The sequence below is a fragment of the Silene latifolia genome, chromosome X (assembly GCF_048544455.1).
Source record: "Silene latifolia isolate original U9 population chromosome X, ASM4854445v1, whole genome shotgun sequence".
Classification (NCBI taxonomy): Eukaryota; Viridiplantae; Streptophyta; class Magnoliopsida; order Caryophyllales; family Caryophyllaceae; genus Silene; species Silene latifolia.
The window spans coordinates 313,435,397-313,507,485 of NC_133537.1; the positions used below are offsets into that span (position 1 = coordinate 313,435,397).

Sequence of the window (72,089 nt, forward strand, 5' to 3'; positions counted from 1 at the left end):
AAATAATTAATTAGTATAAACATGCACACTTATGGTATTAATTATTATCATCATAAAATTATATATTAAAATTAAAATCTATGCAATCTTATTAAACTTTATAGTTTATTATATGTAAAGAGATATTAATTATTTAACATACAAAAATATAATATAAGTAGGTTATAATTCAAATTAGATTCCATAATATCCCTTGGTTTCTGGATTTAATATATATAGTATTGATTAATATGATAGTAATCACTCATTTGAATACTAAAATAACAATATTATCAGCGAGATTAGTGAAAGTGGTAGAAACAACAACGAGAGTAGTGAAATAATCAATATTAATGCGGCAATAGTGAAAAAGAATAAGAATTACGGGGGAGTAGTGAAATTATCAATATTAATGCGCAGATAAAGAATAATAATTACGGCGGGAGTAGTGAAAGTAACAATGATTACGGGCAAGTAGTGAAATGTTATTACTATTGTTTCATTAATAAGAGTAAAATATTAATAGCGGGAGTAGTGAATTTGTCTCAAAATTTACTTCATCCTAATTTTAAGATATGTCATAGAAAAATATATTAATGATAAATTTATGGGTTATGCAACTTTAAATAATTTTATTTAATGAAAAAAAATTAATGCTAAGTAGAGGTATCCCGGGCGAAGCCGGGCACCAATACTAGTCTTTAAGAAAGAGATATACTCCGTAATGAATAATAGAACTCAAGTTCGAATCCTCCGCACCCGATATTATAGTGCGCTGGTGACTTATTTGACACCAACAAAAAAGAGTAATTTCTTTATAAAACCGTCTCACTCAACAATTTGGACTGGGTATATTATTACTTTATTAGCGTGGAACGGTGGAAGTGTTAGGAGGGAAAGGTCGGTAGAGTGAGGTGTCTCACAGCTCTCTTCCCTCTCTTTTCCTCTTATCATTTCACCCCAAATCTCCCCCAAACCCTAATCTCTTCCTTTCTAGTTAGGGTTTTCTACCAATCATTTAATCAATTTCTGTTGATTTTTCACCTGAAACTTGAGGTTTAAGTTTCTGGGATTCAAGGATTATCATCATTTCATAATTGTCGTATACTAAGAAATAAAAAAATGGAAGGTGGTGATTCATGGAGCTCAAACTTCTCCTCATCGTCTTTCAGGCGATATCAACTACGATCTGGTTTGCTTCCGACTTTCTAATTTTCTTGTTAATTTCTTATACTCCCTCTGTTCCCGTCATTTGTTTACCTTTACCTTTGATTAAAACACTACTCCGTACTTATAAAGAATTAAAAAAGAAAACAAATGATTGAGACGGAGGAAGTACCTTTTAGTACGTTTTTTTTTATTGAAATGTAAGAGTAAATTGAATTAATGGGTGAATTAGTGATACCCACCTGCTAAAAATCTAATCTTGATAGTTATTTTCTGGGATTTTATGAAGTATTGAAGTGATGTTATGGATTTTGTATGTGTAGATAAAAAAATTGTAGAAATGATGAACTTTTGCGTATTTGAAATCTGTTACTCTTTCCGTCTCAATCATTTGTTTACCTTTTTTTATATTCACTGTGAGAAAATTGTAATCGAAGGTAAACAAATTATCGGGACAGAGGGAGTAGTTTTGAAGCCCATTTCATGAAAGACGTGATCTTTGCTGTTATTTTGTTATGTATATAGTTCCTTGGTTCTATCTTGCCTAAAAAATAGTTTCTTGGTTCCATTTGATTGTATATGTTCTTCAAAATACCCGAAACATATTTTGAAGAACGTGTACAATGAAAGGGAATAGAGGAAGTAGTGTTTATGATGGTGCCGATAGTATTTTATGGGCATGCTTTTGAAAACTAAAAGTTGATGTTAAACTTGAAACAGATGTGTATTTGGGAGATGATTTAGAGGTCGAGGATGACTACAAGCAAGAGTTTTCATGTCCATTTTGTGTTGAGGAGTTTGATATCGTTGGACTGTTTTGCCATATGGATGAAGAGCATCAAGTAGAATTGAAAAATGGGGTAATTATTTCGTTACCCATAGCACACTAGCTCCTAAGTCGTCGTTATTTAGTTCTATTTTTGTACAGCCAGTAGTAATTTATTATACTTGCTCGAGTGTGTTTTGGGGCCTTGGGCCTTTTGGCTTTGTCGTGTTTGGTTGAGTTTACTGTTACTTGAAGCTTCTTGTACTTTAAACTCTCCATTTCCTACTATATTGTTTTTCTCCCCCTGTGGTATAGACACGATGAGTGGGAAAACTGATGAGCGAGCGGCTAAATCAGCCACTCATGTGCTTTAGAAGTAGTCCAATGGGAATTATTGGTCGGTGTTGAAAGTCTCGTGTCATTCTGATACAGTCATTCGGGATGGTAACAAGTTGATTAACTTGAAGGTTATATAACAAGATTTGATGACTTCTAGGATAGGTAACAAAATCATTTGGAAATTATAAGGTTGCATCCTCTTGGTACACATTGACTATTTTGATCACATTTGATCCAATATCAATCAATATTATGGTTTTTCATACCATTTTTGTGATTCCTTGTGGTAACAACATAATGGGTATAGACAAATCTAGGCAGCTTAACCAAAAACTCATGTTCTAGTCATCGTGTAATTATTAGAGGTGATCATTCAAGGGCTTGGACTAGACACGAATTGAGCCTACACTTCAGAAAGTGTACATCAGACCTAAAATATCTTGTCCAAGCCTATTAGAGTGGGTTGAGACTCGAAAATGGTGTCCATACCCCGTACTTTTAGCATAGTCACTTGTTGGTGGGCTTGCGGCCTTTTATGGTGAAACATAATAAAATAAAATGTGTAATAAAACAAAGTTGAAAAATGAAGTGCATTAAATTTTGAAAATCATCTTTAACATACAACTAACAAGATGAGGATCCGATAAGAGTTTTTGGATTTATGCAGGATCTAAGGTATCATGCTTAGTATTGTGATTCATGATGAGTTGGGGATCCTTTGTCTGGTTAAAATGTCGTGTTGTCAGAGCTTTGAAACTCTTTGAATTGTTGGGGCGGCTAAAAGGGGCTGATGACTGATTTTAAATGTTCATTTGTCTTTCATCATCTTGAATATTTTTGTGGAGATTTTTATGATTTTGTCACCTTTATACAAGCTTAGATTTTTGCTGACTTGAATAATTGTTGTGCTTCAATGTTGTGTTTGCAGGTTTGTCCTATATGTGTGAAGAGAGTAGGGATAGACATGGTTGGCCATATCACAACTCAACACGGGAATATATTAAAAATATCCTTTCACTTTCAAATACGTACTAATTATGCTGATTGTGCATTAATTTGTTTTGTTTCCTTGTTTATTTTAAGAATATTAAATCACTTTGTAGCACGTGCTATCCTGTAAAATGTAAATGGGTTCTTGAGTCAGCAATAACCAATTACTAGCAGTCTAGACAGTCGATGTGGAGGCGTGGAGCTGCTCTTTAAGTCCTCTTTATGTATTCCCTATAGCTTGGTACCGGATTGGTTAACCCACGTCTCTTTTACAGTCTGCTTCTCTTATGGTACACTTGTGACTTGTGGAGGTTTATCCAATTTTGATGACCTTCAGATCTTGAGATTCTAGTATCTAAACATCTTTTGTATTCCCTAGCTCTCAGCCCAGGTCCTGCATTGGCAGATTATACTTTTAGTTGCTTTAGTATAGTTTTGAGTCTTTCGACAGTGGAGATTTGTTTTTTTTTTTTTTTTTTTTATCTTGCTCATCTTTGTTTTTGTGTACTCCGTATATGTTTACGACCTCTGAAACTTTTATGGCAGCTTCTTGTTCATATCTTGTTATCACTTCAACAATATTGTTACTAGCGAGTAAAACTTCAGGGTAAATTACTTATTGCATTATAATATTTTCCATATCAATCCAGTAGTTACCCTTTCTGAAATTGCTGATAAACTTCTTTGTCATATTTCCTTGACTGTACTATTACGTTCAACGGAAGAGGAGATTGCACAGAGGTGCACCAAATTCAATGTTTGATATACTGAGAAAGCAATTGCAAGAAGGAAATCAGCAATCTCTCTTTAGGGGATCTTCCTTTATGCGTTCCTCGTCAAATCCAGACCCCGATCCTTTATTGTCATCTTTTATATATAATTCGAACACTGCAAATGATGTCAGGAAGGAAGAACCACATTCGTCCAAGGCAACATGCTCACTTCCAGCAGCGGCAGTGGAAAAGAGCTCAGAAAGGTGAAGTTACTTTTCCACTTTTTCCACAAAAGGGGGTAGGGGTGGTCACTGGGGTAAGCTAGGATTAGAGCAAATTCATGAACTATCTCAATACAAGCTGATTGGGTCTCACAGTAATACTTTATAGCAAAATTGCCCAAACTATAGGATCCTAAGCCTCCGCTCCCTTAAATGTCCCTCGACCTTTGTCAGTATCTTATGTGTCTTATAGAAGTACTAGTTTTGGAGATGACTACATTGTCAGTAATGCTGATATATATGATGATGGTTTTATTAGAGAGAATACATGTTTTCCCCGCTATCTGTTCAGCTCTTTGCTGAATACAGAGAAGTATTTCACACCAAAACAGTGTGAATTTTTGTATGTTAGTTGTTCACAACTTCACATTAGAGGTAAATTTGAGTCTCCGGGGCTTGAGCTGATCTGATGTTTGCATTTGTCTGGAACAGTCCCCCGCAGCCTGCACTTTCCGAAAAGGACCATGAAGAGGAGGCTAGGAAATGTGAATTTGTTCAAGAGTTGCTCCTCTCCATGATGCTGGATGACATTTTATGAACCCGAAAGCAGCACTAAAATGCCGCAAGTGTTGGCTTCCAAAGAAAGGGGAAATCAAGACAAGTAATTGTGCCAATGGCTTGAGAGAACGAATGGAAATATTGCGCTGCTCAGAAAGTTTGAGAGTGTACCTCTGCTATCCCTGTAATGTTATACTGCTCGTTGTATATAGCCGTGTCCAAGTACACACTTAGATGCAATAATATGATGCAATAACATATGGTTTCTGAATCGATGTCTCCTTTTTCATTTTCTGTGTCAGCTCGTTTGTGTATGCTCTCAACCTATGTAAAGGGGCTTTTATGATGCTAATTATATCAGAAATGTGTTTACGATACTCATTACAGGGGCGTTGTGAATCTGTGTCTCTACAAGACTACGAGGACCCGATTGCTACAAACTGCAGAGCAATTTGAGCAGCAAGTCTAAGTCTTACAGAAGACCCGGTTGGTACCGAGTGGAATAACATCTTAATTGACAGCCAAACCATACTAAGTCAAATCAGCAATCAACCATACAACTATTACAAGTACAAGTAAACATTTTCTGTTAATAATCTGAAAAACATAGGGAAGGAAATTAAATTTTTGAGACAAGTACACTTTGACTGTTTTCAAAGTGTAAATATTACGAGTAGCTAATTAAAAAAAAAAAAAAAAAACTACGGATTAAGCGTGTAATCCGTATTTTCTCTCATCAGAATTGTAAAAACAGGAAAAAGGCATGACAGAAATCTTAAAGAAATAAAAACAATCTATACTCGGTATGTTCGTGTCTCGGTGTGTGATCAATTTAATTGGTGTGATGGTCAATTTTATCGGTCAGACCAAGACACGAGCATATTTGATGTTAAAAACATTTGTACATATTTCTATCAAATACGTTGTATCTCTATAGATGAGCATTTAAATTACCAGTAATTATTGTGTGAGACAATCTTACACTATAAGACGGTCTATTTGTAAAAAAAATCACCCTTTTATTTGTAAAAAAAATCACCCTTTTATTGCACCGCTGACCAAGTCAACATATTGAGCAAGGTCAAAGATATCCACAGCAAGTCAACGACTTAGGCACTTAACCGATCACCCATCTACTGTCACTGGTCTCGGATGGCAACCTGCCAAAGGGACACATACCCGCGTACTCACATCCAAGACCCTCGGCGGTGAGTCAACAGGCCCGCCCGGCCGCCATAGGTCCCTACCGAGGGGTAGATCAGTCTTTCCACCTGCTAGCCACTTGGCCACTTGGCCACTACATGACAAAAGGAGAAAGTTTATAAATACTCCTCAACCTTCATTGAGGAAAGGATCCACAACTTAACCTAAGAAACACTATTCATCTGGTATAATCTTCCTTATCTCTCTACAACATACATTTAGCCAAGGAACAACTTATCCCCTAAGTTACTGACTTGAGCGTCGGAGTGAGTACGCTTGGCACAAAGCCAAAGCCCCGTTCGTTCATTGTTGCAGGAGAGGCCGAGGGGAACGATAAAGACAAGAATGATTCAACCAAGGACATCATTCTACAAGCAACGGGTGGTAACGAATATCTGCTCTGGGATTACACCCGGAACAATTGGCGCCGTCTGTGGGGACACAATGACCGATACGCTAGAAGAATTGCTATCGAGCCATAACCCCGATTACCTCGGCCTTAACCGAGAGCGACGGGGACACAATGACCGATACGCTAGAAGAATTGCTATCGAGCCATAACCCCGATTACCTCGGCCTTAGCCGAGAGCGACGGGGACACAATGACCGGTACGCTAAAAGAAATGATAAAGACGTTACGCAGTTGAGATATGCATTCTAACTGACTCGGCCATGCCGACGGTAAAAACGAAGGCACTCGATTAATAACGCAAGAAAATAAGTAAAAGGTTCGTAATCAAAGTCCCGGCCAAGCCGAGGACCGAAAAGATAAAACTTTATTGAAAATGATTGCAAGGAGAGAGCACGGACGGCCGTCCCCATAAGGATAGCCTAAACTCTACCTACCAAAGCTTTACAAAAAGCTAGGAAACAAAAAAACAAAAGGTTACAGACTTGGGATTTGAAGCGCCAAAAGATGGCAGGGAGAGAAGGCTCAATAATTGGCCCCCGAACAGCTAAAGCTATCCGAGACGCCGGGTGAGTCCGGTGACGACCGCCCGTCTCCCTATGCCTGTTCTTTGCGCCTCCATCAGCAGCAAAGATCCCGTGGCCGGCTCGAGAAGAGGGCTCGACATTTTCAAGTGCCTTTAGCCCGTCACCCTCCTTCACCTTTGCATCATAGGCCGCCTTGGCCTCGCAACCGAGCCGCCTCCGCCTTCTCTCGCAGCCGCCGCTCTCCGCAAAGATCGCCCATCTCGTCCAAAAAGCGGTCAAATTTATCCCACGGAAAGAGCCCTCGGGGACGAGCCTTCTTATTGCCTCCCTGGTCGCCTCCTCGGCCCGGTCCCGGAATTGGGCGCACATTTTAGGGAGAAGATCATCTTGAAGCATTGCAATATCCTTCTCCTTTTGAGCAAGGGTAGCTCGCGCGTCCCCGAGCGCCTCCGCCTGGTTGTGGAACAGATCCTTCCACTTTTCCCCCTTGGCAACCACGGCGTCGTAACCATCCTTGTACCTGTCCCGCTCCTCCATCATCTTGGCGGTGGCGGCATCGCCTTCCTCAACCTTGGCCCCTCTCGGCCGCTAGCAACTTCTCGTTTCTTCCACGCGCTTCTTGGCGCGAAGAGATCCACTTAGCCTTCTCGGCTTCCCCCTTGCGGCGAGAGAGGTCAAGTTTAAGCTTTGCGATCGGTGGCGCACTTGGGCCATGGTTTTCTCCCGCTCCGTGATGTAGGAGCCGGCTTGTTGGTCCACTTCGCCACCTCTTATACAATTTCACACCCTCCGCCACAAGCTCGGAGGCGGGAATTTCTGGCCGAGGAGTCAACGATGACATTTGTCACCCGCCTTCTCAATAGCCTTCTCAGTCGCTTCCCTATTTTGCCGTTCGGTGAGAGCGGTGCCGCCGAAGGAGGATCTACAAAAATTTACACACGAGCATCCATGTCACCATGCATTGACACATCGAAAGTCGGTCATCCGGGATGTCCAACGAACCACTAAATCCGAACCACAAGTTAGATCCGTACCGTCCGGGACCCTCTTCGTTCGAGGGCCGGGCCGAGTCGATCTTCTCCCCAACGATGGAAGCAAACGGGGCTCTTTTCTCTTCTTCGGAGGAGAAAGGACCTTAGCAACGGTCACCGCCCCATCAGCGATTTCGATGACCTCCACAGCTCCGAACCACGGGGTCGAAGAGGTAGCCGGCCCGCACGTCGCCGCCAACCCGGACGCGCTTTCTTTGTTCTCTTTGGCACGCCCCGAGAACCCTTGCTCAGGCGCCGCCGGATCGGTGACTTGACTCCTTATCCATGAGCTCGTTGGGAGACGGTCTCACGATCACGCAAGTCGGCCGTAGGATGTTGTCTAACGACCTTCCCGTCCTTGTCAAGCCCTAACCTCCGCAAGGTCCTCTCGCATGATCCCGGCCAAACCGGTCCGTAAAAAAAAAAAAATCAAACAAAGGTTACATAAAAGTAAAACAAAGCTCTGAAACAAGAGCATAACAGGCAAAGATGGGCCCCACACCGACCCCACTCACCCCGGGCCGAGGGCCGGTATGAGGCCGACGTGTGGCAGAGCGACTCATCTCGAAGAATGATCCGAGCCTCGGGGGCGACCATCCCTTCTCAAAGATCAAACAATTTGCATCGCCCGCTTCTCATCCTCGTGAAGAGGGACCATCGAAGCGTCCATTTTAACTTTACCCCGGGCGGTACACTCCTCATACTCTTCCCGGTTCTCACACCGCAAGTAAACAGGGCTCTGGAAAGACCGAGGCAAGGGGTAGTCCTCCGGCACTTGAACATACACCCATCGCCGTTGCCAGTCTTTGCAAGAAGTAAGTTTGGACATGGAGACGGCTCGGCTCCGCCCGCACGCTATACCAACCCACTTTACAAACCGATTGACGGCCGCAGATGATGAAGGCGGCGGAATAAGTTGACCGTCGGGATCTCCCCCCTAAAAAGACAGAGCCACACAAAGCCAACTATCGTCCTCATGGGCCGGATGTAGTTGGGCCACAGCGACGTTCATAGCCTTGATGATGGCCACGACGTATTTATTCAGAGGAAACCGCAGCCCATACTCCGGTGCACGATGTACACGCCGGTGTGACCCGGTGGAGGGCAACAGACCGCCCGACCCTTCTTAGGAATAACGATCTTCACCGAAGGAGAAATGGCCTCCGAAAAATGTTTCACGAACAATCGGCGAACTTATGGGACCAAGCACGGTCAAGACCCGGTCGTGCGTGGCTCGCCATGATCCGGGATAGACAGACCTCCTACCATCGGAGTCCCCTCATCCTCATAAGCATCGTCATCCTCATCCTCCCGTTCCTCCAAAATTGGTGGATCGACTACGGGAGAAGGAGACCTAGGGCCCCCAAACCTTATCGGGATGGCGTCTAGTATCCCCTCCCCATCAAGACGCGACGGGAACCCCCGCCGAGAAGTGCTAGTCCCGGCGTCAGAAGACATAATAGCAATAATTATTTAACAAAATAAAAAGTGAAGAAATTTGTTTGTTTACCTTGAAGAAAAACACTCGCCGGAGTAACAACTCTGAGAAATAGAAGACAAAGAAGCCTTTGAAAGTTTAGAGAGAAGAAAATTTTGGAGAATGAAATTGGTGGCCAATTTCACGGAATAACTGCCCTATTTATAGGGAAAAGCCCATGAAGAAGGACCAATCAGAGAATGACCCATGAAGCGTCAACCAATCGGCGTGCGGACACGTGTCGGACATGCAACCACGGGATGTCAATCGTTGCAACAGTTGAACGTCAATCAATGCAACAGTGACCAAGCGTCTTCAACACGCCCATTCGTATCTCTCCGCCTATTCACCTTCCTCAACAAATTCCCAAGCATCTGTTCTCCGCCGGCCACATGATCAACCAAGCTAAGTAGCGCCGGCCGGGGGCAATCAAAAACAACCGGCTCTTTCAACCCCTGGTCTCGGCCGGCGTCACTTTCTTTTCCACATCGGATGCCCTTTACGCATCCATGTGGAGGGGGATATGGTACGGCCTAGGAAAAGACCAGCCGAGGTAAAAGAAGCCGCCACGTAAGAAGCCGATGCAGAGAAAATTTTTACAAATTACTTGCGCAGAATATACGCTCAAACGTACATCGGAGCCCATACCACGGCATAGACTACGCTGGGGGCAAATTGATGGGGCATATTCTCGCACCGACCGACCAAGTCAACATATTGAGCAAGGTCAAAGATATCCACAAACAAGTCAACGACTTAGGCAAAGCCTTAGCCGATGACCCATCTACTGTCACTGGTCTCGGCATGGCAACCCGCCAAATGGGACACATACCGCGTACTCATATCCAAGACCCCTCGGCGGTGAGTCAACAGGGCCCGCCGGCCTGCCATAGGTTCCTCGGCCGAGGGGTAGATCAGTCTTTCCACCTGCTAGCCACTTGGCCACTTGGCCACTACGTGACAAAAGGTGAAAGTCTATAAATACTCCTCAACCTTCATTGAGGAAAGGATCCACAACTTAACCTAAGAAACACTATTCATCTGGTATAATCTTCCTTATCTCTCTACAACATACATTTAGCCAAGGAACAACTTATCCCTTAAGTTACTGACTTGAGCGTCGGAGTGAGTACGCTTGGCACAAAGCCAAGCCCTCAGTTCGTTCATTGTTGCAGGAGAGGCCGAGGGGAACGATAAAGACAAGAATGATTCAACCAAGGACATCATTCTACAAGCAACGGGTGGTAACGAATATCTGCTCTGGGATTACACCCGGAACAAAATGAATGAATTTTTATACGGTATAAAAAAGACCGCCTCAAGGCATGAGATTGTCTTATTCTAGAATTTGTTTTAATTGACATGGATTAGGAATCTAGGATGGATAAAAAGACTGGACAATCCAATTTACAAGAATAGAAAAAGTGTTCAGTTCTCAAGACTAAAGTTGAATGCAAATTACACATTTACACGCATAAGCAATATGACTGTTAATTTTCTCAAGAGTGAAAATAAATACACAGAGAGATAAACGTAAACAAATGATTAGGGCGAAGGGAGTTAACGAGTTGATTCAAAAATATTTCAGGTACTGAAAACATGCATACTGTGTATAAGGCATTGTTGCTCAATGATGCACCGGTCGCTTTTCCATAGATCACTTGAATGAGTTTGAGGATTTTCATGTTAATTCTTGGGTTTGGTCTGTAATGAGTCGAAATGTTGTAGAGATTAGTCTCGGTAGCTGTGTGTTCAAACAGAAACGATTTGTCCAAGCTGTCTTTTCGAGCGAGACGCTTCAAGTATTGAAGCTAAATGGAAGGTTGGTTCTCCCTTGTGTGGTTCCATCCGTGCAAAATTTACCAAACCTTGAGCTCCTGCACCTGATTGATGTCGCTTTCGAGCAAAATGATTTGTTTACATACAGTGATTCATAACTTTTGTTGCATGAAGACTAACTTAATTTTTTACAACTTTGCAGCATTCCTTGGAATATAGCAGAGCTAAATTGCCCGTGTTTGTTAACCTGACCTGGCTGGAGGTGGCATATGGTTCAGGGCCCTTTGTTCTGCAAATGCTAAAAACCGCCCCCATTTTGACGTCTTTGATATTGCATAAACTCGATGTAAGTTTGTCTCTTTGTATTGAATCCATTTTTGAAATAATGGTCAAAAATAAAATATTTGTCGTTTTGGGTCGGTTTTGAAAATATTTGTCAAAATGGTGTCCACGTAGGCTCGGGATTTCTGGACCTAAAACACGCCACTACAAATGGCGTGTTTATAATGAGTAAGGAAAGAAACTTCATTAAAAAATGGACTAAAACAAACACGCCATTGGGAATGGCGGGTTTCGGAGGGGAAACACGCCATCCCCTATGGCGTGTCTTGTGTAATTTTTTTTTTTTTTTTTTTTTTTTTTTTTTTTTTAAGTTTAGTCAGTTGAGTACAAAAATTGTTGTAAAGACACGCCACTACTAATGGCGTGTTTCCTTCACAAAACACGCCATTAGTAGTGGCGTGTTTCAGGTCTAGAAATCCCGAGCTTACGTGGACACCATTTTGACAAATATTTTCAACACCGACCCAAAACGACAAATATTTTATTTTTGACCATTATTTCAAAAATGAACTCCTTTGTATTTCACCCTTCAAAGGTTTTACATTATTTACATATACAAATTAAAGTGTCAAAATGTATTAGCCCATGATAATAAAAATGAACTCGGAAATTATGTCAACGTACTGTTGGAGTATGTGTCCTCAACAATAGTGTCATCACATGTTTAAATCTGACATGTTTAAATCTCAAATTAAGAATACGTAAGAAATGATTCATTATATAGTCAACTGATCAACATTAATCGGTAATGATTAGCTAATTAGAGTTTAACATTACTGATCAACATTTATGGTATTTTATTGTTCATTTTAATGATTTTTAGTTATTTTATTACATTTTAATGGCTAAAATGGTATTTAAAATACTAAAAATAGTTAAATATAGTCTATGACCTTGAAATTTTTATATGACCTCACATGCATATTTTACTTATTGTATGTAAAATTTCGTATAAAATTGATTTATTTTGCACGATTTATGATTTTTATGAGATAAACATGAATTAAATGGAGGTAAAATGGTTAAAAATAGTTAAGCTTCGAAATAGGCCATGAAATTTTAATATATTGTCACATTCATATTTTACTCACTGTGTGTAAAATTTAAGATTAACTTGATTCATTTTGCATGATTTATGAGTTTTTAGAGTAAAAATAACATAAATAGTGACTATTTTAGCATAAATAGCTAAAATAAATTACATGGTATGAGAAAATTATTTTAGGTTGCATTTATATCCCACTTATCAGATCTAAAGTTGTAAAATTGATTAGATTAATTTTAGTGTACTTTAGATGTTTTATTTGATAAAACCGATAAATCGCAACTACATTTTTCTCGAAATAAATTCGAAAATTTTAACCATGATTTTTGACATTATGAGTGTCATGGATATATTCCAGAATGTTCAAAAATTTAAAATTCAAATTTTGAAATTATTGTAATTAAATTTGGATTTATTTCATAAATGTTATGATTTTGGGGTCAAAATGAGCATAAAATTATATCAAATTGAATTATTGTCAAAAATTGAGTAATGACTAAGTTTTGAGACCTAAGAGTGTTAGGATAATTAACTAGGACTAAAATTAGATTTTAGTATTAATTTACAATTTTAATAAGTTAAAAATCGTGAATTTCCATAAAACCGGGTTATATGATCGATATAAGTTAAATAGGGCGATTTGGCACATAATTTGGCATGATAGACACATATTATAATGCTACATATTTCATTATTAAATGTCATATTTTATTTATGTAATTTTGAATTATATAATTTATCTTAGTATGGCCTTAGTTTTTAATCGATATTACTCGTAATGTAAGGGGATATTGATTCGGTTGTAATTTAATTTAATCTCGTATCACTTTTATTTTTACTAGTTTTTCATATTACGAATTTATAATAGGAATAGCTATGTTTGGTTCGAAATATGCGCACAAACAAGGATACCTTCCTTGTTTGTTCTTGAGCTTAAGTGTAATGGATGATCTTCCAAAATCCTAAATACAGAGATCCTCCTCTTGTTGCACCTAAAACAAAACCCTTAAGCTAATATATTAACTACTAGATTAATATACTGGTATCCTTAAAATAATTCTAATAATATCTTTATTACTATACTAGTAATCTTATATATTGATATTAGAATTTTAGATGAACAATTTAGAGTTTCTAAAACTATTTTAGAGAGATGAAGTGAGTAGTTGAATGAATGTTGCATGAATGAATAAAATAGAGAACAAATTCTCTATAAGAGAAAAGGGGGGAGCCTGTTGAGGGGGGTGGAAGGCCAATGCATGACCTTCTCACTTATGCTTTTGTTCTTCACAAGAATGTAGGTTTGCATGGCTAGCTAGAGTTGGAAATGATGATGTTTATTTTATCATTTAAAATAAAACATCCACTAACTCCTCATACCCTTCAATTTTCGGCCACTTTAGATAAAATGGACCTCCATTTTATTTTGTCAATTTGTCATATGTCACATAATATGTCACATGTAATATGTAACATGTTATTAATTAATTAAATGCATATTTATCAAATAAATTTCATAATATATATTAATTAAATTATATATAACAAATTGTCTAGTAATTCTTGATCACATAAATAAAATGGGTCATGTTAATATAATTCACAACATATTGTAATTATAATTAACTATTCATTCTTAATTTAATTGTTTCACAATCAATAACGAATTTTAGTAATAAAATCTTTTAATTACTAAAATAAATCTTATTTAATCAAATTACAATAAGATAAAAATATTCTTACTCACAAATGAATTGTTCAATTTTAAAGAATTTATTAACTTGTATCGACATACAATTAATCAACTTATCTATTAAGGGAATTGTCCTATAGGTGTGACCTTAAGAGATTAACTGATCACCACCGTCAAACGACAGTAATGTTAAACTCTAGTTAGCTAATCATTACCGATTAATGTTGATCAGTTGACTATATAATGAATCATCCCTTACGTATTCTTAATTTGAGATTTAAACATGTGATCGCACTATTGTTGAGAACACATACTTCAACAATCTCCCCTTGTCCGAGACAAGTGTGCGTCACCAATTCTCTTGTCCTATTACAATCTCCCACTCAATGCAAGGTGTCATGCAGGTCGTACTTGCATTTGATCATATCTTGAGTGATTTCCTCGATCTGGAGAGCAACTGTCTTACTGGAATTATCTACCGTAGATACCTTACGAGCGTAGCCACACATTTTCAGTTCACTTCTCCTCGAGTGGCCCTGAGATTTTCAACAACCCTGACAAGGGGGTGGACAATTCCTATTGCACTATTCTCTTCGTATAACCACAGTTCATCATGACCCAAAATACACTCATTTGACTTCAGTTACGTCAGTCGTAGAGTATAAATTAAAGCCAATCAGAAACTTGTGCCAACTTGGGCGAATAGTCTCTAGTCAAAATAATTGACTCATAAGAATACTATAGTAGCTCTTGCTACGACCGGGCTTTATGAATTTCAAGAACTCTATAAACGGTCACTGTCCGATAGAGTACAGTCTGTCTATGTGATCGACTAGTCATCCCATATGACTCTATGACACTTGAACTTGCCATCAATCGAATCACACTCTAGTCATTTCGAGACGTCACCTCCTATAAATAACCAGGGGTAAATACAATGTTAATCCAGTTCACTTAATAGGGTTCAAATTTGTCTCAACAACCTATTTGGATATAACAAAGTAATAAATAAATGAGTTTGCATAAAAAAACTCAAACGATAAATGCGATTATCATATATAAACCAAAAACAAAGTTTTTCATTTCATATCTCATGATCTAATACAAAGTTGGCATGCGTTTTAGACCCATGGAAATAACATGTCGGTCATGTTTAGCCTGCGATAAAGGCTTGGTTAAAGGATCAACAATGTTTTCATCCGTCCCAACCATACAAATCGCTATTTTCTTCCTTTCAATGAAATCTCTAATTACATGAAATTTTTTAAGTACGTGTCTAGACTTATTACTAGACTTGGGCTCTTTAGCCTGAAAGATAGCCCCACTATTATCAAAGAAGATCGTGATAGGATCTTTGGCGGTAGGAATTATCCTTAGCCCTTCCAAAAATTGCCTAATCCACACGACTTCTTTGGCAGCTTCAGATGCTGCAATGTACTCAGCCTCCGTCGTAGAATCCGCAATAACCGACTCTTTGAAGCTCCTCCAGCTAACCGCCCCACCATTAATCATGAAAACAAAGCCAGCCTGGGATTTCAAATCATCCCTATCAGTTTGAAAGCTCGAGTCAGTGTAACCCTTCACACTTAGCTCGAAATCTCCTCCAAACACCAAGAATGAATCCTTAGTTCTTCTCATGTATTTAATTAGGATATTCTTGACGGCTTTCCAGTGACTCTCACCTGGATTGGCTTGATATCTACTTGTCATGCTCAAAGCATACGATACATCGGGACGAGTGCATATCATGGCATACATGATTGATCCAACAGCGGAAGCATAAGGGATCAATTTCATGTGTTCAACATCTTCAGGTTCTGTGGGTGACTGAGACTTGCTCAATATAGCACCACTACCCATTGGAATGAAATCCCTTTTGGAGTCGTTCATGTGAAAACGTCGAAGAACCTTATCAATATAAGACTCTTGACTTAGTGCCAATATCCTCTTAGATCTATCTCTATAGATCCAGATACTCAATATGCGTTGTGCCTCTCCTAAATCTTTCATTTGAAAATGATTTCCTAGCCACCCCTTAACGGAAGTAAGCATTGGTATATCATTGCCAATGAGAAGTATGTCGTCTACATACAAGATTAGAAAGATGACCTTGCTCCCACTAAACTTCATGTATAAACATGGTTCTTCGACACTTCGAGTAAAACCATTCTCTTTTATAACATAATCAAAACGATGATTCCAACTTCTCAATGCTTGCTTAAGACCATAGATGGATCTCTTAAGTTTGCATACCATGTTAGGATTTTGAGGATGTACAAAACCCTCAGGTTGTGTCATATAAACTTCCTCCTTTAAATACCCATTTAGGAAGGCGGTTTTGACATCCATTTGCCATATTTCATAATCATGAAATGCGGCAATCGCTAACATAATCCGAATTGATCTATGCATGGCTATGGGGGCAAAGGTTTCGTCATAGTGTAAATCAGGAACTTGGGTAAAACCTTTCACAACTAGCCTTGCTTTATAGACATCATCATGCCCTTCTATACCATTCTTTATCTTAAAGATCCATTTGCACTGAAGGGGTCTAACACCTTTAGGCAAATCAACGAAGTCCCATACTTGGTTCTCATGCATAGATTTTATTTCGGATTGCATGGCCTCTTGCCATAAAGTTGAGTTTGGACTAGAAATTGCAGCTTTGTAGGTCACGGGTTCAATCACTTTCCAAAAGTAAGACATCCAATTCGTCGTCCCACTCGATGATGCCTACGTATCGATCTGGTTGGCGACTAACCCTACCTGACCTCCTAGGTTCGAAAGGAACAATAACTTGATTAGACGATGAAGGAACATCTTCTTGCACCTCTTCTCTAGTTTGTGGTTCTTGGACTTCGTTAAGTTCAAATTTTCTCCCACTCTGTCTTCTAGAAATGTAATCCAATTCTAGAAAGACAGCCTCATAAGCCACAAACACTTTGTTCTCATGACGGTTGTAGAAGTAATATCCACGTGTATTCTTTGGATAGCCTACAAAGTAACACTTGTCAGATTTGGGCGCTAGCTTGTCGGTAGATTTATTCTTAACATAAGCATCACAACCCCAAATTTTTATATATGACAAGTTTAGGACTTTTCCCTTCCATATCTCATACGGAGTCTTATCTGCAGCTTTGGATGGACATTGGTTTAAAGATTTTATGGCCGTCAGAATTGCAAAACCCCAAAACGAATCCGGTAGATCCGTTTGACTCATCATAGATCGAACCATATCTAGTAGGGTTCGATTCCTCCTTTCGGCAACACCATTGAGTTGAGGTGTGCCCGATGGAGTGAGTTGTGATACAATACCACAATCTTTTAAGTGAGAATCAAATTCATTGCTAAGATATTCTCCACCACGATCGGATCGTAGTGCTTTAATCTTCTTGTTCAATTGGTTCGCTATTTCCTTTTGAAATTCTTTAAATTTCTCAAAAGCTTCACTTTTATATTTGATTAAGTAAACATACCCATATCTACTTAAATCATCGGTAAAAGTAACGAAGTAGTCATAATTTCCCCTAGTGGTGATACTCATTGGACTACATACATCGGTATGTATTAGTCCCAACAAATCACTTGCTCGTGTCCCTTTACCACTAAAGGGAGCACGAATCATTTTGCCAAGGAGACAAGATTCGCATATTCCATATGATTGAAAATCAAATGGACCAGTAATTCCAGTCGACACTAGCCTTTTGATGCGTTTCTCGTTTATGTGACCTAATCGACAATGCCAAATGTATGATTCATTTGGATCACTTGTTTTGAGTCTTTTGGATTGTATGTTATAGATATCTTTGCTCTAGTTTAAAGTTTCAAGAACATAAATGTCATAAATGTCATTAATTGAAGTGCCTTGGCCTATGGCCAAGTTATTCTTAGAAATTTCACAACAATTATTCTTAATAGCAAAACAAAATCCTTCCATGTCTAACATGGCAAGTGAAACGATGTTCTTCGATAAAGAGGGTACAAAATAACAATTATGTAAGTACAACTCAAAGCCATTAGCTAAAACAAGTACATAAGTCCCTCTTGAAGTGGCGGCTACCATAGCTCCATTTCCTAGTGGGAGATCTACATCACCCTTGTTTAGGTTTTCCACATTTCTAAGCCTCGGTAAATGATTACAAAGGTGAGAACCACAACCGGTATCTAATACCTACGTTGAGGTGGAAGTATAATTTATATCAATAACAAAGATTTCGGAAGAAATATTACCAAGTGGAGCGTCAAGTCCAACATTGATACTTCAAAAAAGACGGGGCAATTCATCACCCTATGGCTCATGCCATGACAATAAAGGCATACATTATTGGTAGTCCACTAGCCAATAAATCCCTATGGTTTGAATTAGACCTCTTATTTCTCTTCCTCTTCATGAATTTTCTCTTCTTGATGGCAAGCCTTTTGCGAAAACACCCACTAGCTTTCTCATTTCTCCTTGCTTCCAAAGACAAGGATCCCATGGTGTTAGTGAGGTTGTCTTCACAAGACTTATTCACTAAGTTGCTAGTTGTGATAGGAGGTGAGGAAGTAGTAATGAAGTTAAGAGTACCATCGGAACGAATGCCAAAATGAATTTCTCTAGTCGGATCAATGTTGTTTTGAGAGCAAATTTCGTCAAACGATTTGTGACATGATTCAATAGTGATCGGTGTTAATGAGTTGGATGAATCCATTGCGAAAAAAGATAAATACAAAACGGATATAAAGGAAAATAATTAACATTTATCGTTATAATACTTGTAAATATAAGTACAAGTATAACATTCATATAGTGACCTCTACCCAACAATAATAAATGATTCCGAGATCCAAAATTTATATTAACTTGGATGTGAGCCTACGGGCCCTCTACATCTTTACTAATATAACTTGGTGGGTTAACCCTCTTAACTGATTCTACAATTAGAACTCTCGGTCAATGATTTTACATTAAATTCATCTTTAGCCCGAACGTATTGCGGCTACGGCCGCAAAATACTTTCGTTGAGATCAACCAAACTTTCGAAGTGTAATAACTACTTATTACCCCACTTACCCAACGTCAATAGAAGCACCCCGAAAAAATCGTATAATGACATTTATGTTCTTGAAACTTTAAACTCGAGTAAAGATATCTATAACATACAATCCAAAAGACTCAAAACAAGTGATCCAAATGAATCATACATTTGGCATTGTCGATTAGGTCACATAAACGAGAAACGCATCATAAGGCTAGTGTCGACTGGAATTATTGGTCCATTTGATTTTCAATCATATGGAATATGCGAATCTTGTCTCCTTGGCAAAATGATTCATGCTCCCATTAGTGGTAAAGGGACACGAGCAAGTGATTTGTTGGGACTAATACATACCAATGTATGTGGTCCAATGAGTATCACCGCTAGGGGAAATTATGACTACTTCGTCACTTTTACCGGTGATTTAAGTAGATATGGGTATGTTTACTTAATCAAATATAAAAGTGAAACTTTTCAGAAATTTAAAGAATTTCAAAAGGAAATAGCGAACCAATTGAACAAGAAGATTAAAGCACTACGATCCGATCGTGGTGGATAATATCTTCGCAATGAATTTGATTCTCACTTAAAAGATTGTGGTATTGTAACACAACTCACTCCAGCGGGCACACCTCAACTCAACGGTGTTGCCGAAAGGAGGAATCGAACCCTACTAGATATGGTTCGATCTATGATGAGTCAAACGGATCTACCGGATTCGTTTTGGGGTTTTGCAATTCTGAAGGCCATAAAATCTTTAAACCAATGTCATACCAAAGCTTCAGTAAGACTCCGTATGAGATATGGAAGGGAAAAGTCTCAACTTGTCATATATGAAAATTTGGGGTTGTGAAGCTTATGTTAAGAATAAATCTACCGACAAGCTAGCGCCCAAATCTGACAAGTGTTACTTTGTAGGCTATCCAAAGAATACACGTGGATATTACTTCTACAACCGTCATGAGAACAAAGTGTTTGTGGCTTATGAGGCTGTCTTTCTAGAATTGGATTACATTTCTAGAAGACAGAGTGGGAGAAAATTTGAACTTAACGAAGTCTAAGAACCACAAACTAGAAAAGAGGTGCAAGAAGATGTTCCTTCATCTTCTAATCAAGTTATTGTTTCTTTTGAACCTAGGAGGTTAGGTAGGGTTAGTCGCCAACCCGATCGATACGTAGGCATCATCGAGTGGGACGACGAATTGGATGTCTTACTTTTGGAAAGTGACAAACCCGCGACCTACAAAGCTGCAATTTCTAGTCCGAACTCAACTTTATGGCAAGAGGCCATGCAATCCGAAATAAAATCTATGCATGAGAACCAAGTATGGGACTTGGTTGATTTGCCTAAAGGCGTGAGACCCCTTCAGTGCAAATGGATCTTTAAGGTAAAGAATGGTATAGAAGGGCATGATGATGTCTATAAAGCAAGGCTAGTTGCGAAAGGTTTCACCCAAGTTCATGGTTTACACTATGACGAAACCTTTACCCCCGTAGCCATGCTTAGATTAATTCGGATTATGTTAGCGATTTCCGCATTTCATGATTATGAAATATGGCAAATGGATGTCAAAACCGCCTTCCTAAATGGGTATTTAGAGGAGGAAGTTTATATGACACAACCTGAGGGTTTTGTACATCCTCAAAATCCTAACATGGTATGCAAACTTAAGAGATCCATCTATGGTCTTAAGCAAGCATCGAGAAGTTGGAATCATCGTTTTGATCATGTTATAAAAGAGAATGGTTTCACTCGAAGTGTTGAAGAACCATGTTTATACATGAAGTTTAGTGGGAGCAAGGTCATCTTTCTAATCTTGTATGTAGACGACATACTTCTCATTGGCAATGATATACCAATGCTTACTTCCGTTAAGGGGTGGCTAGGGTATCATTTTCAAATGAAAGATTTAGGAGAGGCACAACGCATATTGGGTATCCAGATCTATAGAGATAGATCTAAGAGAATATTGGCACTAAGTCAAGAGTCTTATATTGATAAGGTTATTCGACGTTTTCACATGAACGACTCTAAAAGGGGTTTTATTACAATGGGTAGTGGGGTTATATTGAGCAAGTCTCAGTTACCCACAGAACCTGAAGATGTTGAACACATGAAATTGATCCCTTATGCTTCCGCTGTTGGATCAATCATGTATGCCATGATATGCACTCGTCCCGATGTATCGTATGTTTTGAGCATGACAAGTAGATATCAAGCCAATCCAGGTGAGAGTCACTGGAAAGCCGTCAAGAATATCCTAATTAAATACATGAGAAGAACTAAGGATTCATTCTTGGTGTTTGGAGGAGATTCCGAGCTAAGTGTGAAGGGTTACACTGATTCGAGATTTCAAACTGATAGGGATGATTTGAAATCCCAAGCTGGCTTTGTTTTCATGATTAATGGTGGGGCGGTTAGCTGGAGGAGCTTCAAAGAGTCGGTTATTGCGGATTCTACGGCGGAGGCTGAGTGCATTGCAGCATCTGAAGCTGCCAAAGAAGTCGTGTGTATTGGGCAATTTTTGGAAGGGCTAAGGACAGTTCCTACCGCCAAAGATCCTATCACGATCTTCTTTGATAATAGTGGGGCTATCTTTCAGGCTAAAGAGCCCAAGTCTAGTAACAAGTCTAGACACGTACTTAGAAAATTTCATGTAATTAGAGATTTCATTGAAAGGAAAGAAATAGCGATTTGTATTGTTGGGACGGATGATAACATTGCTGATCCTTTAACCAAGCCTTTATCGCAGGCTAAACATGACCGACATGTTATTTCCATGGGTCTAAAACGCATGCCAACTTTGTATTAGATCATGAGATATGAAATGAAAAACTTTGTTTTTGGTTTATATATGATAATCGCATTTATCGTTTGAGTTTTTTTTATGCAAACTCATTTATTTATTACTTTGTTATATCCAAATAGGTTGTTGAGACAAATTTGAACTCTATTAAGTGAACTGGATTAACATAGTATTTACCCCTAGTTATTTATAGGAGGTGACGTCTCGAAATGACTAGAGTGTGATTCGATTGATGGCAAGTTCAAGTGTCATAGAGTCATATGGGATGACTAGTCGATCACATAGACAGACTGTACTCTATCGGACAGTGACCGCTTATAGAGTTCTTGAAATTCATAAAGCCCGGTCGTAGCTAGAGCTACTATAGTATTCTTATGAGTCAATTATTTTGACTAGAGACTATTCGCCCAAGTTGGCACAAGTTTCTGATTGGCTTTAATTTATACTCTACGACTGACGTAACTGAAGTCAAATGAGTGTATTTTTGGTCATGATGAACTGTGGTTATACGAAGAGAATAGTGCAATAGGAATTGTCCACCCCCTTGTCAGGGTTGTTGAAAATCTCAGGGCCACTCGAGGAGAAGTGAACTGAAAATGTGTGGCTACGCTCGTAAGGTATCTACGGTAAATAATTCCAGTAAGACAGTTGCTCTCCAGATCGAGGAAATCACTCAAGATATGATCAAATGCAAGTACGACCTGCATGACACCTTGCATTGAGTGGGAGATTGTAATAGGACAAGAGAATTGGTGACGCACACTTGTCTCGGACAAGGGGAGATTGTTGAAGTATGTGTTCTCAACAATAGTGCGATCACATGTTTAAATCTCAAATTAAGAATACGTAAGGGATGATTCATTATATAGTCAACTGATCAACATTAATCGGTAATGATTAGCTAACTAGAGTTTAACATTACTGTCGTTTGACGGTGGTGATCAGTTGATCCCTTAAGGTCACACATATAGGACAATTCCCTTAATAGATAAGTTGATTAATTGTATGTCGATACAAGTTAATAAATTCTTTAAAATTGAACAATTCATTTGTGAGTGAGAATATTTATATCTTATTGTAATTTGATTAAATAAGATTTATTTTAGTAATTAAAAGATTTTATTACTAAAATTCGTTATTGATTATGAAACAATTAAATTAAGAATGAATAGTTAATTATAATTACAATATGTTGTGAATTATATTAACATGACCCATTTTATTTATGTGATCAAGAATTATTAGACAATTTGTTATATGTAATTTAATTAATATATATAATGATATTTATTTGTTAAATATGCATTTAATTAATTAATAACATGTTACATATTACATGTGACATATTATGTGACATATGACAAATTGACAAAATAAAATGGAGATCCATTTTATCTAAAGTGGCCGAAAATGGAAGGGTATGAGGAGTTAGTGGTTTAAATGATAAAATAAACATCATCATTTCCAACTCTAGCTAGCCATGCAAACCTACATTCTTGTGAAGAACAAAAGCATAAGTGAGAAGGCCATGCATTGGCCTTCCACCCCCCTCAACCGGCTCCCCCCTTTTCTCTTATAGAGAATTTGTTCTCTATTTTATTCATTCATGCAACATTCATTCAACTACTCACTTCATCTCTCTAAAATAGTTTTAGAAACTCTAAATTGTTCATCTAAAATTCTAATATCAATATATAAGATTACTAGTATAGTAATAAAGATATTATTAGAATTATTTTAAGGATACTAGTATATTAATCTAGTTAGTTAATATATTAACTTAAGGGTTTTGTTTTAGGTGCAACAAGAGGAGGATCTCTGTATTTGAGATTTTGGAGGATCATTCATTACACTTAAGCTCAAGAATAAACAAGGAAGATGTCCTTATTTGTGCCCTTATTTTCGAATCAAAACAATGTAAGAACCATTGTTTTTTTTTATTTTATTTCTTATTTAGTTATGCATGCACTAGATCTTTAGAACTCCTATTAAAATGTTAATTAGTTCATCGTTAGAAAAGTCTAATAATAGCATAGGCGTATCCAAGGGGGTGCAGTGGATACACCTGCACCCCCTGTTTCTTCAAAAATAAGTGAAAAGAATAGCGCAAATGTTTTGGTAATATTTAGTTGGTGTAGTGGTTTGAGTCCCAATTTCTTTCCCCTAACCATTCAGGTTCAAATCCAACCATTAGCATTTTTTTTTTGGTCTTTGGGTGGTGAGATTTGCTGGCCCGTATGGCCCATATCATCAACAAAAAACGCAAGCATTAATTCCAATTTCTAGCCCATTTCATATATTCATGGCATTATTACTCCGTACAAAAACTCTTCTATAAGACCGTTCTATAGCATTTGGATGTATTCATGTATGAACCTTAAAAAATTTTATTTTCATTTAAGCAGCCTTTATTACGATATGTTTTAAGTGTTATTCTATAGATGATATAAATTGTTATGTTTTCATGTTATGGATGACCAAGATAAATATTTTATTATTTTATTATTTGTAGTGATGATAAAATAATACTCCCTCCTATTCACTCGTTTCCTCCCTCTTTCCGTTTTTATGATAGTTGAATTTTCTTCCCTTTTTCCTTTTTTGGAAGGTTTTGTGTGGTCCAAAATCAATTATATGTGGGGTACAACGTTTTGTGTGGTCTAAAATCATTTCTTATTTCTTGTGCAAAATAAAAGGGGAAGAAATGAGTGAATAGGAGGGAGTATTTTCAATGATGAAAAACTTTCGTAGAAATCCGCACCCCCGTTACTAGAATCCTGGAGACGCCACTGAATAATAGGTATATGAACCTAACATCAACGTACTGTTTGCATACGACAATACAGAGACTATTTTCGGATGATCCATAATGAAAACTCAGTTGATAATTAACAATTGGCAATTGAATCCGACTACAAAATGGACGCTGTGCAGTGTGTGTGAGCATAGTTTTAGCATCCTTTAATTGAATCTTCTTTGCTCTTTGATCAGTGTACAGATGACTCATGGGGACCGGTGGACTACTTTCTTACGCTCCCTTCGATTTGTCGAGATTAATGATTTTTGTGGGTACGGAAGTCACCTGAAATTGGCTGAATATATATACATATGCCGAGGTGTTGAAAGTTATACAGCTAACGAGGATTGGGATAATGAAATGGATGGATTGATGCAGCTGTTTTCGGTTGACAGGGCTTCCACACTCTCTGAATTTACTATTTTTTTTTTTTTTTTTTTTTTTTTTTTGACAATCGGGTTAAAAGAGTTCTACAATTTAGCAAAGACGCTGCATTAATCTATGAAAGCGCTTTATTACAAATTCTAGGAACATAAGCAAAAGAAACGCAGTGAAAGTTTGCCGCTAATTCAAATGATATCTTCAACAAAGATTCCTAATCCAATGTTTGAGTTTGAACACTTCGTAACTTGAGCAAAGAACCTGTAGACAATCGATAAAATTGTAACATGGAGGATATTGCGAGAGAGCGCCCACTTCAAGGCCTCCCTAATTGTCAAAGTTTCAAACTGCTTCAAAGATTCTCGTCCTTTCGATACGTAATTCAGACACAACCTCATTATCAAATATGATACACCCACCCAAACCAGCAACAAGCTCTTTTGACCATGCAGCATCCACATAAATATGAGATTGTGAGCAGTTAAGAGAACCCTGGATCAAAGGAAAGATAACTCCATTCCTAAGGTTAGTCAATTCTTCCTCCAAAGGTGTTTGGAATGTTATAGACTCTGAATTTACTATTTGGATCCCCTGAAGAATTATTTTTAGGAATATCTCAACTCCTATAACCTACTTCTTCTGTTATTGCTTCTATTTTTGTTTGGAATCAACTTATTCAAGGCTTATTTTTATTTATTTACTTAACTTTAATGGTGCTGAACATATTTCTATCCCTACTCAACTTCTGCAGTTGCATCATTCAAAGGAAAAAAAAAAACAATCTATCCCGACTTATATGATGAGTTTATTCAGGGTTCATTTAAGATTAAGTTCTAGAGTTGAAAAAATTTACTATTGCATAAACGGCACTTCATGCTATGTTATGGAATATTTTCCTTCACTCAGTTCATAATAAAATCAGTAGCGCAATCTATCCCGACTTATATGATGAGTTTATTCAGGGTTGTGAATCTGTGTTTTTTCACAAGGACCCAAGTGCCACAAACCAGTTTGAGCATCACGGATTCATCGACATCCATTGTCTAAGAGCTCAAAATACCGATGAATATAAAGTAGATGCGGAGGGGAAGCAAAGTCGTGTTTTTGCTAAATAGTTATCTTTGCTACTAATATCGTTACAGTTATAAAATCTACTCATACTTGCAAACAAAAGCCCATGCATATATTAATAGGCTTATGGATTCACATCTCACAGGAATCCTTTCATCATAAACTGTTACATATTTCACAAGCGTAAAATCTGGCTAAGTGAGTTATTTACCAAATAACACAACAACATCCTCTCCGCAAGAACCAGCAAATCACCTCTTAAAGTTCCTCACAAAAAAAACGAACAGATGTAGAACAAAGTGCATATTTGAGGAAGGATGGCAAGCACATATTGCGAGTCAGGCTGTCTTAAGATAAGCAATAACCAGCTGTTAACCCTTCTCATCATCTCCAATAGTAGTTATGAGAGGCAAAGAACCTGTAATCTGGGTGATTTACATTAAGATGCCGGAGCCACTCGTCAGCAGCTTGCATCAGTGAGTTGGCTTTTGGAGATTCATCACCTCCATTTTGATCCCACATCGAGATTTTGAATTTGTAACATGCCATTCCAAATATTGGCAGTGGCAAGCAGTTTGAGACTTTGCTTGGTGACGAAGTGAACTGACATTGCCATTCATGTCTCCCCTCTGCGAACAAGAGGAAACGGTTAAGCACAATTACAGAAATGACTGTGCTAAGCTTTTTCCAGTAGATAACCATGGTTACCGGATTCGGCGATTCGCTATGAATACGTCTTTACCAATTCGCGATTCGCTCTTATAGAATGTGTGCTATACGTATTTTCAGTAAGCAAATTAACAATTCGCGATTCATAGGGTAGTGAGTGTATTCGGTAACCATGTAGAGAACGGTGAGAGACATACCACTAAAAGGAGTTGATAAGGAATGAAATGTCAAAAAGCACGAATCCAAGTTCTGGAGGGTTGGACCTGTAGGTATTCTGTAGATTGGATACCTATATTCAAACAAAAAGCCAACAGCGTCAGGGTCCTCTAGACAGTAGACACATCTTAACAACAAGGAAATCATGCCCCAGACTGATTTACCTTATCTCACATGAAAATCAACATGTTAATTCGTTTACAATGAAGTGTACAAGTACCGTAGGAATGTTTTAAGTGTTCTACTTGACTACATGAGGATGAGGTAATATAAAGAGTCAAACTAATATAGTTGAAATATTGACGTTATTTCAAGATATCCTATATTGAAAATTGTACCAATTATCACATAGGCTAACGGCTACATAACCACATAGGGCATCTACTCAAAAGAATACGACTGGATTAAGGTTAAAAAGCTTACCATGCAACAGATATCCAACTTGATGATGACAGATCACAGCTCCTATAGGTATTCAGTTCTGGGAAACGAGACGCTAGTAATGATATCTGTTATATAAATTACGAGTTAGAAAGGAAAACAGCAATATGAATAACACAAACAACATAACATTACGAGCGGAAGAGCAGACCCTCTGTCCTGCCTGCTGTCCCATCACCTTCTTTTGAAATATCACACACTTCAAATAATTTACACAACTGATTTTTAATATGAGAGTGTGACGTGTCGAAAAAAGGTGGTCAGACATATAAAGCACAAATGGATAGAGGAACTGCTCCAACGAGCAAGCAACTAACTACTAACCTTGTCAGCCAAAGGTTCCCGACTGAAAGGAGTATCATGCTCAAAATATTCGAATATAAGAACACCCGTAGAACTGGAAGACTCCCCTTCATCACTGGATGAACCATTTGAAGGTTTAACTCGTAACCCCTGTAAACTATTAAACTCGGCAACTTGCCGCGGTCTCCACACATCATGAGAGTTCAATCCTCTTTCTGCTTCACCATCACTGCTGCCATTACTGCTGGGTTCTCTGGATGACTCGTCACTCTCCTCTCCAGGCCTCCTATAATGAGACAAACCAGCAAATAAGTATCAGCAGACGTTTTTATTAGCCACAGACATAAAAAACATGTTTCCTAAACAATACAGCCAATGGGAATCATAAACAGAGAGAACCTCCCTTATTTGAGCAAAATAAGGGATCCAACTGACACTTGAGAGAAACAGATAAACAGAAAATACAACGGAGAAAAGGAGAATGAAAGTAGTGGAAGAGAACAAAGATGCTATTATCTCCAGTCTCCACAGTAGAGGTTGGCCAAGCTTTGTCAAAACCAACAAAACTCTAGACAAGAAGCTCTTCTGGTGTTGGGACGACATTAACTCAATTCGGGCGAATGAAGCAGTGATTGTGAAGCGAGAAAAACGGGAGAAAGTGGAAAGAAGAGAAGTCATGATAGTAAAATGAAAATCAATAAGTGATAGATCATTTTCAAGCAGGGAAAAGCAAAAGAGAAAATATGATGAACATGTTTTGAATAAGAAATAATAAGAAATTTAAATAATCCGCAAGAGATATAAAGATGAAAGAAATTAATAGGAAAATGCAATACAAAATGTTTGCAAAGAACAAAAAAAAAAGAGATCGAAATAAAAAAAAAAAGATTCAATATATAAACAGAAACTAATCAAATAAGACAAATTGCAAAAGTAATAAAATGCCAAAGATCTATTGGAACTCTCCTCCCATATTCTTATTTTATCTGGGCTTAGCACTAGGCTTTACCATAAAAATATTTTGCACCCTCATAAGGGCTAATTGAAGTAATACCTAATCCAGGTAAGACACCAATCTACCGGAATAGCCAAGAGTTTGAACCTTCCCCAACACCAAGAAATAAAAAGAGACGGGCAAAAGCATCACAGGTCCACATATTAAGAAGCGAAGAGGGATGTAGACCTCTATAAGAGCCAATTTCCTTGTCTGGTTACTTCAACATACTGCAAGGCACATGATGATAAACAATGTCTATATTTCTCATTAATGTTCAACCCAGCCAAATTACCACCCTTTACATTCTCCGGATGCAAACTTGCAATAGCATCAAACATACATGTTATTAATCCCAGTATAAACTGCTACCTTTTTGTCTTTAGACATATTCCTGCATCAATAACTTCAACTGAAATTTACCATGTTGTGAATGAATCTACAGCTAGAGTCCCACTCCCCACTATGGGCCAAACACCATAACAAATCAACAAATTATAAGACATGTCATAATTAAGTGCGCCAAAATGGTATTCATCATGATACATCCTCATCGTCCAGACTACCAATTACAGAATCCCCTCCTAGACAGTTAATCCATATATTTTTATTAGACCCATTATACTACCATAATTAAGCTATGTCAATTGTGACCAACAGTTCAATGGAAAACTCAGAATGGGAAAATGTGGAGGAGTAACAAAGCCATTGCCTTCAAATCAGAGGCTAATCATAACTAAAGTACCTTGTTCGTTTTTTACTAACCATAACCTAAAGAGATGGAAATTCATTCGTTAAGCCATGCGGCAGGCATGTAAGCGAGAATGCCTGAGTAAAACAAAATGAGACCTATATACACCTAAAATCAATCATGCTTAATGTTCCTTAAGAACTGCCTAAAGATTTGGTCCGCACCATTGACACGAAACTGGAATGATAGCTAAGTATCAAAAAAGAAAGCCCCAAAATGAAAAACAAGGACAACAATAAGGAAAGCAACCTACTAAAACATAGGAGTATGAAAACAGTATCGAAAACAATAATTCAAAAGAGCTAACCTGGTTTTAGGGGAAGGCTTGGATGGGTCTATGTACAATTGAATGCCAGACAAATAAGGGACATAATACTGCACAACGGAATCGCTTCCATTTAACAAGAGGGGCACTCCAGCCCCATATGCACTCCACTCCTTAAAGGACTCCCAAAGATCACCAAGCACAAAGTACTGCCGAAACTCATCCTCCTTAGTTTGCCACCCTTTCATGCTCGTCTACATTGGAGAAATCAGTAAAACGTACGTCAACCAACAATAGACCTCACTATCCAGACATTTGTACATCCTATAAACATTACTCCTTCAACAATAACATTTCGATTTTTTTTCTACGCCACAAATTAGATGCATAAACATTAAAATATCAGATGCAACCCTGTTCTTTCCAGCCATGTTCTTTCTGATTTATTTTAATGAACTTCAATTCATTTTTGTTCATCAGTTCAGTCCATCTAGTCTAAAAGAACGGGGCCTAATTTTACGAATTCAATACTGATTATTACACCCTACTAAAGTTACTCATCCAACCTATCTAGTTTCTTTCTACCACCGAAATTATACCCATTAGAACTAAAATATCAGTTCAGATGCAGTATATCTGTATATAGGTCCATAATTTTCCGACTTAATTTCAGTTTAGTTCAGTTCAATTAGTTTCAGTGTAAAACAACAGTGCCGTAATCTAACCAATTATTAAGTTGCAAAAAAAAAAAAAAAAGAAAAAATGTAGGACAGTATACCTTGGAGAAGTACTGAGCCTGAACTGAAGGAGTAGTATACTCCAAGAACCGATCCAAATTCGTCGAATTCATCGAATTCGACAACGACGACGACGCGACACCAGTTGTCGCAATCGTCGTCCTCGTACTAACACTTGTAGCCGTCGAAACACACTCATCCAACTCCGTCCGTTGCTCCACCGCCTTCCCCTTCACCTCGGCCGTCAAAGGCCACTTTTGGCGGCGATGATTCGGCTGATTTCGATTAAACTGCTGATATTGCAGTTTCTCTTTCCGAATTACTTCTCTTTCTTCTTGTTGATGATGATTTTGACTTTGCTTCAATAATTGTTGTTGTTGTCGGCGAGCAGGTGGATTGTAAAATCGATCACCAGTCCTACTCCGACTAAACGACGCCGTCGACATTTCAATTATCCAATGATCAAATTACCCTAATCAAAATCAACACTCTAAATCGCAAAATTGGTGAATTAGATCTTGGATTTAGTTTTCTAGGGTTTTAGTTTCGATTTTTAGGGTTTCGAATTTAGGGATTTTTATAGTATTTTTTAAACTTTTCGCACTATTTTGTTGTTGTTCTGCACTGAAGAGAGTGGTACTGTGGTAGTATAGTACGAGTAATGAATGAAGTTCAGTAGGAGGCGAAACGACGCGGTGACACAAATACGACGAGGTCCACATAATTCTGTGATTCATCATTCATCATTCATCATCATTTTGTCTTCTGATCTTTGGTTCTGATTCTGACAAGTGTCACTCTACTTGGCCACCTGGTTTAAATTGACTGTCAACTAATTACAGTGGGTCCTCTCCTAAACCGTCTTATTTTAAAATGGATTTTTTTGTCAAACACAACCTTTAATAAATTTTTTGTTGTCAAACACGACTTTTTGGCTGAAGGACTTAACATTTTGCAATAGGGTAACTTTCAATCGATTTTTGGGATAGCAAACGATGTCGGTTTGAGGTGTTCTTGGACTCGTTGGAAAGGTGGAAATACAAGCTTTTCATGGGTAATCAACACGGTGGTCAAAGGTGACCTTATGTGGGGTCTATTATTGTGTAAAGTAAGGTTGGTCGGAGAGATTAACGGGTGGTCGATGATTTTTAGTAGGTCTTTTAAAGAGGTTATGATGTTTTATTTGGTCTGAAATTTGGTATGTAGGTAGCGGAGAGTGCAAGGTAGGCCGTAGTTGTGTTGTTTTTTTGTGGTTGTTTGTTTTAAACGGTGGTTTGAGGTGAGTGAATTGACCCACAAAAAAAAATTCTATTTTGACATTCTTTTGAATGTTTTTTACCTTCAAATTAACTCCCCTCGAACCACCACTTGTATCCAACAACCACCACAAACAACACAACTAAGACCTACCTTGCACTCCCCGCTACCTACATACCAAATTTCAGACCAAACAAAGCATCATAACCTCTTTAAAAGACCCACTAAAAATCCCCGACCACCCGTTAATCTCTCCAACCAGCCTTACTTTACACATCAATAGACCCCACATAAGGCCACATTTGACCATCGTATTGATAACCCCTGGAAAGCTTGTATTTCCACCTTTCCAACGAGTCCAAAAACGCCTTAAACCGATATCGTTTGCTATCTCAAACATTGACTGAAAGTTACCCCATTGCAAAATGTTAAGTCCTCGGCCAAAAGGTCGCGTTTGACAACAAAAAATTTATTAAAGGTTGTGTTTTACAAACTTTTCTTTAAAGGTGGTGTTTGGAAGATTTTTTTTTTTTTTAAAAGGTTGTGTTTGACAAAAAAACCCTTTTAAAATTTGTGAATTTTGTTTATCTAAGACGATTTAAGTTGAGCATGTTGATATGTGATGAGAGATTGCGTAGTTGAATATGATAGACCTCGTGCTTGAAATGTGTTTGTATGTGGGTTCCAAAGGAGAAATGAAGTGTCGAATGTCTAAAGAATTGCATGATAAGGTATGTTGACGTAAGTTCATAGCTCGATCTTATCTATTGTGTAGTCAAGATTGATTTGTATATATGTTCGTTGTAACATGAATTATTTACTACCGTTACGTGCATAGAAACACGTGTCGCTCATAAGTATCGTAGTGAAGTTTATGATTCGTGATGTGCCTTGCTGTGATAGAATTAGGGCCTAACGGTGACGAGCTCAATTATGTGGAACTCCGAACGTCGTTATTTGTTTTGCAGGGAAAACTCTTGATAATTTAAAACTCCGTTCATGTTCTGTTGAACTCGGCCGAGTAGAGTTTATACTCGACCGAGTAAGCCACACTCGGCCGAGTAAAGAGGCACTTGACCGAGTAGCCAGAATGTCAGATTATACGTGCTACTGATCTGTGGCTACTCGGCCGAGTAGACCAAATACTCGAACGAGTAAGCCATACTCCGCCGAGTAAACCCGATACTCGACCGAGTACCCGTTTATCGCTACCCAGTTCGGTTTAATTCCAAAAACCCTATAACTCTTCTCTTCTCTTATTTACGTCTCATTACTTCCTATTTTCCTCATAACTCTTCAAAACTCTTTCTCTCTCAAAATATTTTGGTGATTCTTGGTAGTGCTTGCCCTTGGATTTCATTCTTGCTTGCCCAAAATCTCAATCAAGGTAAAGTATTCAATCTATTTCTTCAACATTGCTTCAATTTATGGTGGAATTTGTTCAAAAATTTCGAATCTTTAGCTCTTATAATCCGAATTTGATGCTTCTATTTTGATATCTTGGGTTCTAATTGCTCTTAAACATCGCCTATGTACTCCCTAAAACGATTTTATGTTTGAAATCGCTCATCTTATGTTACAAAAAATTTTCTAGGGTTTGTTTCAAGTTTAATTTTTGGTCCCTTAGATTGCCCTAGGATGTTTCTTAAGAGTTAATTGATGATAAAAAGGCCCCTTTTGGTTAGTATGATTTGTATTTTGTGAGAAAAATCCGTCTTAAAACTTCGTCTTAAAAGTGTATAATTCGAAAAACAGTCCGTACTATGGCAAAAATTTTGGAAATATCCTTGCTGAAATTTATCTTCTTGCAGCGTGCCGAAAGCAAAAGCCTCAGCTAAGAAGCGAACTCGCGCCAATGTGCAAATGGAAACGGGTCAATCTAGCCAAGAACCCGTTGTTCCTCCGGTGGAAGAATATCCATCGGTAATTTTCTCTGACTTTAAGCAGCGAAATGCTTTTGTGGCCTTGTGTAGATACCTCATTTCTGCACCTCCCGCAAACCACCCGGTGATGATTGGGCTGCATGTTTGGTACACGGAACGATTTATGACAGTTCGTAAGTTTATCGTCAAGTGATAGCTCAAATACTTGTATTTACCCCTTGATCGTCATCTACGTGCCATTACGGTCGTTTTGACAGTAATTAGAGTTCATTTGGAGTCCGGGTCAAAAACCATCTTCATTTTCTAAATAAGCCGTTTAAAATGTCGAGTCGGAATGTTCTGGAATATTCCGGATATTTCTAGTCCATAATTTTTAATCTTTTCATCTTTTGGCAAATTATATCCCGAAATCATATTTTAAACAATAAGGAAGTTGAGATCTACCGCAATTCCATAACAGAAACGCGGAAAATCTTTCTTTCGCAGGAGGAAACTTCTGGGGAAAGGACGCAGCACCTGCTGCGCCTCTTCCAAGGGTCGCAGCGGTTGTTGTGCCTCTTCCCCAGCTCTTTTCTGTGTATTTTAAGATCTTTTCGAGATTTGTTTCCAAAGTTTTACCGTAACCCTAATTCCTCCGTGTGATTAGTATAAATAGGGACCTTCGTTCCTCATATTTCTCACGCGAGTGTCCGCCCTTCTCTTCTCCCTTTGCATTCTAAGACCGCATTCTTTGCTTATTGACGTCTACGTGCTTGAACTTTCGATCACGTAAGCTCGGATCCTTCTGAGTACCAGTCTCGTTTGCATGACCGACCAATTTGACCAACTCCACTCAATTAATCAAATCAATTTAATTTAATTCCTCTTACGAGGGCATCATACATTCAAGTCGAGCAATCACTAATCGTTAACATAGTTAATCTCGTTTCGTCAAACATGTAAGTCTGAAGGTGTAAATCTCATGTTTTATTATTGTACTTTTTATTGTATAATATATTGTAAGATTTACGTCGAAAACATGTTTAAAAACGATTTATCAAACCTATTTTCACGGATTAGCAGAAGACAGACGTCGAGAAGAAACGCAGCAACTGCTGCGCCTCATCGAAGAGTCGCAGCATTTGTTGCGCCTCTTCCTGAGGCTGCCATAGTTTTTGCCTTTCTTCTTCTTCCTTTGTTCTTTGTTGGTTCGTCTCTTTTGTTTCGTTTTTTTCTTGTTTTCTTCATATTTCCCCTCGCATAATTTTAATACATAATTCATAATAATTTATCACCCTTTAAATATCCGACTTAAATCCCAAGTAATCAATATTTGCGGGTTTTGTCATTAAAATCAAACCCGGGTTTTAGAGATTCGATTTGTTCATACCAAGTCTCTGGAATTCGTCTTTTGTATATCTTTCATCTGTTTATCACCATCTTCATCAATAGTTTAACATAGCAAACCTAATTAATTTGTATTAATAAACCTAATTTGTGATTAGTCTATAATTCACTTTAATTCGTTCTAATTAATTTAAGTTCGTTCTTTATCGCTTTTATGACCAATTCATATGTAACTAATCCGTTAAATCTCTTCTACTTGAGTCGAACATTAATAATCGATCATTAAATTCACCAACGAACTTTAACAATATGAGTTCGCACGGCCAGAACTCACTCAGAATGCACGCGGCGACCACTGCGCCTCTTCCGAGGACGCAGACGCTGCTTTGTTCGGGTGATTCGTCTCGAACTTCCGTTTTTGCTTTGACCTAGTTTGTTAATTTTATGTATTAATCGACTATTAATCGTAATATCACCACTAATCTGTCCGTTTTCTAGCCTTAATTATTTTCCTTTTCTTTTCTAAAATTATCCGTTCTAAATGTATTTTCGACGTAAATCATTGAACCGTTGTAATTATTGTAATTTTAATTATCGTATGTCGTTTATTGTATTCTTTATTATCGTTTGTTTGCTCTCACATGTAATCAACCTTAAATCCTTACTTCGACCCAAATGTATGCTAAATTATATGTTCATCGACTTAGTTAATTCTCACATGCTAGGATTAATTTATTGGATTTTGCATTGCATGCATATAATCGACAACATATCAAGAATAGATGATTTTCCTAATCATTAGTAGAGGCCGCTATCGAGGCGGGCGGGATTAGGTGTTCGATCAAAAGAGCTTCCTAATACGTACCCTCACCCCTTACTCTAGATCTCTATGAATATCCGTATTCATTGGCATCCACGAGAGTCATTCTAGACATAGAATGCTAAGGCTAACGAGTTTTTAATGTCTATGTCATTACTTTGTGTCTTGACATGACACGAAGTATTTGAACGGTTCCAATTTTCCACAATTAATTGGTGGCAACTCCATAAATTCAAACGCTTGTTTTCCCAAGCGCCCCCATGGGCCCCCCGTGTCCACAGTTTGGCGACTCCGCTGGGGAGTAATACACTTACGTGGTGCCAAGGGTGAAACTTGAACAAGGTTAGGGAATAGTTTATATGAGACAGTTGTCGGTTTTCATTACTCGATCTTCTTATATCGTTTTATTCGGCCTTCCTAGGCCCAACCCAACCCATTCGACCAATCGTCCCGTCTGGACGGTCCAAATTCGTATCTGGGCCTAAGTATGGATAGCGATTAACGTCAACCATAGCATGATGATTACTCATGTTTGTATCAAGAGCTTTCACTACTCAAGGGAATGGACTAGAACCGACCTTACTCTTGTTTGGCGCGGACCTCTCCACAGACCCGGGTTTGATTGCTCGGTATGGCAACCCACCCTTTTAAGCCAAAACCCTTTAAATGCACTCAACATACCGTTATAATGCCTGTTTTAATGCTTGTATCATATGTGATCACCATTTTCTAAACAAAACCATGACGAATTTTATAAAATAAAAAAAAAAAACCTCTTTCAAAATGTAAATATTTTCGAGGAATGGCCCAAATTAGCGCAAAATGAGTCGAAACCCTGTCCAAATATCGAGTCAAAATTCGGGCCTCAAAACCCATTTCAAAACCTCACTTCGAGTCAACACTCCTACAACTACACTACAGTTGATTAGGACAAACATTTCAAAACTTTGTCATTTCCAAACCTCACTTGACACAAGTGGCACACTCCCACTTCACAATTCGAGTCTTTTCTTTGAGTAAGTGTGCTAGAGTGGTCGATTGTGTTTTGATTCGTCGTCGATCTTTTATCCAGTTTCCAAGATGTCTGGAACTAGTCACGCAAGTGTCAATGGACAGCCCCAAAATGGTAATGATCTAATCCTAGCCGCGCTCGCTCGTCTCAAAACGAGTAAAGAACAAGCTTATGAACGCCTTCATGCTATTGAAAGCCGGATTGTTGCGGTAGAAACTAGACTACCTCCTGCAGAAGATGAAGTTCCTAGTGAATGTGTGAATGATAACCTACCACCCTATGTTGGACAACCAGAAATCAACCCTCCAGTAGGTCTTACTGAAGCCGAGAAGCGACTCCAATACTTGGAGGAGCAACTAATGTACCTCAAAGGAGACGATATCTATAGGGAAAACAATCGCAAGTATGAGGCCATGAGCGCCAAATTACCAACCAACTTCAACATGACTGACATCTCAAAGTTCAAGGGACATGAAAATCCTTTGAACCACATTCGTGCTTTCAAAGACTACATGTCTATCAAAGGCATCAAACCCGAGATGTTCTTAAGGATCTTTCCTTCATCTCTTGACACCATTCCTAAGTAATGGTTCTATTCTCTAGAGGCTAGAGCACAAGAATATTGCCACCTGGGATGACGCCGCAATCGAGTTCGCTAAGCAATACGCGGATAATACTGAAATCCAAGTCAATATGCGCACTTTAGAGGTTCTTACCCAAAACGAGAAAGAAGGTTTCACCGACTTCCTAAGTAGGTGGAGGAAGAGTAGTACACAACTTGTCGAGCGTCCGGATGAAGCTACCCTTGTAGAAAAATTCGTGGATAACTTAAGACCCATTTATGCAAATCACTTGAGGTACCAAAACATTAAGACCTATAAGGATTTAACTGTGCTAGGGACAAGAATCGAAGATGACATCCGTAAAGGACTCTTGTCCAAAATGGTAGGTCGTGGATATCAAGGCTCAACAAGTCGTTCTTATGGCTCTACTAGCAAGATTGATGAGGTTAATCGTCTCGAATCATCAAAGAAGAATAACCCCCAAAGGAAGTTCACAAACATTGGTGACACATATTCCAATGCTTTGAAGAGGTTGATGAAACAAAGTAAGATCCAACCCATAAGGCCTACACCTGATCCAAAAAAGAAGTCCAAGTTCTGGGACGGAAATTCATACTGCGAATATCATAGAGGTAAGGGACACGATACAGAGAAGTGTTACAAACTAAAACATGTCCTTCAAGATATGATCGAAGACGGTCGCCTAGCCATACCTCCTGGAGGTAAGCCTAACAATACTCAGAATCCTCTTGGAGTTCTGATGATTATAAGTGAAGAATCTACCTTAGATTGTTCGCACCTCATTTCTCCAAACGAAGATGAGATCCTTGCATTAGAAGATGAGGGGAATTACTCCACCATTTCTCCTACCATAGATGACTTTGTTGCATGGGCAAGGAGTGTGAATAGACGAGTATCAGAACTGGAAAATATAGTAGCATCCCTCCGCAATCCAAACACCATACCCAAGGAGAGCATGCCACTAAATCTGTCTCAAAATTCTACAATGCAAGAAGTGGTAATCGTAGTTGATAGCCTAATCGATCAAGTAATCCACTTAGAAGCTGAAATCATCAAGTTGAGAGAACTTGCTACAGTCAACGGCATATGGGCCGATGATGATGAAGACGAATATCTCACCGAACACTACCTAGTCAAGATTAGTGAGGACATAATCAAAAATAGTGAAGACCAAGATATAGACCACCTTACTCGTTTAAGGCGTCCATATCAAAATGTTTCTCAAAATGGTCCCATAACTAATAGTCCAGTTACTAACACCAACGTCGTCACACAAAATGATGGTGAAGATACATCTACTGATCACTTGCTAAAACAATTACAGAAGACAGAGGCTGATCTTTCAGTCTGGCAACTAGTTCCAAGCTCATTTCCTCATCGCCAAGCTCTACTGCAACCCTTGGCTAAATTAAACGTGACACATAACTCTACACCTGATGACATAGTCAACTTGGTCTTCCAAGATTCAACTAAGTTAAGTAACCCGGTTACTTTCTCAGATGAGGATTTACCACCAACGTGGCATATAAGTTGGGCATGAAAGAGTCGGATTGGACCCCTACCAACCAAGGTGTTCGTGCATACGACGGTACACAACGTAAGGTAGTAGGACTAGTCAACCTCACCATAGCCACAGGGCCGATTGAGCGAAAGGTTAACTTTCAAATAGTGGATATCGAAGCATTATTCAACATACTTCTGGGAAGGCCTTGGATTCACGCTTCCAAAGCGGTAACATCCACCCTCCACCAGAAAATCAAGATTCCACTAGAGGGCAAAGTAGTGACGATCACTTCGTCACCTATCAAGGCAGTGATAGAAAAGATGTCAAGCAACCAAGTGGTTACAGATCCAGTATACGAGCTTGGGGGCTTCCATAGCAAACCTCGTAGAAAGCGAACTGGCACCCTTATACTTCAATCCATATTCCAATTTAGTAGTCAACCACATACTCAAGTCTCAGGGATACTTCCCGGGAATGCCACTGAATCTTGTCCGAAGAAATACCTTTGCACCTTACAAGGAAGGAAACTCTCAAAGGATACCAATAGGGTTGGGATACAAACCCACGAAAGAAGAAGCTCTAGAGATGCTCATACAGTTTCAAAACCGCAAGAACGTGGGAATCCAAATGCTACCCTACCTCCCTACCCTAAATGGATACTTTGTTAGAGAAGGGAATCACGAATACTTTCATGGGTTTCCCAAACCTTGGCACTACAAAGGAAGGCGACTAGCTAGAATCGAGATCTTTCACGATTGCTATTTCATTCCTTCAGAAACGGTTCATACCGTTAAGACTCGTCAAGCACCTTGCTTAGACGAACAGGCTGTTAGCCTTCTGTTTGGATAAGATCGATTTGTTAGAGTTGCGCAGGACGAGGTCATTACCATGATACTTCAGGATGACCATTTCAACCCAACAGCGTTAATCACCGAAACCAATTCAAATCAACAAAAAGGATGGAGAAAGTCGATCAAATGGACAAACAACCAAGGAAGACTCTTCAAACTCACCACTGGAGAAGGGGAGATGTTCAAAAGAGAACCCAAAGACAACGAATTCAAGTCAGAGTCGGAGTCGGAGTCGGAATCAGAGTCGGAGTCTAGAGAAGTCCCTAGAGAGTCTTCTCCTGTTGTCACACTCAATCCCCTTGTTTCTCCTAGCATAGTATCAAGTAGTAACAGTAGCTTGGGAAATGTCCCAACAGCTGTCCATCTACCGCCACTGACTACCGAACAGATGGCTTCTTTGTTTCAACTATTTTCAAAATTTAATATGAATAAATCAGATTCTACTTATTCTTTGTGTTATTCAGAATGCAATTCTATTTACGATGATAATGACGATGATGCAGACCCAAACTCAATCGAACTACCTCCCTACATAGCTAAAGAAATATTACAAGAAGGGGAAGGGGCACCAGTTATAGAGAACACTGAACCCATCAACGTAGGAACTGAACTAGAACCCCAAGAACTTAGGATATGGACAATCCTAAGCCCAACCGAAAGGGCTAGTTTCATAGACCTCCAACACGAGTTCAAAGAAGTTTTTGCTTGGTCCTACAAAGACATGCCAGGGATCAACAAGGATATTGCAGAACACAGAATTCCAATCAAACCAGGTTTCAAACCTATAAAGCAGAAGCTTCGTCGGATGAGGACAGAATGGGCTCTTAAAATCAAAGAAGAAGTCGATAAACAATTCAAAGCCGGGTTCATCAAAGTTTCCGAGTATTCAGATTGGGTGGCCAACATAGTACCCGTACCCAAAAAGGATGGGCGAATCCGTGTTTGCGTTGATTTCAGAGACTTAAACAAAGCGAGTCCCAAGGACGACTTTCCTCTACCACATATCGACATATTGGTGGACAATACATCAGATCACGCGTTATTAACATTCATGGACGGATATGCAGGATATAATCAGATCAAGATGGCCATAGAAGACATGCATAAGACTGCCTTTGTTACTCAATGGGGCACCTATTGCTATACTGTTATGCCATTCGGGTTAATCAATGCTGGAGCTACATATCAACGCACTGCAACCACACTTCTACATGACATGATGCATAAAGAAGTAGAGGTGTACATGGATGATATGATTGTCAAGTCCAAAGATAGGAAGGGGCACATTGATAATCTTCGCAAATTCTTCCTAAGACTATAAAAGTACAACATGAGGCTCAATCCTCATAAATGCGCATTCGGAGTAACGTTAGACAAGCTTTTGGGATATGTCGTCGGTCAACGGGGAATCGAAATCGACCCTTCCAAAATCAAAGCTCTAGTCAAAATGCCACAACCTCAGACAGAGATAGAGGTTAGGGGATTTTTAGGCAAGGTGCAATACATAAGTCGATTCATATCGAAACATACCATGATCTGTGAACCTATCTTCAAAAAGCTAAAGAAAACAGATCATACCATATGGGATGACGACTGTCAAAAAGCGTTTGACAAAATCAAGGAGATACTAGCCAAACCACCAGTGCTCATGCCTCCTCAACGAGATCAACCTCTTGGTTTATCAACGTAGGAAACAGCCATGGGGGCTATGCTAGCACAAACCGTTGGAAAAGAAGAAAGAGTTATCTACTACCTTAGTAAGAAGTTCTTGTACTACGAATGTAAGTACACACCACTCGAAAAGACATGCCTCGCTCTTGTGTGGGCAACAAAGAAGCTACTCCATTACATGCTTAGCTACTCCGTCAAGGTGTACTCCAAAATGGATCATGTCAAATACCTCTTCGAAAAACCGGTTCTCAATGGACGCTTGGCAAGGTGGACATTAATGCTCTCAGAGTTCGATCTCAAATACGTACCTCTGAAGGTTATAAAAGGGTGTGCCGTCACCGAGTTCTTCGCAGATAATCCGATCAACGACAACCAGGCAGTAGACACATGGTCATTCCCAGACGAGGACGTACTACAAACTAGTGTAGACTCTTGGGACCTTTATTTCGATGGAGCATCGAATCTAAGAGGGTTTGGAATATGAGTATTGCTCATTTCTCCTGATGGTGATCATACGCCACTATCTGTCAAACTCGACTTCGAGGTGACAAATAACGCAGCAGAATATGAAACTTGCTTCATTGGGCTACAAGCAGCTGTAAGTTTAGGCATCAAAAATCTTCGGGTTCACGGAGATTCATCCCTAATCATCAACCAAATTACGGGATCTTGGAAAATTCGAAGTGAAAGTCTAGCACCCTATCAGGCCAGGATAGACCAAGTTGCCCAATTCTTCGATCAAGTGACTTATCTACATCTACCTCGAGAAGAAAATCAGTTTGCAGATGCTCTTGCAAAACTTGCATTTCTGATTAACATGCCAGACGATATGGTAGAAATGCCTTTATGCATCGAACGACGGTCAGAACCAGCCTATGTGCACCAAATTACAGATGAAGAAGAAAACCCAGGGGATTCTTGGTTTCAAGCCATTCTAAACTTCAAGCTCAATGGTACATATCCGCCGGATATGGATAAGAGAGGACAACGTGCTATACGCCTACTAGCCTCTCAATATATCCTCATGCAAGGAGAATTGTACAAAAGAACACCTCTTGGTGTAGTTTTACGTTGCCTTGATCATTCACAGGCACAGAAAGTGATGGAAGAAGTCCATGATGGAGAATGTGACCCTCACATGAGTGGACCAATGATGGCAAAGAAAATCACGTGTCTGGGATATTACTGGACCACAATGGAAGCCGATTGCATCAAATATGTCAGACATGGTCACAACTGCCAAATCTTCGGGAATGTGCAACATGTCCCTCCTTCACTACTCTACACCATGACATCTATTTTATAGATTAGAACTCCGATCCGATTTATTTCGATTGGTTATGGATATTACTTTACAATATTTAGATATCTAATTATATCCAAAATATTTTTTTTTTATTATTTACGAATTATTCTTGTAGTTTATTATCAATTTTTGATTTTATGAGTGTACTTAGATGATGATCCTCGTAATATGATTTCTCTAATATTTTGAAACTATTCCATTTTTTTTCATATTTTTTAAACTTCCATCATCGTATAAGATGACGAATATGATGTTAAAGTTAATTGTTCAAGTAGTGATCTAATTATTATGAATATCCAAGCGTTTGATATCCGAAATATTTGAATCGGATATGAAAATTTAGTTTCAGAGAATCCTATTTTGGATATTCGATATGAACTAGCACTTTGGATCGGATATACAATTTATGCTTTGCTCTAGTTATTTTTACAACTATTCGGTGTAGTTGATTCATTAAGGTATTTTGTCATATTTTTAAATGTTTCAAATTTAAGAGTAAGTATTCTGAGATACGGTCTTATAATAAATAAAAAAAACATATTAATATATAGGGTTTTTTGTCAGAAACTACCTTTTATTTAGGGTCATTTGTGAACAACTACCTTTCATTTTATTTTTGTTTTTCAACTACCTTTCATTTCTTCATTTTGCGAAAGACTACCAAAAATCCATTTCCGGCGAAAAAAGTCAACTTTCCGGCGTTGACTTGTTCTTGTCTCCCTTTTTCAGACATATTACCCATATTTCTCCCTTTGTTCACCCAACAAAATCCGAAAAAGCTCCTCTTCATGCGCAACACCTTATCAAAAAATTGTTCAACGCATCAACCATCTCAATGTCCATCTCCATCTCCATCTCCGTCGTCATCTTTACTACCACTTTCACCTTCGCCCTTACATTTCAACAACCTTATAGACTACTAATGTTCATCAACCTACTGTCCATCTAAGTCATATTAAAGTACCTTCTTTCTCTCTTCATGGTAAGATGGTGGTTATACGAAAACTAATGAGATAGTAGCACACAAGTGATCCTAAGAGTGAATCCATGATTATTTTCGAATAGTTAACATTAGGAGTTAATTTTGCCAACACGGCCATAATAGATCATTGTTGTTGAAGAATTATTTACCATGTTAAGATTAATATCAATGATGATTTTGTTTCGGTGATTAGGACTTTGCTTCGGGTAAGAGATAGACAAATTGAGGTGATTAATGTTGGGTTTAATCAATCTTTATCATCGATTATTGGGGTTGTGAAGTAAAGAGTTAGATTCAACATGAAACGGTAAATCAACGCCGAAAAGTTGACTTCTTTTCGCCGGAAGTGAATTTTTGGTAGTCTTTCGCAAAATGAAGAAATGAAAGGTAGTTAAAAGCCAAAAATAAAATGAAAGGTTGTTTACAAATGACCCTAAATAAAAGGTAGTTTCTGACAAAAAACTCAAATATATATATATAATTAATTTAAATTCAATCTGAAGTCAAACAATATTTTAATTTGTTTTGGTTTAAATTTGAATCCTGTCATTTTGGGTTTTTTTTAATAAGGTAAGAAAACTAAATTGGTTCTTTAGGGTAGGACCAACCTATTTCATCATTTCGAATGGGGGAGGTAAGTTGAAGCCATCGACTTTCAACCAACTCGAAATAGTTGGACAAGAATGTCCAATTGAGACCATAAAGTCAACAACTTTATTGGCTATACAAAAGCAATGTTTATTAATCATTTGCTCGAAAAAACGAAGGTCTAACTTCACATTTTTTATAATTCTTGACATCTCTCCCTGAATTTCCCAAAGGCAAATACTACGTTTGAGTTGTTCTAGTAGTTCAGATCATGGTCCCATGGCACGTTACGTTTCGTTTCGTTTACGTACCTGGCCAAGAAAGACAAAATTAACAGTCCACATGGTGTGAACGTATATATCCACAATTCAAATTCAACATATATATGTTTGAGAATTCCAGTAAATGCTGTCCTAGGTAGTAAAACTACGTTTCGATGGGTTGTGGCTTGTACTCTTGTAGAGTCGTAATCATGTCGTATCCAACCATGTACATTAACTTAAATTCGACGAACTAATTAGCCAGGAACATAGGTTGAGGGGTTAAGTGTGCATGTGGAAAACGAGCAGTGGGACAATGGACAAGAACAGGTTAGATGACAACCAAAGATTACTCATTTGGATTGATAAGAGACCTTTTGGCTTCTTGTCTCGATGTTTTTCGAGATTTGTCATTTCATTTCTGTCCGCAGCATTATTCCCATCGGATATACTCTCCCTATGAAACAAACATCAATTTAGATGACAAATAACTTCAGCCTGCATGCTATTATTTGGACTTAACCCATGTCTAAAAAAAAATATATACCGAGGGAGGTAAATAGTCTGTTTTACTTCTGCTTTAATAATAATTATCAACTGAAAATACAAATACACAATTTATAAATACTTGTTTCTATGAAAATACACAATCACAACTGATGTTCTCATCAAAAGGAGGATTGAGCACTACTCAGCTCCACTGAGGCATAAGTCATAACTCCTCCCCAAGTGGTTATTTACAGAATCACGGGCATCTCTAAATCACGATAAATATTAATAAAATTAATAAAATACCGAGTGTTTGAACCATGACATGAGTTTGAAACTCATTAACGTTACTAACGTCGTCTTCAGGAATCCTTTTATGCAAAAGAACTCTACTATACATAGCAAAATATCAAACACATTACCATCACTAAATTCAATCATCGAATATTTGGTCTCGCAATAATACAGAAGATAAGTAGCTCATTTAGAGAATCTTACCTTTAATATCCATGAATTAAAATAACACAACGAGGCATATCACATATGGACTTTTAGGTTATTGTCACGTGCAAATCTCTATGTATTTGATTCATTTTCCTACTTTTTTTTTTAGGGAATTTTCTCTCGTGGAAAAATGACATGTTCTTTACTCCAAAAAATGTCGTGGAATAATAGAATACGGTAGATATCCTTCCCCTTGCTGCGCACAAATATCACATTTGTGGAGTAGATCCTCAATAGTAATTCCTATTCAAATAAGTGCATCCTTACCCATGAGTCATGACCATGAATTTTGAAGAGAAGGATAGTAGAAGCTAAATGGCCAAGGCCCAGGCCCAGGCCCAGGCGGAGGTTGCGAACACCCTGGCTGATGACCGAACGACTCTTACGAAAAAGTATCATGCGGAAATGGACAAGTTTAGAGGATTTGTGTCCGGGGATGGCTGGTGTTTTATCTAATGTCTCACTAACATAAATAATAAAACCGCTATACGTTGCAAATTTAGTAGAGATATATGATGATCAACATTTAGTAGTTCTTAAAATAAGTGAGCTTATCAGCGAAGTTTAAAACTAAAGACACACCACAATGTCACACATCATAAGAATTCCTGCATACATAAATTATTGACGAGGCTTGAGGGGCCTAAGGGTACGCCAAAGAGGCTCAATATTTGTGCAAATTCTAACACAAGCATTAGTAACTTCTGTTGGGATCATATAAAGGTGGGTGCTGTCGATTTGCTTTGCTTAGTACACGCTGTAAAATTGCAGAATTTCTTGAAGCCAACATTACCATAGTCCATGATCAGTTTATCGCCTTTAGTTCCGCCCTCTCTAAAACTAGAGCGACATATAAGGCTTGTTTGGATAAAAAAAAAATGGGGGGAAAAGAGAGGGGTGGGGGAAGGAGAAAAGGAGGGAAGGGAAGGGACGGAATTTTCCTCCATATCTCGCTTTGTTGAACGGATTTTAATTTGCCTATTATAAGGGAAGATGAGACATTCATTTTTTTCCCCCTAAATCCCTTTACCCCTATTTTGCTAACCAAATAAAGTCCAGGCCTCTATTTCCCTTCCCTCCAAATTATCAAATCCAAACACACCCATAAAGTGGATATTTTTCATGACTCTTCAGAATCCTCCAACGAAAATAAGTGTCTTTAGACCACGAATATCCTTTTTATGTTTGTATTAAAGGGTATTTTGGGAATGAGAAGTTCCACCCTTAAACTAGGGGGCGTTTGGTTTGTCTAAGGGTAACCGAAAGGGATAAAGAGAAGGTTTGGAGGGAAAAGGAAAAGGATTACTCCTAATATTACTTCCTGTTTGGTTACCCTCCGAAAGGGAATAACCTAACCACCACCAATCTCTCAGCCACCACCTGCCCACCACAAACTGCCACTGGCCGACTGGCGACATCATCCCCATCACTCACCCCCTTCCTGACCCCGCTGACAAGTGACAACCCTCTCCTCGAACAAAATTCCCACCACCACCCCTATAATTGCCACCTCCAAACGCCCAAAAACCTCCGATAAATATCAACTTTCTAACAAAGGCAAACCCCAAAACTCCAATACGCAATCTGAAAGCGCCTTTCCTTGTGAAACAAAGATTCTCTAAGAATGGACACCCTTCCCCTCTTTAAGAGCCACTTTGACCAAAATATGATCGTCCATGAATACCTCTCGATCATTCTTCTTTTTAATAGCCCACTCAAAAGAGTTATTCATGTCAACCGATGCTAAACTGTATTTCTTCCTTAGTAAGCGCGTTAGTCATAAACGAAAACATTGCTTCAGGCAAAGTTGGCCGTCCATCGGAATAAGCGTGTTCCTAACAATGTTAAAGTGTCCCAACAAAATAAAGGCAACCCTTTTTCATCCCTATCAAACCTCCTCTCCTCTCTTTAAAAGCTAGATAGTGACCTCTAAATTTCTGAAACAAAACCATTGCAACAAATATAAAACTTTCCCTGTTTAACTTCTCTTTTCCAAAACCATCATCCACTCATAAAGGAGATTCCTTCCATGCCCCCACCTCTTTTACCTTTCAAATATTCCCTCCTCAAATACAAATATAATGTCATCTATTCTTTCCCAAAGTTGCACATTCAAAAGCACAATTCTTAGCCTTTCTAATCTCTTCTTCCTCCAAGATGGCTCACGAATTCGAGGTAAGGCTCTATAATCGAATCCCCTCATGTTTCATCTAATTCATGGTATTAAATCTGAGATATGACCCACTATCGTAACTAAGTTATAGAAGTGTTGGTTGTATTTATGGCGCAACGCCTGAGATTAAGTTTCATACCTAGTTTTAATACTATGGTCTAAATACCCAAATAGTGTTTCTAAGTTTTTCTCAGTTTTCCTACCATAAAAATGCAGAGACCTCGAATCACCGAGATACATGTACGCATGGACTGCAATGGATGTGTGCAGAAGATCAAGAAGGCTGTCAATGGGATAAATGGCAAGTTTATAACTTAAGTCTAAAGCTATGAATTTGTTACATACAATCTAATACCCAACTTATAAAAATAACAATTGTATTTATTACCTGCAGGGATATATGATTTCTACATCGACTTCCCCCAGCAAAAGCTAACGATCATTGGAAGGGCAGATCCTGAAAGAATCATGAAAGCGATAAAGAAAGTTAGAAAAGTTGCAACATTATGTTCCCACACAGAAGCACCAGACCTAAATTCCCAGCCAATACAACCACCACCAGATGCAGGAGCTCCACCACCAGATGCAGGAGCTCCGCCTCCAGAAGGAGGAGCTCCAGGACAAGAAGCGGGACAATGTCAACCTCTAGAACAATCACAAGCACAAGAAGCTCATCCCCCTCCACCACCAGAGCAACCCACAGACCAGCCACCTCCACCTTATCAGCCGGAAAACCCACCAGGTCAAGGTCAACAGCCAGAGTCAATCCCTCCACCCGGACAACCTGACATGCAACCAATACCGCCATCACACCCTCCAATCCCTAATCACAGCCCACCAGAGTATGGTCGCAGCTATGGATATGGATATGGATATGGACAAGGAGATGGGTATGGTCAGAGTTATGGGCCCAGTTTTAGACACGAGCCACCAAGCCAACATGTTTATCACGCGCCGCCGCATGATTCTGGCTATTATGAACGGCCCAGGCATGATTACCATGAATCACCGAATGTATCTGGTTACCATCAGCAGTATCAGCCCATGTACAATAACCCACAACCTCAATCTATTTATCACCACTCACCATCTCAACCTCCATACCATAACCAACCACCTCCAGATGCTTATCATGAACCACCACGACCACCTGGAGGCCATTATTCCGAGCCACCTCCACAAACAGTTGCTTATCATGAACCACCTCCTCAAGCCATTAATCATGAGCAACCATCTCAACCAGTATACGCAACTCATAATTACAATATGTACAGACCGGCTCAATCCATTACAGAATACCACTATGTACAATCACCACCCAGATACACCTCAAACAATCGGACTAACTACTCCGATATGGACTCATATGAGTATAGCAATATCAGTGACAGGAACGCTACTTCTGTATTCAGTGATGAAAATCCAAATGCATGTACAATAGTATAGTGCTTTCTTTACAATGTTCTTCTCATATCAGTTTTGAGGTTAAAGTTTAGAACTTTGAGTGTAAATATGTCCCAAGACTACAAAAAAAATTTATATTTCTTTTAAATTTAAATAAAGTAATATACAAATGGAAAAAAATGCGGTTCCTGTGTCATCTTGCAAAGGTGTAAAGACTAATGGGAAGAATATTATATTAAGAAGTAACATTAGTATCATTGCAAAGGAAAAGTCCTATAACTTAATGCTTTGGAGTTGATCCATTGAAAAGCTAATGGATACGTGACAGGAATGTAAACATACTGGTAAGAGATAATGCTGAGGCAGGAATCAGATTCTGGCCTTTTGGCCAAAGAAGAATCAATACCGATTTCTGCTTTTTCCTTAGAAAGATACTATACACGAGCAAACGAATACACAAATATATCCCACATTTGTTTATTACTCCGCTTTTGTTTAAGCTAATCATTCTGCTAATTTATTTATCATTAGCCAAGAATATTTTCTCCACAAAAATGAATTTAGCACAATTAAAATGTGGGAATGAAAGTGAGTGGGGACAAGTGATGGCATGGCAGACGAGTATTAGCTCGGTATAGGTGAAAGAAGCGAGGTAGCGTTGGGCAGCTGGAATAGCGGAGGCGTAGCCAGCTGTGCATGGCCTCGTGAATCGTGATGGTACGGCAGATGGGTATTAGCTCGGTAGTGCTAGAGTCGGATTCTCTGCAACTCATAGAGCTTCTTAATTCTCATAAAATCCCGGCAAGTTACTTTGGTAACATTGTTGAAGAAATTTGAAGCCTTGCTAGTCATTTCTATAATATAAGATTTAGCTTTGTTAAACGAAGTGGTAATGTAGTTGCTCATAGTATAGCGTATTATATGCCTCTGGATTATTCGACCCAGGTATGGGTGGATTCGTGTCCAGGCTCTTTCGCAGACACTGTATCATCCGACCTCTTGTCAGCCTCTGAACATTAATAATATGGGATTTATAAATAAAACGTGGGTGGGTGGGGACAAATAAGTAAATAAGCACTTCTCCATGGGTTAATTGTTAAACTGCTACACTGATAATTGTTTCCTTTTCTGATTCTGTAACATAACATATATAGAGCAAGATACCAAGCCTTAACAAACTCTCTAGCAACCTCTAAATCACCAAGTCTCAAAAGTCAAAATTGTCGCTTCTTACTCAGAAGTTAAAGGGGACTAAAACATAAATTTTAAAAATTTAGGTGGGCGAATTGTAACTTGGGTAATGAAGCACTAAAAAAATTTGTGTATATGTGAAAGTGCGTTGAACAAAAAAGCAAGATATAAAGCACTTATGTGATAAAACCTATGTAAATATGACGGGGAGGCTTTTAAGCTTTATATTTAAGGGTACAAATACTGAAGCACTCAATGAAACAGAGCTTCATGTGTGAATGGTTTCAATTATGCTGATCAAACGTCGTCCTGACCCAAAATATATGGTAACATAATCAAATATTCAGCTATTCAGAAGCGTTTTCTACCAACAATGAACAACCACAAGTATTTGGAAAGGGCCACCTACGGTGTCACCCATATCATGAGTTCACCATGGAAACAGTAAATCAACTCTAGCATCTAGCAAGCGCCTCATAATTACAAGCAGCGCTAATGAGAACAACATGACATTTTGAAGACCTTACTTCATAGCGTCATATGTCATGCCTTAGTGTAGTAACTACTACTAGTATTTTTTTTTTCTCGCAAAGACTATCTTAAACCCTACTTAGTAATTCACTCCCCTCAGCCTCATTAAATTTCCTTTTAAACTTTCTATTCATTGAGACAATACCCAAGCGGTCTATGAGAATAGCTAACAAATAGAGAAAGAAAGAGCTAGAGAGAAGCAGCAGTGGCAGCAGCAGCATAGCGACATCAGGATTCCAAAAACTTCGGCCTATGCCAAGGCAGGGGGTCGGATGTACAAAGACTTACCTTTTTGTGTTTCCGTGTGACTCATCATGAGATTGCTCTAGGGAAAGAGAGAAAACAAAGAGGCGCTAACCTTTACTCGTTAGCTACTTTCAAATGGTGGCTCATCATGAAATTGCACTAGGGCAAGAGATAAAAACAAAGAGGCACTAACCTTTACTCATTAGCTACTTTCAAAATTATAAATGATGTTTATTAATGAAGACAAAAAAAGTAAAAAAAAAAAGAGCAAAACCTTGTATCTTATTCATCATCGTCTTTGCTACTTGTTTGACATTCATCAACATCGATCTTCACCATAAAGAGGTTCATCAAAGCTGTTATCTTCATCTTTGCTTCCTTGCCAATCTGTTGTAGCAGGCGTCAACTATTAGGTATTAATGTATTGATTAAAAAAAATGAAATAAGGTGATGTCACAAACTTGTGCAATAACATGCTTTAAACGATCAGTTAAATGCACTAGAAAGCAGCCAGACCATCTGGCCTTAGTAATCTGGAAGACATGCAAAAGTTCAGCCCATGTCAAAAGAACAGACAAACCTGGACGGTTTCTGGTAAACAGCCTACATAGTAAAATTAAAAAAACTACAACGATAAAGGTATACAGTTGATATCTATTATCTAGCTCTTAGGAATATAGGATAGAAAAGGCAAAAAGAGCAATCAGGCGAAATTCTGGACAAATGTACCATGATCAAAAACCCTGGTTACAGCTTGATTATAGTCAGGTTCAAAAGATTTATATTGTTCTACAAGAACCCTTGGTGCTGGAAGCAAAGCTCCTTCAGCTGTAATGATTCAATGGCTTGTGTTTGTTGGAAAAAAGAAGACGAAGATTACGAATAGTCGAATATTGATGACATAATACTCCTATCTCAAAGGGCAACTTAAATGTTTTCAGAAGGCAGGCTAGAAATTGGGTATAAACTAGGCAAGCGACAGCGGACTCTGGACTCCGGAGCCCAAACAAAACACAGCAATAGAATTACTGAAACAGCAACAATTAATACTCTAACATGACTAACAACAACTAAAGCAGTTGGGTAATTAGCAAATCTACGGATACTGTTTGCTAAGTATAATCGTATAATACTTCTTGTTACTGGGACTCAAACAAAGCAAATTTGACAAGAAAACAATGACGCAAACCACTGATTACTTAATAGACATGTTCGCACAGGGATGAAAAGCCACACAAGTGATCTCATAATTATACAGTTTAATAGCCCTCAAAACAAAGTTTACTATAAGTTACAACACCACCACCCCAATGAGTCAAGGGATCCCATATAGACTAAGAGAGTTTAGATGTACGCAGTCTTATCCAGCATTAACTGCATAAAAAGGGTTTTTTCGGAAAGTTGATGACTAGATGATCTTCAAAATTATGACACATGCAATGGCCTGGAATGATAGGACTACCACCAGGAACCATCAAATAAATGGTAAAAGCAGTTGAGCATGGTTGAAGAACACTTGCATGTTCCATTCTCATGTATCAAAATTCAAAAAATCAAACAAACATACACATTGTCATCTACTTGGTAATGTGTTACAGAACTACGCAGGACTCTTGTAGCACCATAAGCAGGACAAAGAATGCTCACAACAAAAGCAGTCAATTCGGAAGAGCAATCAAGAGAAACTCACCTCCAGTTTGTAGCTCCAGTCCTCTTGTTGTTTCTTGATTCAACGAGGCTGACTCAGTGGCGGAAGAAATCCATCCCTAGAAATGTTAAACTTCAAATCCGTCCCTAATGAAGAAAAATTTTCTCGAATGAGGGTTTATCAAGAAGCCTTGTCCAAGGAACACATGAACAGATGCAGGCAACTGCGCTTTGAATTCTTGCAGCAGATACGGCAGCTGAGGCTCTATTGGCGAATTTGTATGGTCTACAACTCTACAACCAAAGATATAGATCTCTATAGGTTCCATCATACGCAGGTCGACAACATCCTCCCTATACCAAAATACACAAACGGGTGTTCCATTGCAAGAACACAACTTTTAGGCTTCTTGCTTCTGTCTGTTATCCACAGTCCATACTGCAACATATCTCTTGCCAACGGCAGAAGAGAAGACAAATTTACTCATCCTACAACGTCAGCGGCTATATGTGACATTGCCTTCCCCCAACTAAAAGTTCTCATAGTGCCGTTGCAACATCCAAGTGAACCAATAAGAAAATACTGAATCTGTGTGGCAGTCACCACTCTTCCATTTCAATTGTGCAACTACTAGTGAACTTTCTTTTCTTCTGCTGCCCACCAAAAATCCGTCAAAAGCAACTATGCCTATGAATTCATTTCAATCAAACAACTACCAAATGTAGCTCATTTTCCGGGTAATCATTCCATCCTACCAAAGGACACCCACTTCATGCAGTGTAATCAATGGAAAGGTGCCCTCGTTGCTCTTCCTTAGGAAACAAATTTGTCTGATAATTCGACATAATATACGTGAAATTCAGTTTGTCCCATGTCCAAAATCACAATCTAAACCGTAAAACATAATTTCATCAACGCCCTTAACCCGGAATCATTTGAGACAAAGGTCAAAGGGTTTGATGATGATGTACCCTAACCCCTTACTTAAATCCTCTTAACAATTAACACCAATATCACAACAACAACAACATGAGAGCCTTAATCCCAAAATGATTTGGGGTCGGCTGACATGAATCATCTTTAAGAACCGTACATGGGTGAACGCACACTTCAAAATGCGGAAAAATAGAAAAGGAAAATTGAAAAATGTCAAGATATAGCTCACCCATGATAAAAGGCACATGTGAGTATCTCACATAAAAAAGAGGAGAGAGTTGTCTATCAATTGGTTTTGGGATGGAACCTCCTTGGACTTATAAGCCGGACTCTCTCTCTTCCATGCGGGTGCGGCCTAGGCCCGATAACGAAACTTATCTACCGGAACAGGGACCGTGAGGGGGAGTGTCAAGATACAGCTCACCCATGATAAAACTCACATGTGAGTATCCCACATTGGAAAAAGAACATAATACAAAATCCAGGTACGGAAAACTTAGAATTTAAATCGAGAATAAAGATTAAAACAATTTTGAAAATCGAAAAAAATACTTAAGGGTACGGAATACCTTAAAAGTGAACAAAGTCAGATTACTCCAAATTCCTAAAACCCTACTTAAACCCTGACAAATCAATTACCCCAATAAAAAGTAAAAGTATATAAATAACAGCAAATACTTCATCTTGACAGATGACATGATAAATTAATTACTGCAGGGTAAGTTAAAGGGTAGTAAAGAATAAAGAAAAACAAGTTACCATTAATTAATGGGAAACAAATAAAGAAAGGGCTAATTTGATTGATATAGAGTATAGACGTGATGAAATGCGAACTTGGGCCAAATGTGGTCAGGTTCACATTGAAATTATGCCTAAATAAGCAGGGTTAAATTTTGACGGATCGAGAATAGAAGGTAATAAAGCTGCTTTAGGATATTCTATAAGAGATTATAATGCTAAAGTCGTTTTGTTGGCAGCAAAAAAGTGCGGATCAAATAGTATCCTTGTTGCGAAAGCACTTGCTTTAAAAGAAGTTAATTGTGGAGGGTGATAACTTATGTGTTATTAACTCGATTCGAGGTAAACCAAATGGGTTTGGTGTGGTGGTTGCTCACCTCATCCCTTAACCATGAGGCCAGGGTTCGATCTCTGCCCATGAGAATGGAGCAAACTCTTTGGTCAGCCGTTTACCTCTTCGTGAGAGCACCCGCGACGAGGGGATCACCAAAAAAAAAAAAAACTCGATTCGAGTACTTGGCAAATTCCCCCTTAAATAAAAAATCGAGTTTGAGATGGGTTAGCAGGACGAGCGTTTGTAAATCTCTGGAATTGTTCCTGTCTATTTAACTAAGGGGTTGGATATGGACGATATAATTTTTTTTTATTAGGTAATAAAACTAGATTGATCCTTTAAATAAGACCAACTTATCTCATCCTTTCGAATGTTAGAGGTAAGTTGAAGTCACCGGCTTTCAAACCATGACGATATAACTCATGAACAACTATCAGTGTTCTCCTTTTTTTTAAAAAGGGATATTCTCTCGTGTACTCCTCAACTTTTTCATTTTCTATGATATACCCTTTTTTTCATGCAAAAAAACTTTGACCGTCAATAACTCTTGGCTACAAGTTCAGAATACGATAAACTTTTTTTCCAAATTGACTGTCTTTAAGAGGTCTTCCGTTTGAAAAAAAATTCACCGACGTCTCAACTCGTAGTCGGGAATTATGGTCGGTCAAAGTTTATTCGTTAAAAAAAGTTTGACCAACCATAACTACCGGCTACGAGTTCAAAATGGAGGAATTTTTTTTTCAAATTGAAGGCCTTGACGAGATAATTGGTTTGAAAAAAAAAATTACCGTTTTCTGAACTCGTAACAGAGAATTATTGTCGGTCAAAGTTTTTTGAAAAAACGAGTGACACCATGTAAAAACGAAAAAGTTCGAGTAATACGAGAGAGAATATCCCTTTAAAAAAAAATTATTAGTGATTGTTATCGATTATTTGTTGATAATAGCAATTATAGTGATGTTTATTTTCTTATTCTTATTAATCATACATTTTTATATGCATAGCAAAAAAACGACTTTTGTTTAATGTTCATGTTCAAATGGTAAGATCATTTTTAACGCAAATTCTCGTTATAGACAGAGATAGTGCTCCTCTTACAAATGAAAGTGGATAGTGTAAGTGGTGGGAAATGGATACCCACACTTGCACTATCCACTTTCATTTGTGAGAGGACCATTATTCATCTATAGCTATAGATCTATAGTGTCTGTCTATAATGAGACAGACTGCATTTTTAATAGTATAATTACTAGTTTGGATGCCCGTGCGTTACAACGGGTAATTAACTTTGTAACAAAAAATTGGTTATAGAGTCTTAATAATTAATATTAACATCTTATGTCTAATCATTTATTTAGATATGATCAAAAGTCAAAAACATTTTATTTAAAAGACGCAAAAGATGTTGGGTTCATACCTAAGTTCCAATGATGCCTCATATTTATAATCATAAGACCACCACATCTGATGTTAATCTTTCAATGTGGGACAATTCTATTATTTTTGTATAATTTCACATTATTTTTCAATGTGGGACATATAACATACTAAGAAGTACACAATTTTATATATGTACAAATTATATGAAATCTAAACGCTAATGATAGCATTTTTACCACGAATCAAATTATGTTATTTTCATAATTTTCTTAATGATATTTTTTTTGCCAAATGAAATGTAAAAATTTTTACATAAAAATTAGAAACATCACTTGAATATAATATAGGAAATAAATATTATAATAATTAAAAGATTCTCCACTTTAATTTTTTACATCGAAATATATTATTTATAATTCTTTCCTAAATTAATTTTTAGGATCACCCCACCTTATGATAATTTTCTGATGGGACAATTTAATTATTTATATGTAGTATATTTAATATTAAAAGGTTCTCCACTTTATTTTTTACATCAAAATATATTATTTATAATATTTCCCTAAATTAATTTTTAGGATCACCCCACCTTATGATAATTTTCTGATGTGGGATAATTCAACTATTTATATGTAGTAAATTTACCACACCTACATTATTTTTCAATGTGAGACAAATAACACAAGAAAAACTACACAATCTTTTTTGCACCTATTTCGATATCTAACCCGATTTAATAATGAGAAAATATTATACTATCTATTTATATTCGTACGTTTTTTTTTCATTTTTTGTCATAATTAAAATATGAACAAATGATATGATTCAAATAACATTTTTTTCCTAACACGACTTTTAAGATGTAATTGAGGTAGCAATAAAATGTATAAACAAATGCAAAATATTTTCTTTTTTTGGTGCAATTGTGATTAATGGTTAAAAATTATGATGTGTTTTAGTTATTCAAATGTAATGAGGCATAATAATTATTGCCTATATTTAAAAGTTAAAAAGATTTAATTCTACTATTTATCAAAGTAAAAAATTTTATTATTGATTTGTTTATGGATTCAAGATCTTTTTATACAACACTTGATTGTATTATAATTCATAAATTTTCTATTTACAATCATCATTATATATATGACACATTAATGACCAATTTATGTATATTTAGCACCCATTATATTTTTAAATTATGATTTTGTTTTAAATAAAGTTATTACACTGTCGATTGTCTTAAAATAAATATTATAATATCACTAATATAGTAATATATAATCGCTTTTATAAATATCTACGTGATTAATATTTGTATGGTATTGTTGTAACAAAGGTTTACCGTTAATACAAACTCTTATAAAAACTCTCTAAGATAATATTTAACGATTCAAAAGATTTTGGATTGATACCCCTAAGTTTCAAATATGACTCCTATTTATAATCATGCGATACCCCACCTCATGATAATCTTCTAATGTGGGACTATTCAACTATTTATATGTAGTATATTTACCACGCCTACATTATTTTTCAATGTGGGACAAACAATATACTTAGAAATACACCCTCTTTTTCGCACCTAATTCGATATCCAACCCAGTTTAATATCTAATTATATAATTTTTCAAAAAAAAAATATGTTACTTTTTTGCTAAATGAGATGTATAAGTTTTTATATAAAAATTATAAACATCACTTGGACATAATATAAAAAATATATATCATACCATGGAGATAATGATATATAAACTCTTAAGAACTCTCCAAGACAATGCTTAAGAGAATTAGAAGGTTTTGGGTTGGTATTTAGGTTCTAAGAATGCTTTCTATTTATAATCATATGAACACCCACCTTATGCTAAACTTTCGATGTTGGACAATTCTGTTGATTATACGTAATATATTCACCACACCAACATATTTTTCAATGTGGGACAAATAACATACTTAGAAATACACCAACTTTTTCGCACATAATTCGACATCTAGTCCGGGTTAATAATAATAAGCAAATACTATACTCCCTTGATTCAAGACCAAATACAACATTTCCCTTTTTTCATTATTCATGAACGAATAGAATCTTTACGATTCCTTGCAATATGTAAGACAAAATATGGTCATCTGGGATCTTATTTGATTCACGTAAGTACAATGAGAAAATCAAATTTTTAAATTTTTTATAATGTAAACTTAAAGATATTTACGTTGTAATTTGTGACTTGGCAAGTGTGTAAATGAAAATGTTGTATTTGGTCTTAAATGGAGGGAGTACTATTTATTAATATTCATACGTTTGTTTTTAATTTTTTTTTATCATAATTAAAAATATATGCAAATAATATGATACTATATACTAATGCTAGCATTTCTTTTACCAAGAATCTATTATAATATAATTTTTATAATTTCTTTATAATACTTTTTTGGGGAAAGAGATGTATAATTTTTTATATAAAGATTATAAACACCACTTGAATATAATACATAATATAGAAAATATATATATATCATACTGTGAAGATAATGATATAAACTCTTAAGAGCTCTCCAAAACAATACTTAAGAGACTCAAAATGTTTTTTGTTGATATATAGGTTCCAATGATAACTCCTATTTATAATTATAGGATCACCCACCTTATGTTGATCTTTCGATGTGGGACAATTCTATAATTTATATGTATTATAATCACCACACTAACATTGTTTTTCAATGTGAGACATATAACATATTAAGAAATACACTATCTTTAATATGTGCAAATCATATGAAATCTATACTCCAATGAAAACATTTTTTACCACGAATCTAATTATATTATCTTCATAATTTTTATAACGACATTTTTTTGGCAAATGAAATGTTAAAGTTTTTATATAAAAATTAGAAACTTCTCATGAATATAAAATAGGAAATATAGATATTATAATAATTAAAAGATTCTCCACTTAATTTTTTATGTGGAAAATATTATTTACGAAACTTACCTAAATTAATTTTTGATGATGTGGACGCTCTAGAATCGCTCGAAAAAACTCTTTTTTATGTATAGATATAGATTATTTCGTAATAGTGATATATTAGAGCATCTTCAATGGTAAGCTAATTGTTACTAAATTTGATAAAACTTACTCGACCCGATAAGGTTGGACTCGAGACTCGAAAATGGCCCGAAATGCATGACCCGATAGACCCGAAATGACCCAATTGACCCTAAATGACTTAATTAAGGCAAAATTATGACAAAAAATGACCCAAATAACCCAGAATGACCTGATTCAATCTGCCCGATCCGAAATGACCCGACCCAAAAGTGACCCGAGAAATTGTTAATCCGAAGTTGACCCGACCTAAATGACTTATTTGCCAGGTCTAATTGTTATTTGTTATTAACCTCCCTCCAATTTGATTTTCTCACTTCAATAATATATGCGAAGAGTATTTTAATATTGGGTTATTTCATAACAATAATCCATCCTATTGCTGGTCTGCAATAATCACTCCATCTTATCAATAATCTCAATTAAATCCAACCTAAACACCATACCTTCCAATAACATACAAGCTGATATTTTATGATGTCTATGTGTATCAAGTTCTTGATTCATCGCTTGAAAATATTACACATAAACTTCACATGTATCAGCTAGGTTGTCCAAAAACTATCAAATATTTCAACATAAACTTCAAAAAATATCAGCTGGTTCGTTATTAGAAGGTATGATGCTTAAGTTGGATTTAATTGAGATTATTTATAAGATGGAGTGATTATTGTAGACCACCAATATGATGGATTATTTTTATGAAATAACTCTTTTAATATATGCGTATGTAGAAGAACAATACCCTTTTTTAAGCTACAATAATTTCAAGCTACAATTACTCCAATAGTTTAGCCAACTTACTACTAGCTTGATTGAGCAAGTTAACATACTCTATTTATTTATTCAATTTCCAAGTTTCCAACATAAAATTAAAACTTTACTAATGGAATCACTATTATCGTATTGGTTATATTCTTGTCATGGGTCCATTTAACCAAGTAGGAGCTACTTAGCTCAAATTGTTTTTGAGTTTATTTGGGCAAAATTAGTTTACATGGACAACTCTAATGATTGAGCTACTAGCTCAAGTCCGTAAACAAACCATTGAAAATGTTGTTTCTATGAAAATTACAATTATGATAAAATATTCTCAATTCATTTTCTTACAAGGATGCGGCTAAGCAAACAAGCAATTTTCCCAAGGACCGGGGACAGAAGATTGTATACTACTACGGCTATGTTCGTTTGGACTGAAATTGATCTGATCTGAACTGAACTGAATTTATAGGATCTGAACTGAACTAACTTATGAAATCTGAACTGAACTAACTTATGAAATCTGAACTGAACTAAACTTATAGGATCTGAAGTAAACTTAAATTAAGTGAAGTATAGGATCTGAACTGAACTTAAAGGATCTGAACTGAACTAAACTTATAGGATCTGAACTGGACTGAACTGAACTTATAGAATTTAAAGCAAACTTAAATTAAGTGACTTTAAGTCTAAAAGAACAGGCCTACATAATCCAATATTTTATAGCTAGTTTCAAACAACCAACCTATTTTTACAATCTTCATTTCCTCTAGCATTAATAAAATCATAAGTGGCCAGGAATATTGTACTGCGTATATGCAAATCTAGGGAATACAGCCAATGAAATTTCACTTCTCTAAACCATGCAGCTTGGTTGGTGTTGGACCACTTGTGGTCCAAAATAGTAGTTATATATATACCACTTTTAACCCATTAACAAAGGGAATAACATGGGTTCTAATGGGCCATCCCCCACTTGCAAGCCCTTTTATCTAAAGCCCAATTGGACTCGAACTCAACTCTCAACTCTTCTCAACTCTCAGCTCTCAAGAAAATATAAACCCGGGTAAAAAATCGTTCTTATGTAAGACGGTCATATATAACCACGATACTGATCCTATAACATTGTAAAATTTAGTTTATATATAACGATCTTATAAGCGTTTTTGTCGGAAAGAAAAAGATACCATGGGGAATGTTTAAAAGCATGAGTTTTGAGTGGAGACAGGAAACAAAAAGTGAGGCAGAAGACAGCACACACAACCTTAATAAAGACAAATCTGACAACTCAAGAGCTCAATCTTACACTTAGACCATTTAACTCTAATGAACAAATCCTTTGTTTCACTTGACATTAACAGCTTTGTATCACCTAACATGCTTCCTCTACAAGTTAATTTACAGCTTGGCAAATCAACATAAACATACAAATTGGATTATTCAACTGTGTAACAGAAAAATCATAAAATTAAAAAAAAAAAAAAAAAAAGGAGCAGTACTTTTTGTCATTTACTACCAAAAATTTGCTTACACAAGAATGAAGAAATCAAGGGATGTACACTGATATGCAGATTTTCGCGGTTTCATGCAAGAATGCAAATTTAAGAAAAATGATGAATAATGAACAACTATACTTGAGCTTATTTTGAAAGAATCTATCCTATTGATGCTTGTGATCAACAGACTTTTTCCCTCGCCGTCAGGCAGGGAGCATAGGTCCACCGGTATGATGCTATAGAGATGTGGACAATCCATTAGGTGTTGAGATAGAGGTCAATGATGAAGTGTCAAGCTCCGGGCATGGCTCGGGGAAGACACTCTTTGAAGACCCGATGACATTGGAACAAGACCATGTAGTAGTCGAGATTGAATTGAGAGATAAGGTGATATCTGAGAGTGAGAACTGGAAAGGGGATTCCTTGATGCCAGAGAAGCTACCGGCAACTGTTATGTTGACCCCGACCACATGTTTTAATGTGATTTTATCCAAAACTGGGAGGGCACTTTTGTCATAGTCTTCATCGGGATGACTGGCCCATTGACCACTAGCGTTGAAGGCGGTGTGGGTATTTTCCATCACTATGTGAGAAACGTTTATGTTCTTGATGTAGCCACCTCGCCCTACGGCAGTTCTAAAGTCAACGCCTGATAATGAGTTGATTATATGAAGATGCTCGCCTAGAACATGAGAAATGCCGCCAGACATTTGGCTGCCGAAGGCTATCGCTGAACCTGTAGATGCTTGAAGTTGGACTTGTTTAATGTGTACATAAGTAGTAGGCCTACCATAGGCAATGCCATGTTCATCCCACCCGCTTTTTAGGGATATGGCATCGTAACCAGTGCTTATGTTGCTGTTCTCTATGCAAATGTGATCTGAAGAGTCTGGATTCACAGTTTGGCATCACATCAGAAAACAAAGACGTCAAAAACGGCAATGACCTAAAAGAAAATATGATTAACATGAAGAGAAGAAGTTGATGAAGAGGTTAAAATGTACTTCGTATGTATTTAAAATATAAGACAAATTCATTCGTTCAATATGTTCTTTTGGTGTAAACAATCTCATTTAGTCTGGATTTGAGATGGGAGGGAGCGGAATATGATTTTAAAACGCCTGCATTCCTAGACTCTCAAAGCCTTCATGATGATGTATAGGCTTAAAGCAACAAAGCCAATAATTTATCACTAGGACCAATTAGACTTGCAAATGTTCAGAATTCAAACCAATTTCTAACCAACTCCTGAAGTCCTGAGTCCCAAACTCGCTGAAACTTTATACACAGTTACACACTATCAGTAGCTTGTTATGATGTAACCAGTGGACAAACAATCACGGACTCTCTACTGACTACAGATTACTTTCTACGAGTCTACGACATAACCAGTGGAAAAAGCAGCTAATTCGCAAAGGATTGCATTAGATGATCTTAATGTCAAAAACTAACAGTTGAGAAGTACAAGAAGGTAGAGAAATTGACGCCGAAGAACTTCGGAGATTTAGATAGGAACCCACAAAAGAAAAAGCAATTATTTTTGTCTATGCACTTTATTGTATTTCACTATTTCCAAGTGTACGAATCAGAATAGCAAGGTTCATGGATTATAACAAAAGATCACAGAATTACAAGGGTCAAAAGTCAGAAGCTAACCTGGGACTATGCCGACTGTGTGAGGAGATGATGCTGGAGCAAGAGCTGAAATGTTTTGTACTAGTATATGACTGCATTAGATTGAGGTACAGAGTATTTAAATACGAGGTCATAAATAAGTACTCTGTAATTAAGAAAAAAATTGTTGGTTTTAGACCAAACGTACCTGGAATAGACAGGATGTATATTATATGCAGGTGCATTCAAAAATGTCAAGTTTGAGACGACGACTCCAACAGAATCCACAATCTCTACAAGATGCGGACGACTGTGGTTTAATGTATGTGAGAGATAGGCATCCCACCAAATTGATCCTTGGCCATCAATAGTTCCGTTGTTGCCTAGACACAAAAATTATAGTCAGAAATGATTCCAGAATAAGTAAATCACATAAATGAAAAACGTAGAATATGTGCATAAGCAATCACCTGTTATTACGACGTCATGCAAGCTATATGCATTTATCAAGCTCCGATATCGACTTCCTGGAACCTCAAATCCACGCCCATACGATGGCAAAGGATCGGCAACTCCCCAATGGGATGGATTCTGCACAGTTTACAGCTAATAATTATGACATGCTTGTAAAATATGAGCGTGTCAAATGGAATAACAATAGGCCTTCCTTTCGTAGATGGCTACAAAAGGAGTCAAGGGGGGTTGGACCATTAATTTTGTCTTCCATGTAGTTGATCATTATCTCCGATTTTATATAGAATCTCAGAATGAGATCCTATTTCGGAATCAAGCAAAATTGCTCACTGGGCTCTCTATGCTTCCTGCATTGTGAAGTACCAGGAGTGGCGATGCATTTTACGAAGCAATTTTCATAACGGGTCATGTGGAACACTGGGGTAAGGTTCCGTACAGGCATACATCTAACACTCTTATCCAATCACAAGCTCCCCCAATGAGCACTGGGGAATAATGTAGTTACAGTTATATATAGGCAAAGCTCAGAATGGCGGCGTCTCCAACCAGACAGCCAAATAGCTTCTAGTTGAACTAGTACACGCTGAAATTGAACTTCGAGCAAGTAAATGACTAATGTGGTCAATCCCCTCTCATGACAAGTCTAATTGAGAATGAGCATAGCAACTACTCAAAGCCATAGTACTGAGAAGAAAGACATCCAGCTGCATGATGTTAAATAAATAATGCAAGTTGAACCTGAGATCCGAGGATAACGGCATCCTTCTCCAAAAAAAGCGTGAGGTGGTTTGTAAGATTGAAACTCCCGGTAAGCCACTTCCCAGGCGGCACATACAGTTGGGCACCACCCTTGTCCGCAAATGAGTTGAGATAGAAAATGGCATTTTGAAAGGCGCCGGTATTCACAAATTTTCCATCACCAACGGCACCAAACTCCACAATTGATACACTGTGAGGTCTAGGGTCCAGTTTCGGCTTGTATGTGCATTGTTCCTCATTCTCTTCCCCAATAACTTCAACTGCATTGCCAAGGGCCAACAGCAAAAGCAATGCCACCTAGAACAGACAGGTAACATCAGTCAAATATACTAAAAAAGAAGCAATAAACAGCTATTTTAAATAGGGTGGCCATAACCTAACTCATAATATATAGTGCCACTCGTTTTATTTACGCTCCCACAAAACGAGTGGCACAAGCGTTCTAACCTTTGACGTTATCATTCCCCTAAGAAAACGGAAAAATATAAAATGAACAGGAAAATTCAACTATTCAAAGTTGCTTGATCAAAAAACTTGGATCTTTGAGCAAGAAATGGTCAGAAAACTAGAACTGGAAGAGAGACAGAAATTTGGTAAGCCTAGATGCCTAGGAAATTCGAAAAGACACTTCATTAAGTGTCTAATTTTAGGAATTCAATAAATTTAGTAGTTTGAATTTGAATACTATTTAAAGACAAGACCAACAGCAGACTGTGATCTATAAGTCATTTCATACTGCACATTTTCAGAAATTCAATTATGAAATATATAATTAGCAGAAAAACATGCAAATACAGGAAAAATAACAGCAGATTTCAATCAATAATATTTTACAGAAGAATTATGAAAGAATTGAGCAAAATTATGTATAAACAACAAGAATTGAATCAAATTAAATGCAATGATCTACTCAAAATTATCAAAATCAAGAAATCCCAGATCATGAAAACTACTGATCAACACTATAACACCAACAAATTGTAAATTCTACAAATTTGCAACATCTAAAAAAACAAAAACAAAAACAAAAACAAATACTTCACTTACTAGCATGATTATATGGAGTGTCACAAATTCTGCAAAAAATAAATGAATGTGCAGTGGAGAAGAGAGAGAAGGATAGAGAGATAAAGAGAGAGAGTGTGAAATAACCTCCCTAAAGCAGACAACTACAGACACACACCCTATGACCTAACAACACCAGCAATTTTATTTTATTTTATTTATTTATTTTGCAATTTAAATAAAATATTACTAAAAAATACAAAAACCCTTCAAAAAAATAAATTAAAAAATACCCGGATTATAATCCTAAAAACCCAGATCAAATCTTTTTTTAAAGAAATAGAATTGTCACTTTTTTTTAATTTTTAAATGTTTTTCTATGGTTTTTGGGATTTTAAGTAATAATGTTGATAAAAATAATAATGTAAAACGACAAAATAATAGATGGGGTAATCAAGTGTGACAGGTGAATTGAGAAGATGAAGGGAAAATGCCAGCTTTTTATTAGCATAAATAAATATGTTTTCTTGGTGAAAACATAAATAAATATGTTGAAATAAATAAAGAAATAATTAGAGTAAATAATAATAATAAAACCAAATTAATGTTAGTAGTAATTATTTTTTTTTTTTTTTTGGTGAAGATGTTAGTAGTAATTATATAGTTGTAAAAAAACGCTTGTAGCCGACAAAATTCAAAGTAACGGGCCTGAGTATTTGATGCAGAGTGAGTAGAGAGTGAAGAGTGAAAAGGAGGGAAGGGAGAAGAACAAAATGGAGTTAAGGTACAATTTAACTACAGTTATTTGTCTGTTAAAAATGTTATGAAATGAATATTAAAAGTGTGTTGATTAGCATAGGAAGGTGAAAGATCATGTGATGTGTGCCCATTTTTCAACTTTAATAATACTCCATGTAAGCTCAATTCTAACCACTCTATTCTTGACATGTGTAAATTCTAATAGTGATATGTTTTGAGGAAGGATAATGATAGGGCGTCACTTTGTGGCGTCAAAATTGGGTCCTCACTTATTATATGTGAGAGGTGGCGTCGAAATTGGGCGTCATTCGGTGGCGCCAACTCATTTTCCTTTGAAGAAAAACTAGTGTTGGGAAGATGGTTTCTCACTAGGTTATGAGTTATGACCCATGAGAGAGCATTTTTTCGGTATTTCTTGTATGTGTTTTTTATAGTAATGGTAACATATAAGAAGTTTCATTTCATGTAAGGAGTTTTTTAACTATTGAGCTATAAATTAAGGAGCTCCTTATATAAAATCGGTTTCTAAACCAAGAAACAAGTTTTATCTCATGAAAAGAGAAAAAAAGTGGACTCACAAATAAAGTATGAAACTTTTACAATTGAAGAGAAATAAAAAGTTTATTATGTGATTATGTGTCAATGGAAAAATGTTGTATGAAACTACATTCATTGTTATTGCCATGTTGTTATTGATTGTAATTCAAAGTGATTATTTTATTTCACTAGGGCCAGTTCTTTTGGGTTGAATAGAGTTGAGCTAAACTGAATTGAGTTGAAGTGAGTTAAATGAATCAAAACTAAACTGAAATTTGTTGAGATGAATAGAGCAGGACTTAGCCGAGTTGAATTGAGTTGAGCTGGACTAAAATGAGTTGGAGTAGGCTGAATGTCTAAATGAGAGTTGAATTTAAGTCGAAATGAAGAGGGTCTTACTCTGGGTATGTTTTCATAATGAGCGATTGAACATACTCCTTTTATGGTATTGCTGTAAGATAAATTATAAGGACCATTGTATAGGGTACATACCTTTAGCGGAAGCAACAATCAGACGTCTGGAGCGTATAATAATAATAAGTAATAAGATGATTAGTATACTAGGATCTTCTCCTCCCTCTTCTAGGTTTTCCTTATGTTGACAATCAATGGGGCATGTCAACCCAATAACCTATTTATATAGGTTAGAGGTATTCTAGACAGGAAGAGAGACCTAGCCATAATAGAACTGTATTTGGGCCCCCCCATCAGGCTGCCCACTGTATAATAAACAGGCCCTACACTTATCAGTACCATCACACTATGTACTTAATTGTACTGACTGAGACAGACCTAGGCCCAATGGATCATATAACTTTAGTGGGCTTTACCGGTCACATTCAACCCGTTTTCATAAATAAGAAAACCGACTAATGGAAGTCCAAATCCAACATTCTCCCACTTGGGCGACATTGTTGGTTTTATTAAAATATTTTGTTTCAAGAAAACATTTCGAAAAATTTTATTTTGTAAAACGACTCTTGGGTTGAACAACATGGCCATATAAACATCTCAGTTAACAGAACTCGGTCCAATAAGCAATTTAATGTGAATCATAGCGGACATAGTACAATTAAGTCATACAAGACCTTCCATTATCACAACACCAAAAGCTTACCGACATGAGTCCCAAGTGTGACAAAGTGTAGTGTGGTTTTAGCATAATAGATCCAAACTTTAAGATGAGCATGCTTAACCACATTCGGTCACAGTCTCAAACAAGACCCACTTCTGAAGAAGTATTCCCCTTATTTACCTCAAAAGGTAAATACCACTTAAGGTATATTAGATATTAAACCACCCAGTAAAGGGTAAATACACCAAAACAGGCAATGGCTAAACCGCCAACATCCATTAAAGGATAACTCCACCCACTATTGGGCAAATACACCACAACTGGCAATGGCTCAACAGCCAACATCTATTTCAGGATAAATCCACCCACTAAAGAGCAAAAGCTTTAATGCAGAACATCTCTTCACGAGACAAGAATTGAACCATAAAAATAATCATAGACGCATTAAGCTTATATTTAACATGCATACATTTAGTGAGAATTAAAACATCAACCTTATTACTGAAAACATATATACAGTACCTCAAGTACCAAAATATCTCAATTACAACTCCCACTAATTCAATGCATCATAAAAACTCATATCTTTAACATACTTTTCAAAACTCAATAACAATGAGTGCTTTAGTCAATGGGTCTGCAATCATCTCCTTAGTTTAAAAGAGACACATACTCGACATTTTCAAGTTCTACCCATCCTTTAACTTTGTGAATTTTCAAACCAAAAACCTTAGATTTGACACATTTCACAATATCTCATTCCTTTAGCATGATGAGTGGATGTATAACTGGCTGTAAACTTTGCCTCCATAACAAAGGTAGACAACTAGACATATTCTTTCAAGAGATAACACCACCAGCTAACATAAAACCAAATCCTATACCGGATTTCATATAATCAAACACAGCCTCCAAGGTCTAATACACACCTCAGTATACATCAAATTACCAACAACATTATCATAAGAAATATTCTACATAGTGTTCTCATCAAGTCTACTTTAAGGACGACATTCATTCTTACTTAAATTATCACTTTTATATATGAGAGTTACACCAGGTTATACAACATTATTTCTCCCTTAAGATAATCCTGGCTAACATTCTTTTAGACATGTCACACACAATCTTAATACCAAGCACACAACATTCTTCCCCCAAATCGTTCATGTCGAAGACAATGAAAAGATTTGCTTTTGTGTCATGCAACAAACCAAGATCATTACTACCAAGTAAATATTATCAACATAAAGAACAAGGAATATCAATTCAATATCCTCCCACTGATCTTGTAATATATGTGCAATTATCATTAACATTTCAACAAGTCCATTAAACTTCACAAACTTATAAAACTTCATATACCACTGACAAAAACCTTGTTTCAATTCATAAATTGATTCCTTCAATTTACATACCATATATTCTTTAACTTTCTCAACAAAATCATTCAAAACAGAACAATGAGAATAACCATTTTAGTATAACTTTAAATCATGAATAGTAAAAGACCTAAGAATCCTTTGAAGTAATAGGTGAAACTGTTTCATTGAAATTCACACCTTCTCTTTTAGTATAACCCTTTGTCACAAAATCTCTCCTTAGGTTTCTTAACACCACCTTTAAAAAACCAACTTTATTTTAGCAATTCACTTTACACCCGACTGGATTAAAAAAAACAACTCATTGGAGTAACAATTAACTCCTAACCTTTATTATGTGTCTTATCGATTGCATCTCATCATACATATATAACCTCTTTTCATTTATCTGCTTGCACAAAATAAATACCTTATTTATAGGTTATAATCTTAACTATTTCACTCAAGTCATAATCAACTTCCCCGATTTAGACAATAAAATCACCATAGCTAAATGCTTAAAGCCTTTTTGAAAACGCTTTAAAATGTGCAACAACACAAGGGTTGTGAAATAACATTGTTGGTCATCATACTTCCCTCATTAGAAAAAGAAGAATAAATATTTTTCTAATGCATAAATAAAAGAATAACAAATTTATGATGAGACAAACGAGCCTTCTGTTACAACAACAGTTCTCTAAGCCATTTTCTAGAAATTTAACTGTTATATACTCTACAAATCTTAAACTTTAAAAATCTACAGGATAAGTAACAAAGTACTTATGAGTGGTTTTGGGATCAAAATTTTCCAGAAGGATTATAAATATAAATTCTCAACTAATTAATTGACAATCCCACACCCTAAACTGTTCAAACTCAATTTTTTTTTTTTCATCCATAATTCAAAAAAACACTTCAAAAAAAAAAATTAAAGTTGTCAGGTAGGTATTGGGTCCAAGATAATATAAGGCAGATGTAAAAGCTTTACTTTAGCTATAAACTGTTAATTTGTATCTCGAATCAAACTCCTCACCCTATCCTTATAAGTACAATTACAACGCTCAATCACACCGTTTTGTTCAAGAAGACTTGGCATCGAATAATGTCCAACAATAAGTATAAAACAAAAAACTCATATACAACCACAAATCACCATGTTTAAATTGACATAACAACTTTCCAACTCGGTCTCATCTTTCAGTCTTAATGGTCATACAAAACAAGCTCTAAACCTTGACAATAAATACTTTAAACTTAACAAGAGCCTTAGAGTTACTATACTTATAAGGTAAACATAACCACATCTAGAATCACCATCACTGAACATGATATATGACGTCTTTCCACAAATATATAGTAGTGGTTCACTAATGTTAGTGTGAATATCCTTTAAGAGTTCTTTAAAATTAAGTTCAGATGCAATTTCACATTTGACAAGTCCATGAAATTTCTCTTTAGAAACATGGCTAAGAATCCTATGCCATAAAATAAAAGAAGATAAAAAATTATTTGGTCAATCTTCTTTTAGTTCCAACACTCTCAACATTCAAGAAAATATCATGGGAAATCAAATCCAATCCAATTAATACAAATCACCACAAAGGAAAACATTTCCAATCATATGAGAGTTATAAAATAATTCAACCTTTTAATTATAAGTGACCAAACGAAATCCACACATGTCAAATTGCGAAATAGAATCAAAAATCAAATTTCATCTCATATACGACACATAAAGAATATTTTCTAGAGTCAAATAAAATCCTAAACTAAGCTTTAAGACAACTGTTCTGATGAAATCCACATCAAGTTTCCCCCCATGCATTGCGGACATGCTGACTATAACCTCACTTAGTGTTTATTTATTTTGGAACCCTTTAAGGAAAAACAAATATAAACAAACGATCCACTATCTAACCATCAAGAATGAGGTGACACATCTACTAAACATGATTCAAAACAAACTGAGGCCAATAAATTATCTGTCATTATCCTTGCTAACTAGACTTTGTATTTTAAATACTTTATCAATTTATGGCGAGTTTGGTCGCAAAACCAATAGGTAAGTCCAATAGTAATACTAGATTCTTTATTACTCTTATTACTCTTAAGTCTTAACCTCAAGACCTTTTACAAGTATTCTTGTATAAATGTTACCTGACTTCCCCTTCGAAAAAAAAGTTGTTTAATGAATAAGTTCACTACTTTTCCCTTTATCTCATTCCCCTATTTCCTTTTCAATACTCACCCATATAAAATAAGTCCTTGTCGGTCCATGTATCAGTTTGGGGCAGTAAGCTATATATTTTGAAGTGACTCCTTTCCGGGAAGAGAATTAAGAATTTAACCGACAAGGAACAATCTCAACAACGGATACTTTGTCTTTAGTAAGATGATATGATATGCACTTCATTACTACTAATCACATCATACATGATTTAAATTAATAAGGCAGTCCATTAATTCCTTTAAATTCAGACTTTTTTAAATTCTTTAGCATCAAAACAGATTGAATCCCATTAGAAAACCTTGAAATTCCCAGACATCGAATTCTTCAATATCAACATACATAATTCATGTATCAATTCCCACCTATGAAGGTGATATACATATTAAGCCTGACCCCTCTCATGTACAAGTGCAAGAGGTTTGTGCCCAGTTAAGTCGATATATACATATATTAATCAAATAAACCAATGGCCAACTTAACATCACTTTTCACTTAACAAAAGTATTCTCATTTATACTCTTAATAGCACAAATTTCATTGCTCAAAGAAAATTTGTTGACTGAAATAACAGATCAGGGCCAATATTAGCATGATATAGGTATACTT

At 37.1% G+C, this 72,089-nt stretch overlaps 4 protein-coding genes across 5 annotated transcripts; 2 read left to right on the forward strand and 2 right to left on the reverse strand.

Annotated features, from left to right (window-relative positions):
- Positions 1–813: 813 nt before the first annotated feature.
- LOC141617571 (protein DEHYDRATION-INDUCED 19 homolog 4-like) lies at positions 814–5,022 on the forward strand. The gene is made up of 5 exons (XM_074434756.1): positions 814–1,171; positions 1,867–2,006; positions 3,180–3,257; positions 3,955–4,217; positions 4,668–5,022. Exons 1-5 carry the CDS (start codon positions 1,102–1,104, stop codon positions 4,771–4,773), a joined length of 657 nt encoding a protein of 218 aa, XP_074290857.1. The 5' UTR covers positions 814–1,101; the 3' UTR covers positions 4,774–5,022.
- Positions 5,023–26,328: 21,306 nt separating this feature from the next.
- On the reverse strand, positions 26,329–31,406 carry LOC141617574 (uncharacterized). The gene is made up of 6 exons (XM_074434758.1): positions 30,731–31,406; positions 29,995–30,206; positions 27,964–28,228; positions 27,622–27,707; positions 27,180–27,271; positions 26,329–26,942 (listed from the first exon to the last, which is right to left on the reverse strand). The coding sequence occupies exons 1-6, from the start codon at positions 31,133–31,135 to the stop codon at positions 26,698–26,700; spliced, it is 1,305 nt and encodes a 434-aa protein (XP_074290859.1). The 5' UTR covers positions 31,136–31,406; the 3' UTR covers positions 26,329–26,697.
- A 13,968-nt stretch (positions 31,407–45,374) lies between these two features.
- Positions 45,375–49,359, forward strand: LOC141617576 (uncharacterized). Of its 2 annotated transcripts, none has more exons than XM_074434761.1 (3): positions 45,375–47,901; positions 48,094–48,200; positions 48,294–49,359. In XM_074434761.1, exons 2-3 carry the CDS (start codon positions 48,110–48,112, stop codon positions 49,343–49,345), a joined length of 1,143 nt encoding a protein of 380 aa, XP_074290862.1. In that variant the 5' UTR covers positions 45,375–47,901; positions 48,094–48,109; the 3' UTR covers positions 49,346–49,359. The 2 variants fall into 2 exon arrangements, with proteins under 2 accessions (XP_074290862.1, XP_074290861.1); XM_074434760.1 differs by having other exon boundaries at positions 45,376–47,901; positions 48,116–48,200.
- A 12,293-nt stretch (positions 49,360–61,652) lies between these two features.
- Positions 61,653–66,284, reverse strand: LOC141617577 (putative polygalacturonase). Its single transcript, XM_074434762.1, has 6 exons — positions 65,564–66,284; positions 64,496–64,813; positions 63,754–63,874; positions 63,492–63,666; positions 63,326–63,396; positions 61,653–62,558 (listed from the first exon to the last, which is right to left on the reverse strand). The coding sequence occupies exons 1-6, from the start codon at positions 65,567–65,569 to the stop codon at positions 61,906–61,908; spliced, it is 1,344 nt and encodes a 447-aa protein (XP_074290863.1). The 5' UTR covers positions 65,570–66,284; the 3' UTR covers positions 61,653–61,905.
- Between the last annotated feature and the right edge of the window lie 5,805 nt (positions 66,285–72,089).

Excerpts from the sequence above, each read along its gene's own strand:
- LOC141617577 (XM_074434762.1), bottom strand. Across the intron at positions 63,875-64,495 it reads CCGTTATCCTCGGATCTCAG|AATCCATCCCATTGGGGAGT; the intron begins GTTCAACTTGCA and ends TAAACTGTGCAG. Across the intron at positions 63,667-63,753 it reads GCATGACGTCGTAATAACAG|GCAACAACGGAACTATTGAT; the intron begins GTGATTGCTTAT and ends TTTTGTGTCTAG.
- LOC141617576 (XM_074434760.1), top strand. Across the intron at positions 48,201-48,293 it reads GGCTGTCAATGGGATAAATG|GGATATATGATTTCTACATC; the intron begins GCAAGTTTATAA and ends TATTACCTGCAG.
- LOC141617571 (XM_074434756.1), top strand. The coding sequence starts at position 1,102 with ATGGAAGGTGGTGATTCATGGAGCTCAAACTTCTCCTCATCGTCTTTC. Across the intron at positions 2,007-3,179 it reads AAGTAGAATTGAAAAATGGG|GTTTGTCCTATATGTGTGAA; the intron begins GTAATTATTTCG and ends TTGTGTTTGCAG. Across the intron at positions 4,218-4,667 it reads GTGGAAAAGAGCTCAGAAAG|TCCCCCGCAGCCTGCACTTT; the intron begins GTGAAGTTACTT and ends TGTCTGGAACAG.
- LOC141617574 (XM_074434758.1), bottom strand. The coding sequence starts at position 31,135 with ATGTCGACGGCGTCGTTTAGTCGGAGTAGGACTGGTGATCGATTTTAC. Across the intron at positions 28,229-29,994 it reads AAGCCTTCCCCTAAAACCAG|GAGGCCTGGAGAGGAGAGTG; the intron begins GTTAGCTCTTTT and ends GTCTCATTATAG. Across the intron at positions 27,708-27,963 it reads GGGAACCTTTGGCTGACAAG|ATATCATTACTAGCGTCTCG; the intron begins GTTAGTAGTTAG and ends TTTATATAACAG.